The sequence below is a fragment of the Lactuca saligna genome, chromosome 5 (genome assembly GCF_052625555.1).
Source record: "Lactuca saligna cultivar CGN05327 chromosome 5, ASM5262555v1, whole genome shotgun sequence".
NCBI lineage: Eukaryota > Viridiplantae > Streptophyta > Magnoliopsida > Asterales > Asteraceae > Lactuca > Lactuca saligna.
In genome coordinates this window covers 37768424-37840512 of record NC_136421.1, presented here as the reverse complement: position 1 = coordinate 37840512, position 72089 = coordinate 37768424, and the positions used below count along the sequence as shown (strand labels likewise).

Here is a 72089-nt window from a genome sequence, read left to right as displayed (position 1 = left end):
ACTATTATATAAGCACGAAACAATATTTCTCAACCACTATATACAGATAGGGGCCAGACATAAAACACCGAGGGCAGGACCATTTTGGCATATAGCACTTCTGAAATCCAGCAACCCTATGCAGTCCTTTAAACCAGATTCCCCGTACCACGAGTGGTTAAAATATATTATAAAGAAACTTATATAACTCATAATTATAGCCCAAATACTTATTATAAGGTACTAATAACATTACTATATTAAAACATAAGATATACTGATGACAAGGTAGGCGTAGCTCACTTACAGCGAGTTTTTCACAAAACCAGGCTTCGCTGGAGCAGCGTTCCCGAGCCGAAAGGCTCTTTTATCAGCACTCCGGGAGCCTCGGGGCTTCTTTCGAGTGCTAGGGGGTTTACCTAGACTTTAGGGGGCTTAAGGGAGGCTAGAATCGCCGAGTCAGTGCCATGAAGTTGGGATGGTGTGAAAAATGAGGAAACCCGACACCTCTATTTATAGGTTGCCAAGTAGCTGGACTCGTTGGGTTGGGTCACTAAATCGCCGAGTCAGTACCATGTGTCATCATCTGATTGCTTTTCTTGAGGAGAAAGCAACGGTTGTGATCACGCCACGTCACCCATACTCGCACAACACCCTCCCGACTTATATAAATCATAACTCTCGCATACAAGCTCCGTTTTTGACGTTATTTATGTCCACACGTAGGTGAAAACAAGATCTACAACTTTTATTTAGACTTCGTCAGTTATTTCTCGACCGATCTTAAATTTAACACTAGGAGGAGATTATATTGTTAAATGTCCGCGTAAAATTCATAACTTCTACATAAGGACTCCGTTTTTGTCTGTCTTTTTATCGTTGAGTTCCTATTAATGATATTTTCAACTCTCATTTAGGTCACATAGGCCAAAAACCGCTCGAACTAAAATTTGAGTTTCGGGTCGTGCACTACTACGCCAAATCTTAGAAAATTCATAACTTCCTCATACGAAGTCAGATTTGGGCGTTCTTTTGTTGTATGTTCTTGGTTTAACGTATACTACAACTTTTGTTTAGATCACTAAGGCTAAAAAGTCCTCTATTGTAATTTCACTATTTACATCTTGTTGGTGCCGTGTCGGTTCTGCCGCGAAACTTCGACGACTCATAATTTCTTCGTTATAACTCGGATCTCCGCGTTCTTTATATCCCAAAAATCCTTTTTTAGACCACTAAAACTTTTTGTAAAGATGTCGAGCTTATCTCACACTTTAATTTTGATGCTCATTTTTACTCTTTATTAATTATACCTTTATAATTAAGTATAAAACACATCAATTCACATAATTCACATAATACTCAAATATTTCATCTTTATTACTTCAAAAAGAGTTACAATAGTTGACCTAGACCATTACATCATCTCCTAATTCTTAGCCCCAAAACACGGACATTACAATATATCATGTGCAACCCTGCTGAAGGTGGCGTCTCGCCCTTGCTGCTGAACAGAGAATCGGTCCGCGTTGTAGCATCTCTACCTGGATCACTAACCCTCCCCCACTATGAGTGCGAACCCTCACTAGTTTTTGCTCACAATCAATCACTACCCCATTGGGCTCAAGCAATCCATGCCCACTATAACCTTATTCCCACGCAGGGGAATAGGAACCAGGTCTTCTGAAAACTACTGATCGAATAGTTGTAGCGTACATCCTCCATGAACCCTCGTGACCTTGACGGTCCTATCATCTGCTATCTCAACATCCAGTGGACAACCCAGCTCCCCCTGAGCTCCTACAAATCGCTTGCTGAGCGCGAGCAACACAAAATATCGGGTGGCACTTGAATCAAATAGTACAAAAGCTGATATACGGTTCACTAAGAATGATCCTATAACAAAACATATAAACATAAGTAACAATCAATATCAAATAAGAGATAAAAGAAAAATACATACCAGTCACCACGCCGGCAGCTGCTCATGCCTCTTCATCTGTCAACTGAAAAGCTCTGCTCTTCGCCACAGGCGTCTCACCCTAGCCCTGACAGCTGTCTGTAATCCTCAATGTTGTAGGGGTGGGTGCTACCACCTGCCCTACAACTGCTAAACTCAGGCACTAGGACCTCTTGTGTCCCCTCTGATTTCACTAAAAGCAAATCTGATCTGATGCTGTCGTGGTAGTAGTTGTTGTACAACCCCTGCTCATATGCTTAGTTTGGCCGCACTTAAAGCAGCCTGAACTCCTTGCCTTGCACGTCCCATCGTGCAACTTGTCGCATTTTCCATAACAGTTTCAGCTCTTCTGGCTCCTAGGTTTGTGGTCCGATACCTTGGGCTTCTTGCCCGAGCTCCCTGAGTGAAACCCCTCGGGTTTCTTCTCCATCTCTAAATCTAACTCCCTCTCTCGAGCCCTACCAATCACATCCTCCAGCATCTTACAACTGGAGCGGCTCACAAACTGGCGGATATCACTCCGCAACATCTCATGATATTGGGACCTTTTCATCTCCTCATCCGCCACGTACTACGGAACGAGAAGGGCCCTTTCCCTGAACATCACAGTGATCTCCGTCACTGTCTCAGTTGTCTGCTGGAGATCCAGGAACTACCTGGCCAGCTGTTGCACCTCTATTACAGGTTTACACTCGGCCCTGAACCTAATGGTAAAGTCGCTCCAAGTCATTGCGTCACGAGTTGCATCATCACTGTTGAGATAAGATCTGTTCTGCGTAAAACATGCAGCAGCAATGGCGTCAGCCCAGAAGTATAAAGGTAGAGAAGTGAAGCTCAGCATGGTTCGGGCTGCTTCACATAGAGATCGGTTTCGCCTTTCGACAATTCCATTATGTTGTGGAGTATATGGAGCTGAGAAGTTGTGAGTTGTTTCCTTCTCTGCGAGAAAATCTTCAAAGTCTTTGTTCTTAAACTCCAACCCATTGTCACTTCTTATGTTGCGAACTACTTTTCGTAGTTGAACTTCTATCTATTTGATAAAGAGTTTAAGTTTGGGAGTGACCTCTGATTTCTGCTTTAAAAAGAACACCCAAGTAAACCGAGAAAAGTCATCCACTATGACAAGTATGTACTTGTTACCGCCAATGCTTTCAATTGAGGAAGGACCACATAAATCAATGTGCAATAATTCGAGCGGTTCAATAAATTTTGTGTTGATTCGAGAGGGATGACTCTGCCGAATTTGCTTTCCCATTTCACATGCGGCACACATGTGTTCTTTATCGAACTTCAGAACAGGAAGACCTCGAACGTGATCCCTAAGCACCAGTTTGTTGATGTCTTTAAAATTGAGATGGGAGAGTCTTCGGTGCCATAGCCAACTTTCATCTGAATGAGTCTTTGTGAGCAAGCAAACTGTTGGTTTTCCTTGTATGGGATTGAGATTCAAAGGGTACATCTCTCCTTTTCACTTTGATTTCAGCAAAATGTTGTTCGTCTTCTTTTCAATAATCTCTGAGCCATCGTCATCGAACGAAACCTTTAACCCGGTACCAACCACCATTTGAGAAACACTGATGAGGTTGTGTTGTAGACCTTCAACGTATGCCACTTTTCGTATTGAGAAATCACCATTGGTAATCATGCCATAGCCTTTGATTGTGCCAAAAGATTTGTTACCATACTTGACACATCCACCATCTTGAAGGAACGAAATTCCCTCAGTTCTTCATCTCTTCCTGTCATGTGATGCGAGCAACCACTGTCTATATACCATTCATCATCGAACTGCTCGTCACGCATAACCTGCAAAAATTAAGCATATTTAGGAATCCAAAGTTTCTTGGGTCCTTGTGAGCCTTTTACATAACATGGAATAGTAAGAGAAACATCGACCATAAAGGTTCTTTTTATTAGAGTTGTTTCATCTTACCTTTTTATGGTGAAAACTTTAATTTTATTAGATTTGAACATTTCAGATTCAGTTTTTGATTTGACGTCAGCAATCTTTCGGTTCTTCACTTTGGAATCTAACACCGTCTTCTTTTCAACTTCTAGAAAGAGCTTTCCTTTACCTTTTCTATCATTCCGTGAATGAGAATGAGAAGGATGAGATTTGGGAGTAGTATAAGACTTTTGATGATTACCCTTACTTGGTTGGGAGCCGAAACTACCTTCCCTTCGGTTCCTCTCAATGGTTGATTTAGGACCGGAACTATCCTTTCGGTTTCTCACACATTGAGGACCGAAACTTCCTTTTCGGTTGTCGTCCATCTGATGACTAAAACTTCTCTTTTGGTTACTGTGTCTTTTTGGACCGAAGCTCTATTTTCACTTATCTTAATTTTGAGGACCGAAACTCCTCTTTTCGGTTGTCTTGACTCTAAGGACCGAAACTCTTCTTTTGGTTGTCTTGACTCTGAGGACTATAAGGAGCTGAGTTTGTTTTTGTTTCTTCTTTTGACTTAGAAGTTTTTTCATAGCGAACGTAATTAGGATTTTGAGATCGCCAAAATTGCTTCCTTTCAGTGAGATTCTTCTTGTATCTCAAATTTCTTTGATGCTTTCTCTCTAACACTTGTTTTATAGTTTTATGGATATTGGCCTTTCGCTTTGGTACTTGAGCATTACTCTCGCTCTTTAGAGAAAAGGTTTTGCTTGACATCTTGATTGGTTCGTCTGAGTCAATTTTAGTACCAGTTTTACTTGGCACATCAAATCGAGTAGGATCATTAAGTGGTTCTGCCACATACCTACCTTTCACTCTCCATGACGTTTTCTGAGACAGACCTTCTGTTTCATCAGCATTATCTATCGGTGCTGACCAGAAAAACTCATCGCAACCATCAGCATTATCTTCTTCTACTAATGTCATTAGTTCAGCTGTTTGTTGTTGTGTAACTCGTTGAACTGTGTAAACGTGATTTGGAGTTGTTTGTACCTTTTGATATACAACAACTTTTTCCTTGAGGAATTTAGTCTTGTCTTTTGATGAGCGAGCGAACTCAATAGAATTTTCAGTAAATAAGATTTTTATTGGTTTTGGGTTCGCTCTTGACAAATTCAGAACAGTCCACCTCATCTTCTACAGATATTTCACTCATATCATCATCCTCATTGAATTCAGAAGTGTTTTCAATATCAATTTTATTTTCTGAACTCAACTTGGCATTCATAAAGTCAAATTTCTGTACAGTTTCGGTTTTGATCTTTAGTTTGTCATTTTCATCCAACAAATTTTTGAGCATGTCCGTATGGTCTTTTGACTTTATGAAGGATTCTATTTTGTCAAGACCAATTTTGTAAGAGGGAGAGATATCATCAGAAGAAACAACGTTTTCGCAGTTGTATGCATCGGCATCGATTTCATCCTCCTTGAACTCAAGGAAGGGTAAAATCATACGATGTATCTTCTTCCCTATATCATAATTAAGATGCAGTTGAGTAATGTTGGAATATAATCTTTTAGCAATTAAACAAAAAACATTCTATTGTTTCAAAAGCTTTAAATTATCTCTTTGCAAATAAATTTTTTCATCCCTAGACCTAATCAACTCCTTCTCCTTTTGCTCTATCCAAATACGCCTTTCCTCACTCTTCGATGATACCCTGCTGATTTGATCAGTTAGGTTAGAGTTTGTGACGCGAGTTTGAGATAAACTACCACTTATACTAGAAAATTTAGATTTTAATCCATTTAGTTCATTTTCAAAGTTTGTGATGGGCATATTTAAAGAAACAATAATAGATTGTACCTTCTTGATCAACTCATCGCATTCATTGATTTGCACACTGACAGGTTTCGCTGCAAAACACCTATCTTCTCACTGTTTCGCTTCGTCATGTCCCTCATCGGTGGTATAACCTCTCATTTGTGACACCTCAGAAGTCACCATCAGACACTTTCCAACAACTTTTTCTTCTTTCACTAACAAAGCCCTCCCATGAGTGGGCTTCCTTACTTCCTCATCTTTCGAATCGGTCAACCAAACTTCAACACTGCCAAATTCATCATCAACAATATTTCCCTGCACGATTAAGGCATTCATACTATTATTAGTTCCATCTCTCTTCTTCCTGATTTCCTCCAACCTTCATACAAGATTCACTTCCTGGTCATCCTCTTCATTCTTTTCAGACTTCTTTCTCAACATACAATCTTTGGCAAAGTGGTTTTTGCCTCCACAGTAGTGACAATTAAAGCCTGAGTCACCGCCAAGTTTGGCTTCCTTCTTTGGTTCTTCAATCTGTGAGATACGCTTCGATTCCTCCTTCACTTTCTCAACACTGTAGCTTCCCTGCCAGTTTCAGTTCTTATTGGCGAGGAATCTTCTTTTGATGAACTTCTTGGGATTTGACACCATTAAAGCAAAATCTTCACTCATTAGATCATATTCAGAAAGATCTAAATCTTCTTCTTCTTCAGCAGTATTCTTTCCTTTGGAGATTAGAGCTAAATACCTCATGCTATAAACCATGTTCGTTTCTTTAGATACTGCACTCTCATGTGACTTTAATATTCCCATTAGCTTTGCAAGAGAGTAAGCCTTGAATTGTTTGTGTGCCTTCACAGTGGACATCACATCCATCCATTCAATTCTAATCCCATTCATAAATGTGACCTTTTGTTCAATGACTTTCCTATCCTATGCTTTATCATCTTACTAAGGAGATGATTAAAGCGATCGAAAGCTTGAATAAGCTTCTCTTCAGGCTTCTGCTTAAAGTCACCAAATTCCGAGAGCAATAAAGTTTGGATGGAATGCTCAAGATCTTCATATGTGGAACATAGTTCCTTCAACATATCCCATATCTCCTTCGCTGTTGTGCATGAACTCACCAATCAAAATGTGTCCGATTGTAAAGCAAACCTAATCATCCTTAAGGCTTTGATGTTGCACTGAAACTTTTCTTTCTCGTCTTGAGGTATGTCTTTCACATCATTAACGAGTTGATTGTACTCCTTTTGAGTTTTGACAACTCTTGAAGTGCTTGAATGAGCGAATGGACAAACTGTTATCATCTCCCAGATCAAGTATCCATTGTCTTCTGAACCAATCACGTAGTCTTCAAAGTGATGCGTCCAGACCTCATAATCTTGAGTGTACAAAATAGGAATCCTTGTCGTCGATCCTATGTTGTTTGAGATATTGATTGGGTTTGACTGAGAATCATCCATTGACATGATGATTTTTGTTCAAAAACATGCTTAAGATTAGACTTGTAATAACGTTAGGGTAAGATTGGATAATTAAAGAACAGCGTTAACAACAAATGATGGCTCTAACAATATCAATCAAAGCGGAACAACCCTAAGATCTTCTTCAACAAAAGAGATGTGTATGAATTACACAGTCTCATGCTCTGATACCAATTGTTGAGTTGAAAAACTCTTTGATCAATTAGATCTTCGACAGGTTAAATAGCAAAAACAAACAAGCAAACACAGAAAAACACAAGATGGAATCAAATAATCCTTAATGATTCAAAGTAATCAAGCCTCAGCAGAGCTCGATGAAGAACTTCCACTGTAGAGGCGAGCTAGGATTTGTAGGACAATAATAAGAATAATAAAAGTGATATCTACTAAGGATGCATGCATGCACCTTAAATACTAAACCCTAATAAAACAATCACGATTGGATAGATCCAAACCGAATAACAAAACTGGACTGAGGACCGAGCTCAATGACGCAACACAATTAGACCCTACAGATGGAGTCCAAAATATGTCCAAATTTGGTCACATTTTCAGGAATAATAACCGCTTTAAATCATGTTGGTAAAGTTGAAGAAAGTTACTAAAGCTAATAAGTTGTAAGCTAATTTATCCAAAGACCCTCTTATTTATTAGGTTAAGCCAACAAGTCTAGCTTAATGTACTAAAACACGAACCTTTTACTTTGTCAATAGGTTAGCTGATCAATTTAATAGAAATGGTCATATTTCTTAATGGAGCTAAACGGTCAATTTCGTTGGTAGGATGTCACTTAAAAGGGTCGTAACTTGGATGGCCTTTGGAGTGGCTTATTGCTTATTTCCCACTTCAACTATATCTTGATTTTTCACTTTACCCCCTCTGATATTGGAATTTTTCATCACTTTACCCCCTCTAATATTAGAATTTTTCATTGCATACACTTAAGTTTGTAAAATAATCGATGATTATAGATTGGGAATTTTCATCACATACACTTAATTTGTACAATAATTGATGAATATAAAGAGAAAACAATGTATCAGAAAGGTCTATTTACATTCAATTTGATTAAAGCTCAAGCCTCTATTCAATTCGGATTCATTACGTGATATGCCTCGGTTATTCAAAGCAAGAGCAAGGCAAGACCGTATCATTACACTCTTTACCAAGGATTAAACTCGGTTATATTTTCTATTACATAAATTGTGTTGTATTTTAGATTTTGACAAAAAAAATAATAATTTAAACATCCTAATTTCCTTTCAAAAGTCATGTAAATGGACATTTCAAAAGTCAATTCTAGATTGAGAAAAACATTAAAATATTTTTTTCGTCGCTTATCTTCCTTTTAAACTGCATTCAAGAAAGAGAACATACCATGGAGAACCTAAAAATTGAATACGGTGTGGTTTCGTTTTAATAGAAAGAAAGGGACCAAAATTAGAAAAAACCCAAAACTGAAGGATCAATGATGAAAAAATATCTTGGAAAGTGAAATGAAAAGAGCCGCATAATTGGTAATTCCTTTTAACAAAGCATTTTTACCAAATCCAGGAAAGTTATTCTTTAATAACTTGTACATTATGCATTAAATACTCTATATTTTTTGAAAAGAAACATTTTAGATCTGGGGAAAAGTTACGCTTTGATAAAGCTCTGGAATTGCCAAGAATCGGTGCAAAAAAAGTGGATTTAGTGTGAGGGAGATTTCTGTGAAATCTCTACTCTTTTCTTCCAAGATTTGAGTGTTGCCGATTGATCGATTGGAGAGATAGAGGGAAAGAAGAATGGAGAAAGCTTTGATTAAAGTTGGCAGCATTAAAGCTGGTAGCTTTTGGGTTTCTAAAAAGGCCAAAGAAGAGATCTCCAACATTTCGCAAGATCTTTCGGTATTTACCCACACCCAATAGCTTATCAGTAATTCTTGGTTGATTTTGATTTTGGTTTGTTTGTTATACGTAATGTTCAATCGATTCGAGTTGGTTAATTTTGATCTGTGTTTGGATAGAAACGTCAGTAAAAATTTGATTTTTATGGGTTTGTTCGTTATGTGCAATCGCAATGTAGGATCTGCGTTGTTCTTGTTCTTACGTGTAGGTTTTTGTTGTTCTTCACAAATCAAGCTCAATTTAACTTCACTATTTCTTCAATTCTCAGTTTTGTTATATGGGTGTTGAGACTTAAGAGGTAATCGATTAATCATATGAGGAGATAAATTGAGGAATTATCTTGATCTTGATAAGAGTCTAAGTAGAGATCTCCAATGAAATTGAGTATAAATTTAATTGGGTTTAGGAATAATGTAGGATCTGAATGGTCTTTGTTTCCCCGAGATAAAAGAAGAGATAGGCAACATGTCTTTTCATTTGAATTTTAAGTAATAAGACTATCCCAATTATGACACTTGAAATGATCTGTATTCATGTTTGCAGACGCTCTCAAACACAGTGGAAAAGAAGGCGAAATGGGTATTCGACAAACTAAAAGGTATTAAACTGTTTGTAATTTGTGCACGTATACCTACTATACGTATCATTGTCGTATAAAAATAATTGATATTTCTTCATAGGCAAGCCTTCGAAACCATTGCCAGATTTCCTTAGAGAATACAACCTCCCTCCTGGATTATTCCCACAAAACGTAACATGTTATGAGTTTGATGAGGCAAAGCTAAAACTCGTGGTGCATTTACCCTCTCCTTGCGAGGTTACCTTCAAGGATCAGTCTGTGATAAGATACGCGACTCGAGTGAAAGGGCTTGTGTCAAGGGGAAAGCTGACTGTGATAGAAGGAATGAAGACAAAGGTGGTTGTTTGGGTGAAAGTATCGAGTGTGGTTGTGGAGAATTATAGGTCTGATAAAGTGTGGTTCACGGCTGGTGTGAAGAAATCACGGTCTAGAGATGCTTATGAGACCCCCCGTGATGCGATTAGAGTTGATGAATTTTGAAGGTCACCATTCACATTTCACGAAAATGATTATTTTTTTGTTCTTGTTATGTTAATATTTGATTTGTATCAATCACATTGTTCATTGGTATCAAACTATCAATGGATCTTAACATGTTTTATGTTGTGTGTCAAGTTTGTTTAATGATATGTTAGTGTGTCAAAACCAAAGCCATATATAAATCTTTGAACCAACTAATCCAAGAAATGAAGAAACCTTGCACCACCAATGACTACCATAGTGCACCACCATGAACCATCATTAACCGTCAACCATCCGTCTCTCACCACCCACAAACCAGATATCAGTAACCCAACTTGAAACCCAAATCATCCAAAAACACGAATCTTCTTTTAAATTGAAATCGAAACCCATATCTTTTTTTAAATCAATCAAAACCCAAATATTCTTATCAATCAAAACTCAAACCCATATCTTCTTCTAAATTAAAATCAAAACTTAGATCATCTTCCAATCGAACTCGGAAACCTAGAAGTAGAATGCAACATTGCACAAGTAAACAGAGATTGAAACTCCAAGTTCTCTAAACCTTTTCAACGTCCATTTCTGATAGCTTAATCTCATTTAGATATTCTCATCGGAATCAAGCACCTTTTCCCTCTACATCTTTGGTGTCATCCTTTTAGAATTTCTTATCGAAAAACTTTTATTCCAAAACCTAGTTTTGGAAGACGGTTCAGACGTCCCAAGATATGTGAAGTCTGTAAAGAAAAGATCGTCCATCAATTTTATGATGATCAATAAAGAGAAGATTGCTCATGACATTAGAGAACAAAAAAAAGAAAGATAAATGTCAGATGGATCTTAACAAAATATATATATATATATATATATATATATATATATATATATATATATATATATATATATATATATATATAAAAGGTACTTTTAAACCAAAAACGAATAGTTACAGTGATATTTACCTAAAAACTAATAAAATAGTTATTATATTTGGTTGGATGAAATAGTTATTTTATTTATTATCATGTTCGATGAACTTTATTTTTAATGTAAAAAATAAAAATAAAATTCTAAAAAAAATGGTTATAGTTGCAACTTGCAAGCAATAAGAATGGTGATAATATATTAGCCGGTTTAAAAAAAAAATCAATCTCATTACTTTTAGAATTAAATATTTATTGAAAAAGAATTATTTTTGTGTTTTTATCTTTTTGTTGCACCCGATTAGTTCCTCGCTAATCACAAGGTGGTTAATAATATTCACCTTCTCCAAAAAGGAATAATTCTTGAAAATATTAATTTTTTAAATTTAATAACGATTAAACCTATTTCTTTTGTTAATACCAATGATCATGACATATTCAAAGCAATTAGGTGATTCAATATGTTGTTGTTGATACTATTATTTTTCATTTTTTTATATTTTGGGAATATGATTTATCAAAGTAATTAACTTTTCAGTATGTTTACATCTGGGTAACTATCTTTTTTTTTTTTTACATATCTAGGTAACAAACTTTTTGAAAGTATTCACATATGATCATTATGACCTGTTATAGCAGATCAAATCCTAGATGTGAACGTTTTCGATAAGTTTGTTACCTAAATGTGTACAAAAAAAATAATTACCCAAATATGAACAAAACGAAAATTAAAAATTAAATTACATGAATGGTCCCTGTGGTTTGGGGGAATTTGTGGTTTTGGTCGCTAACTTATTTTTTTTAACTTAAATGATCCATACTGTTTATATTTGTTGCGCATTTGGTCACCGTCTCACCTAAAAATACTATTGTGCACTTATTAATTTATTTTTTTAATTAATTTTCTTATCTATGTATTTATCTTTTACATATTTAAAAAAAATTAATAGACCACACATATTTGTATCTCCTCGGATGATCCCTACTGTTTATTTATAATTAATTAATTTTTTTTAACTCAGATAATCCCTATTGTTTATTTTTGTTACGCGTTTGGTGTCTGTCTTATCTAAAAATACTATTTTTCCCTTATTAATTTTTTTAATTAATTTTCTTATTTATGTATTTATTTTTTATAAAAAAATTAATATACCCCATATATATATATATATATATATATATATATATATATATATATATATATATATATATATATATATATATATATGTATGTATCTCATCACCGTAAACCTGAAACCACATTTGAGAAATTTAATTTGAGTCTTACCATTCACCATTTCATCTCTGATCCTCCCATCTTCTATTTCTTTTCCATCTTTAGTAACATCGACGTTTTCACCGTCCTTTTTTTTGGTACTTCAACTTTGGCGAACCAACACCATAACCTACTGTCTCTTCATCTTTAGTGGGTTGTGGTGTTGATTCGACGGAGTTGAAGGACCGTAAAAAGAAGTGATGATGAAGACGTCGATATTACTAAAGATGAAAAATAAATAGAAGTTGAGAATGATGAAAGATGGGACGGTGAGGAGATATAGATATATGGGGTCTATTAATTTTTCTTAAACATATAAAGCATAAGTACATAAACAAGTCAATTAATTAAAAAAAATTAATAAGGGCACAATAGTTTTTTTAGGTAAGACAGAGACCAAGTTCGTAACAGAATTAAATAGTAGGGACCATCCGAGTTAAAAAATTAAATTAATTAAAAAATAAATAGTAGGGATCATCCGAAGAGATACAAATATGTGTGGTCTATTAATTTTTTTAAATATGTAAAAAATAAATACATAGATAAGAAAATTAATTAAATAAAATAAATTAATAAGGGCACAATAGTATTTTTAGGTAAGACGGGGACCAAACGCGCAACAAAAATAAACAGTATGAACCATTTAAGTTAAAAAAATAAGTTAGCGACCAAAACCACAAATTCCCCCAAACCACAGGGACGATTCATGTAATTTAATTTTTACTTTTCGTTATGTTCATATTTGGGTAACTATTTTTTTTTGTACACATCTAGGTAACAAACTTGTTGAAAGCGTTCACATCTAAGATTTAACCTGCTATAGCAGATCATAATGGTCATATGTGAACACTTCTAAAAAGTTTGTTATCTATATATGTACAAAAAAAAAGATAATTACCCAGATATGAACATACCGAAAAGTTAATTACCTTGATAAGTCATATTCCCTTATATTTTCATTTAAATTCCTTCCAATAACTTTCACAATTTGTAACTGTCATAAACAAGCCCTTATTATTATTTTTTTGATTTGTTTTAATTTATCGAAAAAGGTACGAATCTCAACGACCTTTAGACATTAATAGTTATTAAATCAAGTCTTTTGAAGGTCGATCCTACTCCCAACATTATAAAAAACGCAGAATTATTAAAAAAAAATTATGATTTATATATATTTTGTTGTTTTTTTTCGTCCACATTTGCCCCTTCAACTTGTTTAATTATACATATTTATTCCTTATGACCGACTATTCTAGGTAAACCGAAAAAATGTCTTAATAAGATAATATATTTATCACTTTATACACATTTAGTATTTAATATCTTTTTTTGCACATTTAGCCTATAATATATTTTTGTTTTAAAAATAAGTCATTGTTATTTTTGTACACATTTAATACTTATAAATGGTTTCTTTAGTTTTTTCTCACAACATCCTACATATGATCATTAATTAGATGTTCGGGGTTGTGCATGCTTATGACCACTACAGCCTCGATTACTCGGTGCTTAGGTCTTGTATTTTAAACGTCGTAACTAATGAATTTTGAGCATAACAAACAAAAATATATGAGTACATGCAACCCTAATTCTTAGATCTATGTTTTCTCTAATTAAACATATAACTTTTGAGCATAAAATGGAAATCCCTATGAGATCTATATTATTTTCAAAAATCATAATTAGGGTTAGTAAACATACCTTTTATTTTTATGTGGTAATAGCAATGAAAATTCAAGTCTTTTTGAACCTTGAGAGCAAGTGTCACAAGTGTCACGCCTCTAGTATATCACACACAAACTAAGCAAGAGGATAAGAGAGAAAAGAGGAGAGAGGAGAGGGAGCTTGAGATTTTCGGCTATCCTTCTAGGGTTTCTAGGTAGCCGAAAATATGAAGGGGTAAGGCTCTTTATATATGTGAGGTATCTTAGAGTCAAATCTAAGGTTAGTAACTTTTGAGCATAAAATGGAAATCCCTATGAGATCTATATTATTTTCAAAAATCATAATTAGGGTTAGTAAACATACCTTTTATTTTTATGTGGTAATAGCAATGAAAATCCAAGTCTTTTTGAACCTTGAGAGCAAGTGTCACAAGTGTCACGCCTCTAGTAGATCACACACAAACTAAGCAAGAGTCGGCTATCCTTCTAGGGTTTCTAGGTAGCTGAAAATATGAAGGGGTAAGGCTCTTTATATATGTGAGGTATCTTAGAGTCAAATCTAGGGTTTTAGGAGGAAACCCTAATTCCTTAGCTTAAGGACCAAGCAACCCAAGAATCCCTATCCAAGAGTCCTAAGACGAAAATTCTAGGGCCTTCCTAGAAGTTTTCGTCCAAAACTTTTTACGGAGGTTCTAGAGCCTCTTTCCCCAACTATCAATAAATTGCTAAAAAGCCATTACATTTTTAATCAATTCAATTAATTCCAATTAATTTATGATTAATTATTAATCAAATAATATGATTTCTAATTAATATATTATTTTCATAATACATTAATAAATCAATTATATTAATTTATTATGCAAATAATAAATACAACCTCTCTCCAAAAATCATATTGTCTAGTTGCTAGTTATGAGGGCAACCCAAAAGGACAGTGCTACCATCAATTCAAGTATATACCAGTTATAGTTATGGGTTTAGACACCTAATCCAACAATCTTCCACCTAGATAAGTCTAATAACTATAGTTGCTAGTATGACTTCAAAACTGATTAGCAAATTGTAGCTCTCAAAGTCGCTGATGAACTCTGACCTAGTCAGTTATGTGTCTTAAGATAAGTATGACATGAACGTGAAGAAATGTGACATCCCCAAAATCACGGCCAGAAAAGACCGATTTTGTTTATGCTTTATAAAAATCAGAGTACTTCATTTTATAAAAAGGTTGCGGAATTTGTTCCCAGAAAAACATGGTAAATACGTTATTAAAACATTTTCGAAGAAACGTATTTATTTCATTTTAAAACGTTTGGGATGTCATCGTTAATACATGAACATAAGCATAAACAGAACTTACAATTATTCACACTAGTGGTCTACATCTCTTTAAATCTCTCAGTGTAATGTCACTTCATATCAACACCTGTGATATAAATAAACTGAGTGGGTCAGGTTGGGAAACCTGGTGAGCACATAGGGATTTCAATCCCACAATGTTATACCATATATATAGTTTAAAATTCACAAAATATACAATTTCACCATACATATATATAAACAACTCTTATCCCACCCCGTCGATCCTCGCAACAAGGCTATCCATACTCTCGGACTAGGGACGAATGACTAATCCATACTCTCGGATTAAAGATGAATGATTATGCCTAATCCATACTCTCGGACTAGGGACAATAGCTAATCCATACTCTCGGATTAACGACGAATGATTATGCCTAATCCATATTCTCGGACTAGGGACAATGACTATGTCTAATCCATACTCCCGGATAAGTGACATATACTAACTTCTATTCTCTGAGTTTAACTCACTTGTACTCGTAAGAATATACTACCCAATATTCCTCATATTTAATTTAGGTCTACTCTTTATCCTAAATTATCAAATATAATCAGGTATGTTCTTTAACACGAATTTCAAGCAACATCAATTAACTTGCACATAAACATATAATTAACACTTCAATCAATACTTGTATTAAAATCATGTTCATGAAAGGGACTATGCACTCACCTGAGAAGGTGGTGACTCGGTACTCAGACAGCGCTTCGTTTACTTTAAAATAATTTCTTTCGACGAAACCTAGTATTATCACCAATAGATTTTAGTCTATTATTCGCCGAGACTAATTAATAGTCTAGCTATTATTACTATTATATAAGCGTTAAAAAATACTTATATAACCCATAATAATAGCCCAAGTATTTATTATATGTTCTTAATAACGTTAATATAATTAAATAAAAACTATATTAAAAATAGCGTAGGCGTAGCTCACTTACAGCGGGTTTTATAGAAAACCAGGCTTTGCTTGGAGCAGCGTTTCCGAGCCGAAAAGTTCTTCTTCTCGGAGCCGTCGAGCACTCCGGGGCTTCCGCCTCGTGCTAGGGAGGTGAAACGACCCAAAATACGGCCCGAAAATTTTTTGTTTTTAATACCATCAAAAATATAATCAGAGTATTATATAAATAAACCATGCGTGATATGTCCCAAAAATACAATAGAGTACTGTGCGGAAACTGCATCATACTACATCGAAAACAATAACTAAATCAAATCCAGACTAAGCTGAAGCGGTGGTGTGTGCGATGCCGTCACCCAGAGCTCTTCCCTTTGCTTGTGGAAGTACCTGAAACCAAAACTGAAACTGTAAGCACGAAGCTTAGTGAGCTCCCCCAACTTACCACATACCATACAAAACATATAAACACATACTGGGCCTTGCCCACTGCATCGGGCCGGGGCCCGGAAACTGCATCGGACCGAAGTCCGGAACTGACTGGGACCTTGTCCCCTGCATCGGACCAAAGTCCGGAACTAACTGCATCGGACCGGAGTCCGGAACTAACTGCATCGGACCGAAGTCCGGAACGGACTGGGACCGTGTCCCCTGCATCGGACCGAGGTCCGGAACTGGCTGAGCATAGCATAGCATATCATAACAAACATACTGCATACTGCATCGGGCCGTCGCCCGGAACATAAAACACATAACACATAGCACATGAATTATGTCTGAACCACGAAGGCATCAAACATACTAACTACTACATCGGACCGAAGTCCGGAAACTACTACTAACTGGACGGGCCGGCGTTGTGGCCTTAAACCCGCCCCTACGGGAAGGAAACTCACCTCGTAAGCTAGCGGATGAGTGTGTGGCTCGGAAAGCTAACGGCTGCTGCTCCTGAATCTCCTCGGCTACAAATCCATAAACACACTCGATCAATCACTAACACTACACTCAGGGTAAAATGACTCTTTTACCCTTGGTCAAAGTCAACTTACTCAGGGCTGACTCGCCGAGTCGGGATACCCAACTCGCCGAGTCCTAGACTCTCCGCTCAACTCTTACACGCTGATACTCGTCGAGTGTGGCATCGACTCGACGAGTACCCTCTGGATCCAAGAACTCAGATGATCTTCATCCGACTCGCCGAGTCGGATGAACAGACTCGACGAGTTGTTCTTGATCCCCAAGAAGATTGCCTTGGACTCGCCGAGTTGTATGAACAAACTCGCCGAGTCCCTCCATCACTGAGTCTACTCTCAACTCGCTGAGTCCACTCCCTAACTCACCTCGTCCACTCGACACTGATGAAACTGAAGAACTCGGGACTCGCGACCGGACTCGTCGAGTCGTTCTTCCGACTCGCCGAGTCGCCGCCATGCAACATATTTTTACTCGATTTCTCTTGAATCCAACACATGCAAATGATAGATCTAGGTCCATTAAGCTGTTTTACCACGTAAAGTTTCCAACTTTACGTGCACAACCACATGAATGAGGGAAATAAGACTAAAATATGCACAATAAGGGTAGATCCATGGCTAATATGCAATGTAACTCCAAAAAGGCAGTGGATCTGGACTCTACAACACCCCAACACTCAGATCTAAAGGTATTTCGGCTTAATAACACATTCAAGCAAGCATAAAGCTTGGAACAAGCATCAAATAGCCCTAAAAGAGCTCTAATGGAAGTTTAAGCATGAAACCAGAAGGGAACTCCGAAAATACCTCAATAAGTTCACACTTGACCTTGGATCTTGGCACTAGAACACGTTTCCTTGCTTCCTTCTTCTTCTCCTTCTTCACCCCTTCACAAAATGGAACAAGATCACATATAAGCTCACAAATGGAAGGTTTAGGGTTTCTCACAGTGCTCTCAGGGGGAAAGTGACGAGATGGAGGCTATAATGGGGTTTAAATAGTGAGCAAACCCGGGGATTTAGGGTTTCACCCAGATGGACGGACTCGCCGAGTCCATGATATGGACTCGCCGAGTCGCCAGCTCCCGCGTGCACAAGATGCGCGACCCGACTCGGCGAGTCAGGCTAGAACTCGCCGAGTCCCTCTTGAAAACTTAGTCCAAAATCAAGTTAATTAACATACCGGAAACGGGTCGTTACAATTCTCCCCCACTTGTCTCAGACTTCGTCCTCAAAGTCTGCTACAGCTGGATCTGCGAATAACTCCGGGTAGTGCGTTCTCATTTCTTCTTCAGCCTCCCATGTCCATTCAGACCCCTTCCGGTGCTGCCACTGCACCTTTACCAGCTGGATCACCTTGTTCCTCAAGATCTTGGTCTTCCGTTCCAGAATTGCTATCGGTTTCTCGATATAATTCAGGCCGCTATCAACCTGGATATCCTCCAAGGGAACGACCGCTGTCTCGTCCACTAAACACTTCCTCAACTGCGACACGTGGAAGGTGTTGTGTATCAAACTGAGCTCCTCAGGAAGATCTAACCGGTAAGCAACCCGACCCACCCGGGCCAAAACCCTGAAAGGACCAATAAATCTGGGGCCCAATTTGCCCCTCTTCCGGAACCTGATGACACCTTTCCAAGGTGAGACTTTCAGAAGGACCATGTCTCCCACCTGGAACTCCAAGTCCGAACGCCTCCTGTCGGTGTAGCTCTTCTGCCGACTCTGCGCAGTCTGCAGTCTACTACGGACCTGCTGGATCAGTTCCGTCGTCTTGAGCACCACCTCAGTGCTCCCCATGACCCGCTGACCGACCTCGCCCCAACAAATCGGGGTCCTGCACTTTCTGCCGTATAACATCTCAAAAGGAGGTCGATCAATGCTCGCATGATAGCTATTGTTATACGAGAATTCCGCTAAGGGAAGGTACGTATCCCAACAGCCCCCAAAATCTAGAACGCATGCCCTAAGCATGTCCTCGAGAGTCTGAATCGTCCTCTCACTCTGCCCGTCAGTCTGAGGGTGAAAAGCGGTGCTGAAATGGAGACGAGTACCCATCTCGTCGTGAAACCGCTTCCAAAATCTGGACGTGAAGCGAACATCTCGGTCCGACACTACCGATACCGGCACTCCATGACGTGCCACAATCTCTCGCACATAGATATCGGCTAACCTCTCAGCCGATATACTCTCCTGGATCGGAATAAAATGGGCACTCTTCGTCAACCGATCCACCACTACCCATATCGAATCTACTCCACGTGCGGTCCTGGGAAGTTTGGTGATAAAATCCATGGTGATATCCTCCCATTTCCACACGGGAATATCCAACGGCTGCATCTTGCCGTGAGGTTTCTGGTGCTCCGCCTTGACCTTCCGGCAGGTCAAGCACCTCTCAACGTACCAAGCGACGTCTCGCTTCATGCAGGGCCACCAATAATCAGGTCGAAGATCTCGATACATCTTCGTCGCCCCTGGATGGATAGAAAATCGAGACTTATGAGCCTCGTCCATCAATACTTGCCGTACCCCACCCCAGTACGGTACCCACACCCTACCATGAAGCGTTATCAAACCCCGACTGTCGTAGTCGAACGAAACTACTCGGCCCACTATCCTCTCGCACTTCTGCCTCTCCTCCTTGAGACCCTCCAACTGAGCCTCCTTGATCCGCTCCAACAAAGGAGTGATCACCGTCATCCTCATACACAAATCCCTGATAGGGGCCGCCGACGCCTTACGGCTCAGGGCATCGGCCACCACGTTGGCCTTCCCTGGATGATACAGGATCTCACAGTCATAGTCCTTCAGCACGTCCAACCATCTCCTCTGTCTCATGTTCAAACTCGGCTGATCCATAAGATATCGTAAACTCTTGTGGTCCATGTAGATAGTACAGCGGACCCCATACAGATAATGCCTCCAAATCTTGAGGGCAAATACAACTGCCCCCAGCTCCAAGTCGTGGGTAGGATAATTAGCCTCGTGAGGCTTCAACTGTCTCGAGGCATAAGCCACCACATGACCTCGCTGCATCAACACTGCCCCCATACCTGTGATCGAAGCATCACAATAGACCACGAAATCCTCAACACCCTCTGGCAAGGTAAGGATCGGAGCCTCGCACAATCTCTGCCTGAGAGTCTCGAACGCCGCCTGCTGCTCAGGCCCCCAACGAAAAACTACCGACTTCTTGGTTAGTCGGGTGAGCGGCACTGCTATCTTGGAGAAATCCTGAATAAATCTCCGATAATACCCTGCTAATCCTAGGAAGCTCCGAATCTCAGATGGAGACCTCGGGACCTCCCACTGCATCACGGCCTCAATCTTGGCCAGGTCAACCCAAATACCCTTCTGATTAACGAGATGCCCAAGAAACTGCACCTCGCGCAACCAGAACTCGCACTTGGAGAACTTAGCGAAAAGTCTCTCCCTCCTCAAAGTCTCCAACACCTCCCGCAGGTGCTCCTCGTGTTGCCCCTGCGTCTTGGAATACACCAAGATGTCATCAATGAACACTATCACTGACCGATCCAGCATCGGTCTGCACACGCGGTTCATGAGATCCATGAATGCGGCTGGGGCATTGGTGAGCCCAAATGGCATCACCACAAACTCATAATGACCATACCGGGTCCTGAAAGCAGTCTTCTGTACATCCTCATCCCTGACCCTCATCTGGTGGTAACCAGAGCGTAGGTCGATCTTGGAGAACCAAGACGCTCCCTGGAGCTGATCAAACAAGTCATCTATCCTCGGAAGTGGGTAACGGTTCTTCACCGTTACCTTGTTCAACTCCCAGTAATCAATACACATCCGATGCGACCCGTCTTTCTTCCTCACAAATAAGATCGGCGCTCCCCAAGGCGAACTGCTCGGCCGAATGAAACCCTTGTCTAACAGCTCCTGAAGCTGTGTAGACAACTCCTGCATCTCAGGGGGAGCAAGTAGATATGGTGCTTTGGCTATCGGAGCCGCACCAGGAACCAGGTCAATCCTGAACTCAACCTGCCTCTCAGGAGGTATCCCCGGCAAATCCTCAGGAAACACGTCCGGGTAATCTCGAATAATAGGAACATCATCGATCGTCGTCTTGCCCTTATCCCGGGCATCCAAGACATAGGCTACATAACCGGTGCAACCCTGCTGAACGTAGCGCCTCGCCCTAGCGGCAGAGCAGAAGGTCAATCCTCGCTGGGGCCTCTCACCCTGAATCACTATCTCTCCCCCACTGGGAGTGCGAACCCTCACTAGCTGAAGCTCACAGTCAATCACCGCTCCATTGGGGCTCAACCAATCCATGCCCACAATGACTTTATTCCCGCGCAGGGGAATCGGAACCAAATCCACTGGAAACTGCTCCTCAAATATCTGAAGGGAACATCCTCTGCATACTCTGTCGACCCTCACGGTCCTATCATCTGCTATCTCAACCTCTAATGGACAATCCAGCTCCCCTGGAGCTATGCTAAATCTCTTGCTTAGCGCAAGCGATACAAATGATTGGGTGGCCCCCGAGTCAAACAATACCAAAGCAGGGATGCCGTTCACCGAGAACGACCCTAAATAAAACGTACCATCAAATAATATTCAATCGATATATTAATAATTAAAAGATGAAGAAATACACATACCCGTCACCACATCAGGAGTCGCTCGCGCCTCCTCTGCTGTCATCTGAAATGCCCTGCTCTTCGCCACTGGCGCATCAGCTCGGCCCTGCCGGCCATCCGTGATCCTCAGAGTGGCAGGGGCGGGTGCATGCACCTTCCCTGCTGCAGCTAAACTGGGACACTGGGACCTTTTGTGTCCCCTCTAATTGCACTGAAAGAAAATCAGATCCGATGCTGTAACCGTAGTGGCAGGGGCCGTACAATCCCTACTCATATGCCCGGTCCGACCGCACCTGTAGCAGCCGGAACTCCCTGCCTTGCACACCCCCTCGTGCAACCTCCCACACTTGCCACACCGACCGTGGCTCTGCTGACCCCTGGACCTGTGATCTGAAACCTTGGGCTTTTTGCCCACACTGCCTGTACCCGCAACCGCCTCCGGTTTCCTCTTCCTCTCCATCTCGAGATCAATCTCCCTCTCTCTGGCTCTAGCAATCATATCGTCCAGTGTTTTGCAACTGGACCGGTTCACAAACATACGAATATCGCTCCGCAACATCTCGTGATAACGGGCCTTCTTCATCTCCTCATCTGCTGCATACTGTGGAACAAGAAGGGCCCGCTCCCTGAACTTGGCGGTGATCTCCGCCACTGTCTCGGTAGTCTGGGTAAGATCCTGGAACTCCCTGGCTAACTGTTGCACCTCAATGACCGGTGCGAACTCCGCTCTGAACCTGGTAGAGAAATCAGCCCAGGTCATGGCATCCAATGCCGCATCATCCCCGATGGCATGTCCTACCTCCTCCCACCAGCCACGTGCCCTGTCCTCCAGGAGACAGGACGCCAATCTGACCTTGTCCCCCTCGGGACATCTGCTAGTGCGGAATGCGTTGGCCACGTCCGCCAACCACCTGGTACTCGCTATGGGGTCCCGTGCCCCGTGATAGTCAGGAGCCCCGCATGCCCTGAACTCCCTGAAAGTGAGTGTGCGCGACCCCATCACGGCCGCTATCTCAGTACGGAAAGTACTCAGTCTCTCATCCATCATCTCCAAAATGCCCTCCTTGATCGAACCGAAGATCACAGGAGTCTGCTCAAGTATGATGCGAGTAACCTCAGAAGAAAGGAACTCCCTGGTCTGCTCATCCATCTGCCCGACCTCCGGGTCGGATCCCGATCCTGATCCCCCTCCGGCATCTGAACTGCCGGCTGCTGGCCTCGGACGCAAAACTACCATTCTGAAACATATCATAACAACATCAGAACACTGAAATATTTCAAGGGATCATGATACGACTACTAGCTTCCTGGTCTAATCTTGGCCTTCCTTGATTCGAGTACGGATCCTCTGCTTCCAGTAGTATGGGCCCCTACTACCTTCCACATCTATCCGTACTTTCCTCAAGAACCGCCTTGACTTTCCCCAAGTCACTTCTACTGCTGCTATTCTCTGCTACTCTCGTCCTAGGCTTGCCCTAGAGAAACTCGAGCTCAATACGACTGGTCCTCAGCTGCTGTAGGTCTCCTCGCACTGCCAGTTAGCCATCACCTGAACACCATCACATGTGATGAGGATCGGATAATTCTTCAAGTAAAAGATCCGTCCCTACGACAGTTGGACTCAAACAAGAGCTGCGCAGTATGGCCAGTTCCAGCACTCTGGGATTATTCAAACCTGATTACATGTGGTGCGACGTGTCCACCTAATGGCTAACTCTCATTACTCGGAATCCCACTAAGCACAAAGCAAGCAGCATTCGGACAAGGGAACCAGACTCACACAAACTATTCTTATAACAAGAAACTGCACTAGCATAGGATGCTAAGCTCATACTATCAGGCATAACCTAAACAGGCTATCCTACTGCTATCTACTCAATTCTAGCATGCAATATTCATAAAGCTGTAACACATAAGCAGGCACATAAGGCATTCTCCTACACCCTTAGTCCTATTCTAGCATGCTGTTCTACTAAAACTGAAATTGAACAAATAACTTGTATGGGTAATTTGGGAGTACTTACTTGAGCTCGGTTGACCGCATGCACACACCTCTATCTTAAAACAATTCTTTTCCTTCTAAATGTTCCTCAAAATTCTTTTGTAAAAACATTTTATTAAAGATCTTTTATTTCCCCTTAGTTTGAGTTCAGATACACCCGAGAGTGTATCCGAATCCCTCAAACCAGGGCTCTGATACCAACTTGAAACGACCCAAAATACGGCCCGAAAATTTTTTGTTTTTAATACCATCAAAAATATAATCAGAGTATTATATAAATAAACCATGCGTGATATGTCCCAAAAATACAATAGAGTACTGTGCGGAAACTGCATCATACTACATCGAAAACAATAACTAAATCAAATCCAGACTAAGCTGAAGCGGTGGTGTGTGCGATGCCGTCACCCAGAGCTCTTCCCTTTGCTTGCGGAAGTACCTGAAACCAAAACTGAAACTGTAAGCACGAAGCTTAGTGAGCTCCCCCAACTTACCACATACCATACAAAACATATAAACACATATTGGGCCTTGCCCACTGCATCGGGCCGGGGCCCGGAAACTGCATCGGACCGAAGTCCGGAACTGACTGGGACCTTGTCCCTTGCATCGGACCAAATTCCGGAACTAACTGCATCGGACCGGAGTCCGGAACTAACTGCATCGGACCGAAGTCCGGAACGGACTGGGACCGTGTCCCCTGCATCGGACCGAGGTCCAGAACTGGCTGAGCATAGCATAGCATATCATAACAAACATACTGCATACTGCATCGGGCCGTAGCCCGGAACATAAAACACATAACACATAGCACATGAATTATGTCTGAACCACGAAGGCATCAAACATACTAACTACTACATCGGACCGAAGTCCGAAAACTACTACTAACTGGACGGGCCGGCGTTGTGGCCTTAAACCCGCCCCTACGGGAAGGAAACTCACCTCGTAAGCTAGCGGATGAGTGTGTGGCTCGGAAAGCTAACGGCTGCTGCTCCTGAATCTCCTCGGCTACAAATCCATAAACACACTCGATCAATCACTAACACTACACTCAGGGTAAAATGACTCTTTTACCCTTGGTCAAAGTCAACTTACTCAGGGCTGACTCGCCGAGTCGGGATACCCAACTCGCCGAGTCCTAGACTCTCCGCTCAACTCTTACACGCTGATACTCGTCGAGTGTGGCATCGACTCGACGAGTACCCTCTGGATCCAAGAACTCAGATGATCTTCATCCGACTCGCCGAGTCGGATGAACAGACTCGACGAGTTGTTCTTGATCCCCAAGAAGATTGCCTTGGACTCGCCGAGTTGTATGAACAAACTCGCCGAGTCCCTCCATCACTGAGTCTACTCTCAACTCGCTGAGTCCACTCCCTAACTCACCTCGTCCACTCGACACTGATGAAACTGAAGAACTCGGGACTCGCGACCGGACTCGTCGAGTCGTTCTTCCGACTCGCCGAGTCGCCGCCATGCAACATATTTTTACTCGATTTCTCTTGAATCCAACACATGCAAATGATAGATCTAGGTCCATTAAGCTGTTTTACCACGTAAAGTTTCCAACTTTACGTGCACAACCACATGAATGAGGGAAATAAGACTAAAATATGCACAATAAGGGTAGATCCATGGCTAATATGCAATGTAACTCCAAAAAGGCAGTGGATCTGGACTCTACAACACCCCAACACTCAGATCTAAAGGTATTTCGGCTTAATAACACATTCAAGCAAGCATAAAGCTTGGAACAAGCATCAAATAGCCCTAAAAGAGCTCTAATGGAAGTTTAAGCATGAAACCAGAAGGGAACTCCGAAAATACCTCAATAAGTTCACACTTGACCTTGGATCTTGGCACTAGAACACGTTTCCTTGCTTCCTTCTTCTTCTCCTTCTTCACCCCTTCACAAAATGGAACAAGATCACATATAAGCTCACAAATGGAAGGTTTAGGGTTTCTCACAGTGCTCTCAGGGGGAAAGTGACGAGATGGAGGCTATAATGGGGTTTAAATAGTGAGCAAACCCGGGGATTTAGGGTTTCACCCAGACGGACGGACTCGCCGAGTCCATGATATGGACTCGCCGAGTCGCCGGCTCCCGCGTGCACAAGATGCGCGACCCGACTCGGCGAATCAGGCTAGAACTCGCCGAGTCCCTCTTGAAAACTTAGTCCAAAATCAAGTTAATTAACATACCGGAAACGGGTCGTTACAGGAGGTTCCCTAGGCTTTTCGGGGGATTTCGGGGCTAGAGAGAGGTTCTAGAGAGAGAGAGAGAGAGAGAGTAAAGAGAAGAAAGAATGAGAAAGGTGTGAAGAAAATGAGGGTGAGAGAGGTGGTATTTATAGGGTGAAAATGGCTGAACTTGGTGCCACATGTCACCATCTAGTGGCAAGACTTGGGGAGAAAGCAATGGCCAAGATTGTGCCACATCACCCATTTTCGTACAGCACACTTCCGACTTCTAGAATCCGTAACTTTCACATATGACCGCCGTTTTTGACGTTCTTTATATCCACGCGTAGGTAAAAATAATATCTACAACTTTCATTTTGACTCCGTTGGCTAATTCTCGACCGATCTTAAATTTAACAGTACAAGGCGTTTAGACTGTTAAATGACCGCGAAGAATTCGTAACTCCTTCATACGGACTCCGTTTTCGTCTGTATTTTTACCGTTGAGTTCCTATTAATGAGATCTTCAACTCTCATTTATTTCACGTAAGCCAAAAACCGCTCGAACTAAAATTCGAGTTTCGGGCTGTACACTGCTAAGCCGAATCTTAGAAAAATCATAACTTCCTCATACGAAGTCAGATTTGGGCGTTCTTTTTATCGATGCTCTTAGTTTAACATATTCTAAGACTTTTGTTTAGATTGCTAAGGCTAAAAAGTCTTCTATCGCAAATTCACTATTTACGTCTTCCGGTGCCGTGCCGGTTTTGCCGTAAAACTTCGGCGGGCCATAACTTCTTCGTTATAACTCGGATTTCGGCGTTCTTTATATGTACGGAAACCTTGTGACATATTCTAAAACTTGGTTAAGACTATTCATTCTAAATAATCTTTTATCGAAAAGTCATTTTTTTTACCTCTATTGCCTCTAAATTGACTAGTCCGGATCTGCGGGCGTTACAATTATCTCCCCCTTAGGATGATTACGTCCCGGAATCATCAATGAAACAAGGATCGTATAATGACTCCATACGTCATCTCTTCATCCTAGGTAATAATTATAACTTCTTTATTCCTCAAGTCAATCTCTTAGACTTATTGACTGTAAGCAGTACTTGATCGTGCACCTGCTCTCTACCTCATATTAGACTCCAAATTATGACCTATCATCATGTGATGTACATTTAGACTCAGGTCTCTTAAATTCTAAAACAGACTAAGCCTTCCTTCATGTTCTAATGTGATATAATCATACTTTAACATGTAGTATTTCTAGCTACCAACGAGCGCGATACTTCTATTGATCGCTTTGATTTTTAATCGTTTGGTTTAAGTCGGACGCTATATCAAACTTGGTTCTCTGAACCACGTAACCTACTCATCATAGTCGAACTCAAGGTGATATGACCACTAGGGTCGGGATAGCAACAATCTTCTTAGTCATTACCGAAACAATGGTAACGGCATACTTGAATATAACGAAATCAATTACTGGCTTCTTGGTAACCTTGTGACTTTCCCTGATCCAAGTGTGAGTCCTGTGCTTCCGGTAGTATAGGCCTCTACTACCATTCACACCTACTCATACTCGTCCCAAGTATTGTCCCGTAGTTTTTCCAAGTCACCATACAAGAAAACCATACAACAACTTAACACATCAGATAACAAAACAAAGGTTTTATATTATTTCTTGAAACTGTTACATAGGTGTTCAAGTTCACCCTAGACTATGCCTCTAATGGGCTACATCGTGAGGTACTATCTACACGATTACTCCATAACTCGATCCTCAGATGTCAAGCCTTCACTCTTGAATCCTTGCATTGTCATCTGCTTCGTCAAGGATCATTTGAAATGCTCTCGCCTTTGTCTTTGGTGGCACATTTCGCTTTGTAGCCCCTTCTCTCTTTGGGCAGTCTTGTTTGAAGTGTCCTCCTTCTCCACACTTACAGCAGACTTCTCTCTTGGTTGTGCATTCGCTGGCGTAATGACCAGTCTTCCCGTATTTAAAGCATGTCGTATATTTAGAGCATTTCCCGATGTGCTTCTTTCTACACTTGTCACACCATTGCATTCCTTCTTCAAACTTCAAGAATTTTCTCTTCTCGCTGGACCTTGAAGATCCTTCAAACTTTCTCTTCTCGCCAACCTCCATCTTGCTGGAGGCTCTTCCCTTGATCATATCTTCGACAGACTTGGCAGCCCAGATAGCTGCCTCTAGAGTAGGTGCTTGACGCACTGGCACCGCGTACTCCCATGGAAGTCCTTTTGCGTACTTGTCGATTTTCATCAGCTCATCCGGAACAAGATGCAAGGCGAACTCCATCTTCTTTGTGAAGTTGTTGGTGTATTCATCGATTGACATGCTTCCCTTCTTCAGGGTTAGAAACTAGTTCTCTAGCTCAAGCAGGTTTTGAGTTGAGCAGTACTTTCGTTTGAATTGCACCAGAAATTCTGCCCATGTCAGTTGCAGGGGCTCATTAGGGCTCAGAGTCTTCCCCAAGGTATTCCACCAACGTACAGCGCCTCCTCGAAACTGACGCACTGCAAATGTGGTCTGTAGCTTCCCTCTACAACCGCATGTCATGAAGGCTAACTCCATCTCCGAGATCCAATCCATGACCCCGATCGGATCCTCCTTTCCAGTGAAAGTCGATGGCTTGCAAGTCAGAAAATCCTTGTACTTGCATCCATTCCTCTCGACCTCGTCATCTTGGTTGTTTTGTCGAACTATTGGTGGGTTGACTTGACCAACAGTCCCACTGTAGTTTCCTTCCTCAGTCTGCCCTTCGTTCAACTCAGGCTGTTCGATTTGAATAGTGGCTTCCTCACGATTTTGCTGGAGCAAACGTCTAGTTTCCTCCATTTGACGATCCAACATCGCTTGGATCATCGCTTGCACTCCGGCCATTGTGACTGGCTCAGCGGCGGCTTCCATCACCGGTATTTGCTCAATCACTGGGGGTTGGTTTCTGTTCCCATTTGCATTCACGTTTCCACTACGGGTTCTTGCCATCTTGATCTATACACCGAATAAGGTTAATCTAGATCTTTACTTAGGATTGATGGTTAAATCATCCTTATCACTCCGAAACGTTTATATGCTAGTTCTAATATCGTAGTCGTACGTTTAGAATCCTAAACACATAAGGTTTCCAGATCCGGTCGGCAACAGACCATAGATCCGAACAACTAACAGCATATCAGGCACAAGTATTTAGCACATAAAAGCATTTTAGGCATAATTCCTAAAATAAGCTAGTGCTCACACCTCACAATCATCGCTTAGCATTCTAAGTTTAAGTCTAGAAATAAATCCATATTCCTAGTTCGCTTAAACTAATGCTCTGATACCAACTGTGACATCCCCAAAATCACGGCCAGAAAAGACCGATTTTGTTTATGCTTTATAAAAATCAGAGTACTTCATTTTATAAAAAGGTTGCGGAATTTGTTCCCAGAAAAACATGGTAAATACGTTATTAAAACATTTTCGAAGAAACGTATTTATTTCATTTTAAAACGTTTGGGATGTCATCGTTAATACATGAACATAAGCATAAACAGAACTTACAATTATTCACACTAGTGGTCTACATCTCTTTAAATCTCTCAGTGTAATGTCACTTCATATCAACACCTGTGATATAAATAAACTGAGTGGGTCAGGTTGGGAAACCTGGTGAGCACATAGGGATTTCAATCCCACAATGTTATACCATATATATAGTTTAAAATTCACAAAATATACAATTTCACCATACATATATATAAACAACTCTTATCCCACCCCGTCGATCCTCGCAACAAGGCTATCCATACTCTCGGACTAGGGACGAATGACTAATCCATACTCTCGGATTAAAGATGAATGATTATGCCTAATCCATACTCTCGGACTAGGGACAATAGCTAATCCATACTCTCGGATTAACGACGAATGATTATGCCTAATCCATATTCTCGGACTAGGGACAATGACTATGTCTAATCCATACTCCCGGATAAGTGACATATACTAACTTCTATTCTCTGAGTTTAACTCACTTGTACTCGTAAGAATATACTACCCAATATTCCTCATATTTAATTTAGGTCTACTCTTTATCCTAAATTATCAAATATAATCAGGTATGTTCTTTAACACGGATTTCAAGCAACATCAATTAACTTGCACATAAACATATAATTAACACTTCAATAAATACTTGTATTAAAATCATGTTCATGAAAGGGACTATGCACTCACCTGAGAAGGTGGTGACTCGGTACTCGGACAGCGCTTCGTTTACTTTAAAATAATTTCTTTCGACGAAACCTAGTATTATCACCAATAGATTTTAGTCTATTATTCGCCGAGACTAATTAATAGTCTAGCTATTATTACTATTATATAAGCGTTAAAAAATACTTATATAACCCATAATAATAGCCCAAGTATTTATTATATGTTCTTAATAACGTTAATATAATTAAATAAAAACTATATTAAAAATAGCGTAGGCGTAGCTCACTTACAGCGGGTTTTATAGAAAACCAGGTTTTGCTTGGAGCAGCGTTTCCGAGCCGAAAAGTTCTTCTTCTTGGAGCCGTCGAGCACTCCGGGGCTTCCGCCTCGTGCTAGGGAGGTTCCCTAGGCTTTTCGGGGGATTTTGGGGCTAGAGAGAGGTTCTAGAGAGAGAGAGAGAGAGAGAGTAAAGAGAAGAAAGAATGAGAAAGGTGTGAAGAAAATGAGGGTGGGAGAGGTGGTATTTATAGGGTGAAAATGGCTGAACTTGGTGCCACATGTCACCATCTAGTGGCAAGACTTGGGGAGAAAGCAATGGCCAAGATTGTGCCACATCACCCATTTTCGCACAGCACACTTCCGACTTCTAAAATCCGTAACTTTCACATACGACCGCCGTTTTTGACGTTCTTTATATCCACGCGTAGGTAAAAATAATATCTACAACTTTCATTTTGACTCCGTTGGCTAATTCTCGACCGATCTTAAATTTAACAGTACAAGGCGTTTAGACTGTTAAATGACCGCGAAGAATTCGTAACTCCTTCATACGGACTCCGTTTTCGTCTGTCTTTTTACCGTTGAGTTCCTATTAATGAGATCTTCAACTCTCATTTATTTCACGTAAGCCAAAAACCGCTCGAACTAAAATTCGAGTTTCGGGCTGTACACTGCTAAGCCGAATCTTAGAAAAATCATAACTTCCTCATACGAAGTCAGATTTGGGCGTTCTTTTTATCGATGCTCTTATTTTAACATATTCTACGACTTTTGTTTAGATTGCTAAGGCTAAAAAGTCTTCTATCGTAAATTCACTATTTACGTCTTCCGGTGCCGTGCCGGTTTTGCCGTAAAACTTCGGCGGGCCATAACTTCTTCGTTATAACTCGGATTTCGGCGTTCTTTATATGTACGGAAACCTTGTGACATATTATAAAACTTGGTTAAGACTATTCATTCTAAATAATCTTTTGTCGAAAAGTCATTTTTTTTTACCCATATTGCCTCTAAATTGACTAGCCCGGATCTGCGGGCGTTACAAGAAATACCCCTCCACGTTAGACAACCAACTCATGGCTTTGTTGGGGTCATGAGTCCCATCAAAGGTAGGGGCTTCGTGTTGTCGAAGTCCCGATACTGGAAGACCCGACTGGCTCCTACCCTTGCCGCTGTTACAGCCCTTGTGGCTGCTGCGGCAGCCGCCTCAGTGAGGGCTGGATAATGATTATCGAAATACTCCACCATGTCGGTCTTGATAGACCCAAACATCTCTGGTAACTAAGCCTAAATATTTGTAGCACCTGGTTTCTGGTATGTATTTTAATCTAAGTATTTTTGCATTTTTTAGCTGGAACTCGGCGAGTTGTAGGCCCGACTCGCCAAGTAGAGACGAGATATCGAGCACATTTAAGTTGGCGACTCGGTGAGTCCGCTAGTTTGGATGAAACCCAAATTTAAAAGGTTTGCACCCTATTTAAACATCTTTTTGTGCCTCATAACGGCCCCATTACGACCAGAACACCCCTCACGAATCCCTAACCCTTCTTTTAGTAATTTGAGTGCTTTTGGTGCAATTCCTTTAAGTTTTGGAGAAAAGAAAAAGGAAGATCAAGAGGAGAGAAAGAAGATCCAGAATCTTTGTGCCATTTCAGAGCTTCTAGAGGTATTAGACTCAAAACCCTTTCTATTCCTTCATTATTATCTCCTTAAGATCTTAAGATAGTTATTTTAAGGCCTCTTCTAGTATTGATCTTTGAGTAATGAGCTTATAGTGTTAAGGGACTTCAGAGTTAGGCATGATTGAGCTCTAGGAGCTCGAATCTATTGCCTTTATGAGCCTAACTTGTGTATAGGTCCTAGATCTACTCTTCTAGTCCTTGTTAAGCCTCTTATTTCCCTTTTAATGCATAAATACACGTGTAAAACCTACCCTAAGAACCCAGATATATGTATGGAATGCATTGGATTCAAGTAGAATTGAGTATATAGTAATTGCATGCATGTGACTCGGCGAGTCGTTCTTCCAACTCAACGAGTCGAATCACGAGTCCCCGATTTTCCCCTTTTGAGTTACGCTGAGTGGGATCAGTGAGCTATAAGTGGACTCAATGAGTCGGAAGCCAGACTCATTAATGGAGGGACTCAGCGAGTCAATGCCCTGACTCGGTGAGTCCAAGGCAATCTTCTTGCCTCAAGAACAGACTCAGCGAGTCACAAACCAGAGTGTTCATCGGATGAAGATGAACTCGACGAGTTGTTCATACAACTCGGCGAGTCGAATGAAGGACTCTTGGATATCTGTATAGAAGGAGAACTCGTCGATTTAATACCTAACTCGACGAGTAGGCACTGGATAGGGACTCAACGAGTTAGCGATCCAACTCGGCGAGTCGGTTCAATTGGAAGTTGACTTTGGCTTTGAATTTTGACTTGGTCAGGGGTAAAATTGTCATTTTACCCTAAGGACGGTTAGCAGTGTTTGATTGAGTGTTTTGTGGGAATTACAGCCGAAGGATTTCCGGAGTAGTAGCTGCAGGCAGACAGTTCCCGTGCAGATCAACAGCTACTTCGAGGTGAGTTACCTTCTAGTAGCGGTGGGTCTACGGTCACAATGTCGGCCCACCAGTAGGAGTTGTGTGCTAGAAGATTGTCTTTGTGATATCATATAGTTTTGCTACTACCTGATATGTTATATGCTAGCTTGATGTGTTATAGTAGTAAAGTTCGGTTGTTAGGACCGAAGGGTAGTCAAACACCCCAGATATGTCTGATAGTATGTTATGCTATGATATGTGATAGTAGTAGTGGTAGGGGTGAAACAGTCCCCGAGGTTCGGTTGTTAGGACCGAAGGGTGGTCGGTACCCTAGAATGGCCGTGTAACACCCCGAGTTCAGAAGAGAAAAGTTCAGGGTGCTTAGTGTAAATATGGAAGACCATACTAAAGTAATCGAAACTATTCTCAGCTTTTGTGCACTATTTCTTCTTTGAATCATTTATTGCCACCTGTTGTAACAACATCGTTTCATCTATAGTGTTCAACACTATTCTTTTAGTTCTTGAATGAAATTATCACAGAAACCTAACCTAGCTCCTAGGACAAGAAGATGCTTTATGTATGACCATGGGTTTATTAGAGGTGTGAAATCATACATATTGGAATTGTAGCCTTCTTGATATACCAATCAGTTTTTTGTATCTTCTTGTCCCCTTCTTTCTCATGAAGGTACAAATTCATTCAATTTATTTATTTATTTTTGCATGCTAGGGCTTTCATTTTGAAGTTTTTAATTTTATTAAAGCGTTGGATTTATGTATTGCTTTATAAACGACAACCTAAAACAATTATTTGTACTAAATAGATTAGTTTTGGGTTGCTTTGTTTTTCATTTTAATTACGTTTCACAATCTCATATTTCAATTAAATTTATTTAAAATTTTTGCTTCCTTGGGTATACTAATTTTGATCAATGGATATTAAACTGATTTTGTTCAACTTTCGGTTCTAATAGGATGTACAGAATAAGCATCTACTTTAGGTATCATGAAATATGCATTAGTTTTTCTAATTATGCCTTTTTTTGTTGAAGCAGTTGTTGAAAATGTGCATTTGTTTTGTTGAAGTAGTCGTTGAAAATGTGCCTTTGTTTGCGTAAATTGTTGTTGAAAATGTGTATTTCTAATGTTTAACTTGTTGCTAAAATATGCATTTTTTTGTTGAATTGATCAAAGAAATGGGAGAAAATAAGGATAGGATTAGTTGGAAGGTTGAAGGTGTAGAGAAAACGTTTCTAGAAGCTTGTTTACGTGAAGTTACAATCAATGGACGTGAAGGGAGTAGTTTGAAAGCACTATCTTGGAGGAATGTAGCTGAAACATTAAAAATTGAATATAATTTTATTGCTGACCAAAAACAAATGAAGAACCGCTATGACTACCTAAAGTCAAAGTTTGGTGCCTGTTTGAAGTTAAAAAACAAAACCGGTAACATGTATAATCCAACAACCAACACCTTCAATCTTTCCAAAGAAGAATGGGAACTAGAATCGAAGGTAATTTGTTTAGTTATAAAAAATATATTATCATGTTTAAATTATAAAATATTTTTTCCAAACAGTCAAACAAACATGTGGATTCTTTGAGACGCACACCACTACCGTACCTTGAACTTTGCACACAGTTGTTTGAAGGCGCGACTGCGACAGACATTCATAGTTGGGGGCCAACTTCTACCATTCCCCGTCCTACTCAAGATTCAAGTCAGTATAGTTTGCATGACTTTGACGACATTGAATGCACTCAACAAGAAACTTTAGGTCTCAGTGAAGAGTCCTCCGCGCCATCAAAAAAACAAAAGACTACAAATTCGGCAAAGAGTCAAAATAAAAGTAAAGATAAGGGTAAAGATGCAGTGAATTCAAGATTGCTTGAAATCAGGGAAGATATTGCAACAGTTGCTAAGATATTTGTGGAAAAACAAACTTCTTCAAATTTGGGAGCGTGTATGGAAAAGTTGGAGAAGTTAGGATGGGGAATATTTGACCCAAGATACACTACTGTTGTTGCTCTTTTTGGTGAAGGTGCGGATAAGAGGCACGTGTGGTTAACCATTGATCCAGCTATTTGTGAGAATTGGGTCAAGACTGTTGGAGCACATTATGGAATGTTTCGTTAAGTTTTGATTGAGTCGATGGTTTTTTGTTTTTTTATAAGTAGATGTTTTGAATGACTACATGATTTGAATGGTTTGATGTTTTTTTTGGATAACTAGATGTTTTGACTTGATGTTTTGTATTACTTGATCTTTGGTTTGAACTAGATTTTTATATGACATGAATGACTTGATGTTTTTGGATGAATTTTTATGTTATATGTTAACATAATTGTTATGTATTATCACACCCCCGAACCAGACGGCGGAAACGTCCGAGGGTTATCGTGACTCAATTGAATACCATCACATTGCATATACATGAAACATAACATTATACATCACCAACATTTGGAATGATACAACTGGTAGCGTTTACATCCATTACATTGTTCCCAAAACATGACATTCTCAAAAATAACTGTTTGCTACTAAATTAAACCACAGCAAAACGTCATAGAGTACAATTCATCCTCCACTTTATCTGTTACCTGAGAATACAAGTATTTTGAAAAACGTCAACATATGAAATGCTGGTGAGTTCATAAGTAATGTTTGAAATCCAATGTTTGTAATGTTTTGAGAAACACCAGAAAATCCGATATTTTCTGAAAATAGTAAAGTCAAAAATGTGTGAAGATCCATGGGTATGCTTGTTTGTTTCTATACTTGTAAAATTTGTTCATTTAAAATTTGTGTGTATTCCGAATCCGTATGTATTGAAATACCCTAGGAAAACCCGATGTTTTCCTAATTCGTACATTGAAACAATTGCAACGTGTGAAGTTGTCGGTACCAGGCGACGTTGGATTATTGTTGAGCATGATTATTTGCTACAAACACACGTTACACAAACGACTAGTCTATAGCGATACTAACGATCCCGAAGGCGTCGTCCGTACTAATCACGTTCTCCAACCGCCCTGACTACGTGTAATCCCACACCCGAAGAGAACGAGGACACGAAGGCCTCAATAACTCCATTAGCCGGTTGGGAATAAAAGGTACGAGGGGTCCCAGACCCTCCTCGCATGAAAAGGTAGACTTTACTAGCAATACCAAAGGACCCTTGGGGACCAGTAGTATACAAGCCATTGAAAGTCCTTTTACGTTATGTCGGATCGGTGAAACCCAACACTTCGTAAGAGAGAGGTCTTCGGGCCTTAAGATCAGGTCATTGGGCTAGCTAGGCTCAACGAACAAGATTTTACACTTTTGGGGCCCAAAGGTGGTGCGTAGACGTCTGTGCACACTCGCATGTATAGTGACTTCCCAATCGTTATCGTAATGTCGTAATGTCATAGTGTTGTCGTGTTAGTAATTTCGGATTTTTATTGGTTCGAGACCGAACCAATTCATTTGACAACGACTTTTGGTGTTGTAATGTATTGTATTTCGTCGATAATTGTGGTATCATCATTGGATCAATTTGCATGTATTGAACTAGTCTTGAGAATTTTCTGTTTTCAGCCCCTCATTATTTGTAAAAATTTACTTTTTCAACCCTTTATTTAAAAACTTTCCGGTTTGGTCCTTAAATCAATTTTCTTGACATTTTAATACTAAAAATTATTGAAATAAGTATTTTCCAGCATATTTTTCATAGAAAACAGCTTAAGTCCCTGAATTTCAGTTTTTCTCGGCTATAACCCTTCTTTTTCGAAAGTTTGACAATTTTGGCCCAATTTGAAATTTTTTTGCAACTTTAGTCCTTTTTAAATTTAAAAAGCATTTTAAACCTTTTAAAAGGACTTGGAACACTTATAGTCCACTGTTTTACAGGAAAATGCAGTTTTGACCCTCCAAAACAGAAAATCTCGCATAATGGGCCTCATTGGGCCTAAAATGTCATTTTTAGCCCATTAAGCTTGAAGTTTATGTTTTTAATCCTCTAAATAAGTATATTTCCAGAAATTTCTTTATTGAAACTGTTTTGACATAGTTCAACCATCAAAGTTCGTGATTTGTCAATTTAGGCCCTTAAAGTTTGTATTTTTCGCATTTTAGGTCCAAAAGTGGTGTTTTTAGCTCAAAGAAATTGTTACTAAACCATATAACCACTTTTCTAGAAATACTTTGTATGTAGAAGAATAATTGATGCTAGAGTCTTTTAACTAGAGGTATATCTCGGTTTTGAGGGGTTTTATGACTATATCCAACATTATAACACACAAAAAGCACACATATAAGCATGGAATCATACCAAGCATACAAAATACATATAGATCTACACTTTCACTTGTATTCCCCCCCCCCCCCCCCCCAAAAAAAAAACTCATGAAAACCGAAAATAGGGGGTATGAAGCTCACCTTGTTTGAAGCTTTCGGTTTTTGAAGAAAAGATGGAAGAAAATGAAGTGATTTTTCGGCCTTAGCACCTTTCCTTGGTAGATCTCGAGTTTGGTGACTTCTAAGGTGCATGATCACAAGTTGGAATAGATTTAGAAGAGGTTTTTGATGGAGTGAAGTAGCTAGATCATGGATATAAGTAAAAACTTACCTAAGATGATGATTAACTTGCAAGATCCTCTTGAAAGCTTCTTAGATTCACGAAAATTTTGAAGAAGGAGGGAGGATTGTTATTCTAGACTTAGAGAGTTTGGAAGAGATTTTTGTGGTGTGTGTGTGTTTGCTCGGCCGAGAGTGAGAGAGAGAGGAAGAAGAAATGATATTTGAGGTGAGGTTTGCATGGAGATATGAGTTTCTTGCATGGAAGTCCTTTAGTTAATAGTGAGGTGGCATGAGAAAGTCAAACCTTTCTCTTGGGCTTGTTTTGGGCCGAAAACATGGAAGGAAAAAGGAAAATTTGGGCTTTTTGCTCCTAAGCCCAATATTAGAGTTAGTCTTAGGTATTTATTGGCCTTATAAAATAAAATTGTGATTTTTATGTTTTAATAAGCTAGATTAGGTTAATCATGGATCAAATCTTTCAATTTATTTCATTCTAGGCCCAATATGGCCCATAATATTGAAATAAATGAATGTGGGTCCAATTAGAGCCCAATTAGGGTTCTAAGCCCATGATAGTCCAATTGGAAGCTTATTGGTCCATTTGGATCCAATAAGGGAGTTCTAGTCCAAAGTGGACCTAAATAAGAACTTCTAGGGTTTCCAATTGTTTGTTGACCATTTGAATGATTGTATGGTGTATTTGATTGAAATTTTGTTGTTACAATCATGGGTGTTACACATGTTCTTAAGCTTTTGATTCACTTTAGCTTGAGTGTATAGTTTACAAGACACAAAATTTCCAGTTGTGATATCATCCCCCCGTTAGAGGGAATTTCGTCCCGAAATTCTGTTGGAAAGCTAGATTTGAGAATGCTAGAATAGGTGAGGGTACTTTTGCTTCATTTGATCTTCGCATTCCCAAGTGAATTCTGGTCCACGCTTTGCGCTCCACCGTACCTTCACGATTAGGATGCGGCTCTGTTTAGTACGCTTCACCTCCCTGTCCATGATTTCGATTGGTTCTTCGACGAACAGGAGATTCTCATTGATTTCGATTTCGTCAAGAGGAATGACAAGGGTTTCGTCTGATAGGCACTTCTTTAGGTTAGAGACATGGAACACGGGGTGTACACCGTTTAGCTCTGCGGGTAATTGCTGTCTGTATGCTACTGGACCAATTCGGGCGACGATTTCGAAAGGTCCAATGTATCGCGGATTTAGTTTTCCCCGCTTCCCAAAACGAATGACTCCTTTCCAGGGCGAGACTTTTAACAATACTTGATCACCGACCTGAAATTCCAAGGGCTTTCGGCGTTTATCAGCGTAGCTCTTTTGTCGGTCACGCGATGCTTGCAACCGAGCTTTGATTTGAACTATCTTTTTCGTGGTTTCACGGATGATCTCCGGTCCCGTTAGTGCTGCGTCCGTTGTGTGTGTTTTTGCTAGCTGGGTGTCACCTACTTCAACCCAACATAACGGTGATCTACATTTACGTCCCTAAAGTGCTTCGAAAGGAGCCACCTTGATGCTCGAATGGTAACTATTGTTGTATGAGAATTCGATTAAGGGTAGGTGGGTATCCCAAGACTTTCCAAAGTCTATCACGCATGCGCGGAGCATATCTTCGAGCGTTTGGATGGTTCGCTCGCTTTGACCATCCGTTTGTGGATGATAAGCGGTGCTCATATCGAGGTTTGTTCCCATCGCCTTATGGAGTGATTGCCAAAATCGGGACGTGAACCTACTGTCCCTATCCGAGATGATAGATGTTGGTATTCCGTGAAGTCTCATGATCTCTCGAATGTATAAACGCGTCAATCTCTCCATCTTGTACGATTCCTTAATTGGCAGGAAATGGGCAGATTTCTTCAGTCGGTCAATTATTACCCATATGGTATCTAATCCATCCGACGTTTTGGGTAGCTTGGTCACGAAATCCATAGAAATCCCTTCCCATTTCCACTCGGGAATTGCCGGTTGCTGTAACAATCCTGAGGGTTTTTGGTATTCCACCTTTACTTTGGCGCACGTAAGGCACTTAGTGACATAAGTCGTGATTTCCGCCTTCATGTTAGGCCACCAATAGTGTTGTTTAATGTCCAAATACATTTTATCGGAACCGGGATGAATGGAGTATCGCGTCTTGTGGGCTTCCTTCATGACAACATCCCTGAACCCTCCAAGTTTAGGGACCCAAATACGGTTCATGAAATAGTATACTCCATTCTCCTTTGCTTCCAGGTTCTTTTCCATTCCGCGCAATGCTTCGCTTGCTCTATTTTCCGCTTTCATAGCCTCCGGCTGGACTGATGCAATTTGAGTGGCCAGATGAGATTGAATGGTTATCGAGTGCGTTTTCGTACGGCGATTAGTGTACTCTTTTCGACTTAATGCATCAGATACCACGTTGGCCTTACCTGGATGGTACTTGATCTCGCATTTGTAGTCGTTTAGTAATTTCCACCCATCTTCGTTGTCTCATGTTTAGCTCCTTCTGATTCAAGATGTGTTGGAGGCTCTTGTGGTCCGTGAAGATGGTGCACTTTGTACCGTACAGGTAGTGCCTCCAAATTTTTAGAGCAAAGACCACGGCTCCCAGTTCTAGGTCATGGGTCGTGTAATTTACCTCGTGCGTCTTTAGTTGGCGGGACGCATATGCTATCACTCTTCCACGTTGCATGAGAACACAACCTAAGCCCTGATTCGACGCGTCACAGTAGACCACAAAATCTTCCGTTCCTTCAGGCAAAGATAATACAGGAGCGCTACAGAGAGCTTGCTTCAAGGTTCGAAACGCAATCTCTTTTCGGTCTGTCCACTTGAATGGCACGCCCTTTTGCGTAAGCAAGGTAAGCGGCTTGGCGATCCTGGAGAAGTTTTGGATGAATCTCCTATAGTATCCTGCTAGGCCTAAGAACTGACGAATTTCTGTGGGCGTAGTCGGGGTTGCCCATCCTTCCACAGCTTTGACCTTAGAGGGGTCCACATGAATTCCGTCTTGGCTAACCACGTGGCCTAGGAAATTCACACTCCGAAGCCAGAACTCACACTTGGAGAGTTTGGCGTAAAGCTTTTCCGATCGCAGGGTGTCCAGAATTTGTCGTAGATGTTGGCCATGCTCCTCTTTGCTTCGAGAATAGACAAGGATGTCATCGATAAATACAATAATGAAGTTGTCAAGGAACGGTCGACAGATTCGATTCATTAGGTCCATAAATGCGGCAGGTGCATTTGTTAGACCGAAGGGCATTACGATGAATTCATAATGTCCATAGCGGGTTCGGAAAGCGGTTTTGGGAATATCCTCTTCTCGGACCTTGAGTTGGTGGTATCCAGACCGTAGATCTATTTTGGAGAAATAACTAGCTCCTTGGAGCTGGTCGAATAGATCATTGATTCGTGGGAGTGGGTAGCGGTTTTTAACAGTGAGTTTATTCAACTCTCTGTAATCGATGCACATTCTGAAGGATCCGTCCTTCTTTTTGACAAAGAGCACCGGAGCTCCCCACGACGAGTAGCTAGGTCGGATAAATCCCTTGTCCAAAAGTTCGCTGAGTTGGCTGGATAATTCCTGCATCTCGGCAGGAGCCAGCCGGTAGGGTGATTTAGCGAGAGGAGTTACTCTTGGAATAAGGTCGATTCGAAACTCAACCTGTCTCTCTGGGGGTACTCCCGGGAGATCTTCAGGAAACACGTCCGGAAATTCACATGCTACGGGAATGTCTCGAACGTTAATCTCCTCCTTGGTTTTATCCACCACGTGATCTAGGAACGCCAAATTGTTCCTTCTTAGATACTTCTGTGCTTTGATGCACGAAACGAGGCGAAGGTTCATGCTAGATTTGTCTCCGTAAATTACCAGGGTTTCGTGATTTGGGAGGCGAAGACGAACGGCCTTCTCATGGCACATAATTTCGGCATGGTGGGGGCTTAACCAGTCCATGCCAATGATCACATCGAAACTCCTAATTGACACTGGCATTAGATCTATTCGAAAGACGTGTTGATTAAGAATTAGGGTACATCCGGTGTAGATTTCCCCAGTGGATTCGGTTCTCCCATTGGCCATTTCCACCGTATAGGTTTCATTTAGCTTTTGGGGTAGTTGTCTTAATAAATGCTTAAACTTATTGCTTACGAAGCTTCGTTCCGCTCCGGTGTCAAATAAGATGCATGCATAAGCGTGGTTTAAGGGAAACGTACCGGTAACAACAGAGGGGTCTTGAAGAGCCTCACCCTGACCCATGGTCAACATCCTTCCTGTTCCTCCATTTCTTAAATTGCTGTTGTTAGGACAATCTCGGCGGATGTGTCCAGTCTTTCCACATCCGAAGCAGGTGTAGCTAGGCCCTGCGTTATTGCCGTTGGCATGGGTGTTGTTGTTGTTGCGAGGGTTGTTGCTGTTGGTTCCCTGATTTTGGTTATGGGGAGGGTAAGCCTTGCAGTACTTTGCGGTGTGACCCCTTCGGTTGCAACTGGTGCACTGAAAATCCTTGCATTCTCCATAGTGATGGAAACCGCACTTGTTGCATTTGGGAAGATTACCGGAATAAGGTCTGGAAGCATTTGAAGTGGCTGAGGTTGGAGCATGTGGCGCGGCTGGAACCGGTGCGGTAACAGCATTAACCACCACTATCTGCTGCTTCTTGGAGGTGTCGGGGCCCTAGCGCCCCTTCCGCTTATTGTTATTTCCCCTCTTGCCATCACTTTCCTTCGTCTTCTCAGTCTCCATTGGCTTCTCTCCTTTTTTGTTGTTATGGTCATACAATCTTTTTGCCAATCTTTTTGCACTGTCAAATGTTTCGGGGTTTGCAGCTATCACATTCCCTTGAATTGGTGATGTGAGTCCCCAGATGAATCGCTCAATCTTCTTTCCTTCCGAGGCGATCATACCCGGGCACAGCAAAGATAGTTCGCTAAATCTCGATATGTAGGCATCGATATTCGTGTTCTGCACAGTGAGGTTCCATAACTCTTGTTCCATCTTCTGTATTTCGCCTCGTGGGCAGTACTCTGCCATTAACATTTCTTTCATCTCTGTCCACGGCATAGAGTTGGCTACAGGGAGTGTCATGGATTCTACATGTCCGTTCCACCAGGTGAGTGCTTGATCCACAAAAGTGCAGGCTGCGAACTTCACCTTCATGTGCTCAGGGCAGTCGCATATCTCGAATACCGACTCTACCTTTTCGATCCATCGCTTAAGAGTGATCACCCCTCGAGTGCCATTAAAAGTTCGTGGTTTGGCGTTTGTGAAGTCCTTGTAGGTACATGTCTTGGTGAGTCCTTGATTCATTCCATTGTTTGAACTTCCGGCTCCTTGCCCATTGACTCCTCCAGCTCTGCTTGCACGGCACGTGCTTCCATGGCGAACAGTTGTTGCCGCAAGTCGGCAATCTCGGCTTCTGGGGAGCGATTTTCCCTCGCGGGATTCACTGGTGGGACGTGGTGATCCTGTTGCGCTTCGCTAACAGAAGATGTGACGTGATCTATATCCGGGGCCTGATCCTCCCCCATGTCATCGTCGGTCTCCTCGAACTCGTAGTCGGTGTCCATGTATTTGTCAGGTTCAACGCCGTGGACTCCCTCCTGATTCCCCTCTGGTTCAGTCGGCTCGCCATCAACTTCGGCCTCCGGTTCCCCGTCAGATTCCTCTTCGGGGTCTTCCTCGGGCTCCTCCTCAGGCTCTTCCTCGGGCTCCTCCTCTAGCCATCCTTTGTTCCCCTGATTAGGGAAGTAGGGGTCTCCAGGGTGGTGAAAACCAGCCATGTGGTCTGCGAGAGTGCGTAATTATGCTAACGTTATTCCTAGGATGCTACAATTATCGCATAGATCAAGTAGGCGTTCTCTTTTCGGTGGTAGGGGTATGGTTTTAGATTCCCTAGAAATCCCAATCTCATCAGGACGTGTGTTAGTTTTACGTTGGAGAGAATGTAGTTGATCAGGCTGCATTCACTCCTTGGTATCACTAAGAACAGTTCCCGAATTAACCGAGGCACTAGTATTATTTTTGTTTGGTTCGGCGTTATGTTCCTATTCCTAGTGCAAGCAAGGGTGTTTTATTCACTTGTTTTGTTCAGAGTTATGTTAGTCCCTCTTTTTGGTTTATAGTTGCATATCCATGTGTGGCTAGATATGCTAGTTCACTATAAACAAGGCTCTGATACCAACCTGTCACACCCCCGAACCAGACGGCGGAAACGTCCGAGGGCTATCGTGACTCAATTGAATACCATCACATTGCATATACATGAAACATAACATTATACATCACCAACATTTGGAATGATACAACTGGTAGCGTTTACATCCATTACATTGTTCCCAAAACATGACATTCTCAAAAATAACTGTTTGCTACTAAATTAAACCACAACAAAACGTCATAGAGTACAATTCATCCTCCACTTTATCTGTTACCTGAGAATACAAGTATTTTGAAAAACGTCAACATATGAAATGTTGGTGAGTTCATAAGTAATGTTTGAAATCCAATGTTTGTAATGTTTTGAGAAACACCAGAAAATCCGATATTTTCTGAAAATAGTGAAGTCAAAAATGTGTGAAGATCCATGGGTATGCTTGTTTGTTTCTATACTTGTAAAATTTGTTCATTTAAAATTTGTGTGTATTCCGAATCCGTATGTATTGAAATACCCTAGGAAAACCCGATGTTTTCCTAATTCGTACATTGAAACAATTGCAACGTGTGAAGTTGTCGGTACCAGGCGACGTTGGATTATTGTTGAGCATGATTATTTGCTACAAACACACGTTACACAAACGACTAGTCTATAGCGATACTAACGATCCCGAAGGCGTCGTCCGTACTAATCACGTTCTCCAACCGCCCTGACTACGTGTAATCCCACACCCGAAGAGAACGAGGACACGAAGGCCTCAATAACTCCATTAGCCGGTTGGGAATAAAAGGTACGAGGGGTCCCAGACCCTCCTCGCATGAAAAGGTAGACTTTACTAGCAATACCAAAGGACCCTTGGGGACCAGTAGTATACAAGCCATTGAAAGTCCTTTTACGTTATGTCGGATCGGTGAAACCCAACACTTCGTAAGAGAGAGGTCTTCGAGCCTTAAGATCAGGTCATTGGGCTAGCTAGGCTCAACGAACAAGATTTTACACTTTTGGGGCCCAAAGGTGGTGCGTAGACGTCTGTGCACACTCGCATGTATAGTGACTTCCCAATCGTTATCGTAATGTCGTAATGTCATAGTGTTGTCGTGTTAGTAATTTCGGATTTTTATTGGTTCGAGACCGAACCAATTCATTTGACAACGACTTTTGGTGTTGTAATGTATTGTATTTCGTCGATAATTGTGGTATCATCATTGGATCAATTTGCATGTATTGAACTAGTCTTGAGAATTTTCTGTTTTCAGCCCCTCATTATTTGTAAAAATTTACTTTTTCAACCCTTTATTTAAAAACTTTCCGGTTTGGTCCTTAAATCAATTTTCTTGACATTTTAATACTAAAAATTATTGAAATAAGTATTTTCCAGCATATTTTTCATAGAAAACAGCTTAAGTCCCTGAATTTCAGTTTTTCTCGGCTATAACCCTTCTTTTTCGAAAGTTTGACAATTTTGGCCCAATTTGAAATTTTTTTGCAACTTTAGTCCTTTTTAAATTTAAAAAGCATTTTAAACCTTTTAAAAGGACTTGGAACACTTATAGTCCACTGTTTTACAGGAAAATGCAGTTTTGACCCTCCAAAACAGAAAATCTCGCATAATGGGCCTCATTGGGCCTAAAATGTCATTTTTAGCCCATTAAGCTTGAAGTTTATGTTTTTAATCCTCTAAATAAGTATATTTCCAGAAATTTCTTTATTGAAACTGTTTTGACATAGTTCAACCATCAAAGTTCGTGATTTGTCAATTTAGGCCCTTAAAGTTTGTATTTTTCGCATTTTAGGTCCAAAAGTGGTGTTTTTAGCTCAAAGAAATTGTTACTAAACCATATAACCACTTTTCTAGAAATACTTTGTATGTAGAAGAATAATTGATGCTAGAGTCTTTTAACTAGAGGTATATCTCGGTTTTGAGGGGTTTTATGACTATATCCAACATTATAACACACAAAAAGCACACATATAAGCATGGAATCATACCAAGCATACAAAATACATATAGATCTACACTTTCACTTGTATTCCCCCCCCCCCCCCAAAAAAAAAAAAACTCATGAAAACCGAAAATAGGGGGTATGAAGCTCACCTTGTTTGAAGCTTTCGGTTTTTGAAGAAAAGATGGAAGAAAATGAAGTGATTTTTCGGCCTTAGCACCTTTCCTTGGTAGATCTCGAGTTTGGTGACTTCTAAGGTGCATGATCACAAGTTGGAATAGATTTAGAAGAGGTTTTTGATGGAGTGAAGTAGCTAGATCATGGATATAAGTAAAAACTTACCTAAGATGATGATTAACTTGCAAGATCCTCTTGAAAGCTTCTTAGATTCACGAAAATTTTGAAGAAGGAGGGAGGATTGTTATTCTAGACTTAGAGAGTTTGGAAGAGATTTTTGTGGTGTGTGTGTGTTTGCTCGGCCAAGAGTGAGAGAGAGAGGAAGAAGAAATGATATTTGAGGTGAGGTTTGCATGGAGATATGAGTTTCTTGCATGGAAGTCCTTTAGTTAATAGTGAGGTGGCATGAGAAAGTCAAACCTTTCTCTTGGGCTTGTTTTGGGCCAAAAACATGGAAGGAAAAAGGAAAATTTGGGCTTTTTGCTCCTAAGCCCAATATTAGAGTTAGTCTTAGGTATTTATTGGCCTTATAAAATAAAATTGTGATTTTTATGTTTTAATAAGCTAGATTAGGTTAATCATGGATCAAAGCTTTCAATTTATTTCATTCTAGGCCCAATATGGCCCATAATATTGAAATAAATGAATGTGGGTCCAATTAGAGCCCAATTAGGGTTCTAAGCCCATGATAGTCCAATTGGAAGCTTATTGGTCCATTTGGATCCAATAAGGGAGTTCTAGTCCAAAGTGGACCTAAATAAGAACTTCTAGGGTTTCCAATTGTTTGTTGACCATTTGAATGATTGTATGGTGTATTTGATTGAAATTTTGTTGTTACAATCATGGGTGTTACACATGTTCTTAAGCTTTTGATTCACTTTAGCTTGAGTGTATAGTTTACAAGACACAAAATTTCCAGTTGTGACATGTATTTTCAAAATAACAGATTGCTTATGGATTCGGATGAAGAAATTGCATTTTTCATTTTACTATGTTGCTATTGGTTGAATCTAGCGTCCAATAGAATTTAAAGGGCAATTGATAACGATTCGGAAATGAGCGGTCATCAACATACCCAAGAATTATTACATGGAACTTCTACATGATGTCATGACCTGATGCGTCTTTCACGTGAAGCGTATGTACTTTTATGCAATCATTTTAGACGAAACAATTGGTTGCAAAGTAGTAGACATATAAGCGTTGAAGAAAAGATGGCTATGTTCTTGACAACTATAGCACATAATAAACGATTCAGGATTATCAAACGAAGGTTTCAACACTCTACAGAAACTGTTCATAGATGCTTTCATGAGGTGCTAAATGCAATGATGATTTTTGCAAAAGAAGTTATAGTGCCAACGAATTCAAATGCGACCGTCAATTCCTCTGAGAGACATCGTAGGCTAAAAGAAATATTTCCTGGAGAAATAGGTGCGTTAGATGGAACTCTTGTACATGCAGTCGTGCCTGCTGATCAACAAACTCGCTACAGGGGAAGAGGAAAAGGTGAATGCTTTCAAAATGTGTTAGGAATTTGTGATTTTGATATGATATTCACATTCGTATGGGCCGGGTGGGAGGGCATAACACATGATTCGCGAGTTTTGAAAGAAGTTGCATTTAACCCGACTTCAGGCTTTCCATTCCCTCCTCCAGGTTTGTTCAATTCTTTTCAAATTTATTATAAAATAGGATTTTAAATTTCTATACATAATACTTCATTAACTCATGCTTATAGATAAATATTACCTTTGCGATGTTGCATACACCAACACTCGTGGATTTATGGCTCCTTACCGCAACACGAGATATTGGTTATCCGATTATCGACGGTGACGTCCGTTAACTAAGGAAGAAAAATTCAATCATGCACATGCGCAACTCAGAAATGTTATTGAACGTGGATACGGTGCTTTGAAGGCGAGATTCCCAATCCTAAAGCGAATGGCTCCTTTTCCATTTTCAGTGCAAAGAGATATAGTCGTCGCTTGTTTTGCAGTCCATAATTTCATAAGGAAATGCGATATTCATGATGAGTTATTTATGGCGTTCGAGGAGAACAACGGCCACACACAAGGGGGAGAGAATGATGGCCAAAATATAAACGATATGGAATGGGGTTCACAAGGCAATGAATACATGGATAGTTTGCGTGATCAGATTGCGAATCAATTGGGCTAAATTTAAATTTATAGGATCTTATTTGGATTTTAGTATGATTGGGTGGATTTAAAACTATTTATGTTTGATTTGGATTTGTGTTTAATTTTAAATTTATGTTAAATTTGGATTTTATATGGTGTTTATATTTTTTTGATACCTATTTAAGAAATTTATTAGGTTATTTTCTAAACAAACACTTGAATTCAATAAAAAATAAAACAGAATGGGAAAATGGTCATTTTAATAATTCAGCACAGCAATTCAGAGGTCCAACCAAACAGCATGTTAAACATTCAACTCTTAAAATTTCAGACCCTCTTAGAAATTCAGACCTCTTAAAAATTCAGATCCTGCCAAACAGCCCCTTAGTCAAATACTACTAACCGACCTCAGGGTAAACTGACCATTTACCCTTAACCAAACCATGAGTCAAAGTCAAAGTCAACTTCCAGTTGACCCGACTCGCCAAGTTGGCTTGACAACTCGTCGGGTCCTTATCCCTTTTTCTGACCACTAACCCATCTTTACTCGTCGAGTTTGGCATTGACTCGACGGGTTTTCCTTCTAAGCTGATGACCCAACGTTCTTCATTCTACTCGCCGAGTTGTATGAAAAACTCGTCGAGTTCGTCTTCATCTAAAGAACACTCTATGCTTAGACTCGTCGAGTTGTATGAACAACTCGCCGAGTCCGTTCTTGAGGCAAGAAGATTGCCTTGAACTCGCCGAGTCATGGCATTGACTCGCCGAGTTACTACATGAATGAGTTTGGCTTCCAACCCACTGAGTCACATCCTATGACTCACTACTCCAACCCGCAAACATGAAAAGAGGGAAAACTCGGGGACTCGCGACTCGACTCACTGAGTCAGATGAACGACTCGCTGAGTCTGCCACATGCAAATACTATACACACGATTTTGCTTGAATCCGCCCTATGCCATTCATAGATCTGGGTTCCTAGGGCCTAGTTTACACGTAAAGTTTCCAACTTTACGTGTAAATAAACACCCATGAGAGTTTTAGGGCTCAAAATGAACCAAAAGAGTAGATCTAGGGCTTTCATGAACTATGGTTCCATAAAGGCAGTAGATCCAAGCTTCTGGAGCTCAATCATGCCTAGATCTAGAGGCTAAACAACTTATCATACACTCTAATACAAAAACAAGCTTGGGGAAAGGCTCAAGAAAGACTTTCATGGAGCTACAATGGATAATAAGCATGAAAACAGAGTGAAACTAAGTTATACCTCAAGGAAATTACTGAAATAACACCAAGATGTCTGGCCTCCTTCTTCTCTTCTTGATCTACTCTCTTTTTCTCTTAAAATCTTCAAGAAAACACACCAAAACACTTCAATATCACAAGGAACAAGGGTTGGACGTTATGGGGAGCTCTGAGGGTGAAGGGGGCGATCTTAGGGGCATATAAGAAGGCTTAAATAGGGTACAAACCCTTGAAATTTAGGGTTTCATCAGACAGCGGGGACTCGCCGAGTCCAGAACATGGACTCGCCGAGTCGCTAACTTAAATGTGTTCCGGACCCCGTCCCAACTCGGCGAGTCGGACCTACAACTCGCCGAGTCCAAGGCTAAAAATGAAAAACTCAAAGATAAATTTTACGTATGAGGAACCAGGTGCTATGGTTGAGGTTGTACTGCTCCGTGCGGTAGCCAACAAACCCTAGAGTATTCCATATATGAGCTGAGGGCCCGGAAGGCATTCCAGACTCATACTGAGGACTCGGGAGTATTCCAGATATGAGTTGAGGGCCCGGAAGACATTACAGACTCATACTGAGGACTCGGGAGTATTCCAGATATGAACTGAGGGTCCGAAAGGCATTCTAGACTCATACTGAGGACTCGAGAGTATTCCAGATATGAGCTGAGGGCCCGATAGGCATTCCAGACTCATACTGAGGACTCGAGAGCATTCCAGATACAAGTTGAGGGCCCGATAAGCATTCTAGACTCGTACAGAGGGCTCAAGGGCATTCCAGATACGAGATGAGGGCCCGGTAGGCATTCCAAACTCGTACTGAGGGCCCATGGGGTAGTTCAGCTTGTAAAGTTGTGGACCCAGTGCATGTTGTTATGTTTCTGTTTTGTATGATATGTTACGTGTATGTATTTGGTATTTTGGGGGTATCTCACTAAGCTTTCGGGCTTACAGTTGTGGTTTAATGTTTTTCAGGTACTTCTGGAGACGGTGGCAAGGTGAAGGCGTGATCGTACCGCTCCTCATGTTTATGTTTTATGATATGGTTATGGGAAGACTCTGATAATAATTGTAGTGAAAACCTTTTTGCAATGAATTAATGAATATGAGTTGCTTTTGAAAATTTTAAATTGGCTTGAATTTTTAGAGTGTTACAGGCCACACGGGTAGGTCGGCACCCCAGAATGGCCGTACCGGGTAGGTTGGGCACCCCAAAAATTCCTGACAAGTATGGTATGTTATATGATTGCACTGTATGTTATATGATTGTATGGTATGTGGTATGTTGGGGGAACTCACTAAGCTTTGTGCTTACAGTTTTCAGTTTGGTTTCAGGTACCTCTTCATCAAAGGGGAAGGAGCTGGCGCGGTAGCGATACATCATACACATACACTATTTTCCGCCTTACGAGTTTGTTCTGGGATTTGTACTCTGATATTCAATTGATTTCATATTTTGGTTTTCAAACACGATATATGATTGTGGAATGATTTGACCAAACAATGTTTTATTTACAAATGCTTTCCAAAGTATTGATTTAAAAATGAAAATTTTGGACGTGAAAATTGGGTTGTTACAACATCGCAGCCACCTCCTCATGCAGGATCTCCCGGATCCTTGAGTCCATCTCGTCTGGCCCCATCTGGCCAATAGTCTCGGGACTGTGGGTGCCTCCTGTCCGCCTTCTCCTGATCCTAACGCGTATCCAATCACAAATTGTCTAGTAACTAAGATGCTAAAAAACATATACCAGTAAGATATCAGATATTCCATATAACAATCCAGGAACCAACCCCAACAGAACCCTAGGGGTTGTGACTTCTTTGCTACGCGTAATGCTCATGTTCTTTCAGTAGTACGGGGCCATACTACCTTCCACACCTACACATATTTGTCTCAAGTATCATCACAACGCCCTAGAACTATATGCAAGCATGGCATGCACTAAATCCTCAATCCTAGAGGAAGGTTAAATATCTTATATCTGGCGGGTTTATACCAACAGCCTATCCATGAAACTTCCACCAACCCTGCAGCACTCGTGTATGCTAACCATACATAACGTTGGACCCTATAGAATTTTGAATACTCGGTCTTACTCTAAGCCCACAACCAGATAAGGAACAAGAAATAAAGATAAACCAAACATTCTCAGGCTATAAGATCTTAATTATGTGCGGCCGTGATGCATACACTAAGCACCTACAATAATGATGTCAATTTCATATATGGGAAAACCCTAGTCTATCAGGCATCATATAATCAGACAATTCTATCATGCAATTCTTGAAGATCCCTAGCCTAGTACTAGCATGTTGTTTTAACATATCACATAAATCAAATAATCCGTAAGGTATTTTGGGGTCTATATGCGATCCCCGGCTAATCGTACACTTGCATCCTCCTTTATTATTTTGGAAACATTTTAAGAAAATCATTTTTAGAATCTTGTCCTTAGTTCGAGACTGGAGACACGCAAGTGTTTAATCCAATTCATTCAAACCAAGGCTTTGATACCAACTTGTAACATCCATAAAAACCATGCCAAATTTAATTTCTTTTTAAAAACATTTCAAAACCAATGATTATTACTAAACTTGTTTTCAAAATAGTATAATGTCAGAGTATCCCAGAATCAAATCATAAAATCATAAAATATGAGGAGCTCTATGATTATGCCTTCGCTTTCTCGCGATCATCAAAGGTACTTGAAACATAATCAACAATAATAAGCTCGTAGCTTAGTGAGTTCCCCCAAAATACCAACGATATATAGACATAACCATATCACATAATAATAAGCAAACAACATGCATAATGAGCCATCAGTCTGACTGGACCGCATCCCTAGGACTTCATTCTATATGGACCGCTCTCCGAGCCTTCGGCACATCTGGACCGCCCCTTAGAGCCTTCAGTTTATCCGGACCGCTCGTTGGGCCTTCAGTCTGACCATATTTTCTCGCCCCGAGCCTGCAGTCTACCCGGTCCGCCCCGGGTGTCTTGGCCTACTACACACAACAGGACTTGCCTCAACCCGTTCCCCAAACCAACAAACATGCACATACATATAAACAAGTAGTTATGCAGATATAACATACCATTAACATAGCAACCATCATATAACCAGTATATTGATATAACAGGGCAACCATCCTATAACCAGGATACCGATCTAGCCGATCACTAGCATAACAACCATCCTAAAACCAGGATACATATCATAAAGCATAACTTACAATAATCCTGGATACAAATCCGAAAGGGCCAGCATTGGTACCTTCAACCCTGTTAGTATAGTGAGGACAACTCACCTCACAAGTAATCCGAAGCGAGAGTATCAACCTCCTCCAAATATAGATCCTCACTAACACCTGCCAATGGTCCAATTCCCTAAATTCCCAAATTACCAAAATAACCCCAAAAGTCAAATTGGTCAACCCTTGGTCAAAGTCAAAGTCAACGGTTAAGGTCGACAGTCCATGTTGACCCGACTCATCGAGTACAGTTCACTGACTCGTCGAGTCCTTCCAGAACTCGAGAAGTCATGAAAACCCCTAGTTAACCCATCGAGTTTCCAGGCAACTCGTCGAGTATATACGTGTCCAATTATCTGGAAAACTCTAACTGACTCGTCGAGTCATCATGCTGACTCACCGAGTTCATGCAGAACCAGTAATGAGAAAACCCTCCCTAACTCGCCGAGTTGGATTATCCGACTCGTCAAGTTCATGTGATTCATCCCATATTCCAGGAGATTCTAAGCTACTCCAATGCTCCAAACAGTAGATCTAGCCTCATTGGGCACGTTTGTCACGTAAAGTTGCAAACTTTACGTGCATGCAAGGCTTAAATCATCAAAACCAAGGTATAGAAAAGGTTCTAAGGAATGAAAAAGGTATTAACTCACTAAAGGCTGAAGCTTTATGACCTTAGAGACCAAGATGGGTCAGGATATGAAGTTGCAACTTCAAATCACCCCCAATACCCGCAATGACACATTAACATTGCTAAAATGGCCCTAAACCTCAAACATGAATAGATCTAGTTAGAAAAAGGTCAATGTAACAACTTGTTACCTCAAAACAATGCCAAGATAAAGTAGGAATCATATCCAAAACCTTTTTTCTTATTCCAAGCTTTAGTGCTTTAAGATCTCCCTTTTATAACCACCCTTAAAGCTTAAAATTCACACAAATGGAGAGTAAGCAACAATTTAGGGTTTCTGGACTCAAGAGGGGACTATAAGGGGGGCTAAGGGTGCAAATGATCCTTTAAATATGGTGAAAAACCCTAGAAATTAAGGTTTCATCCTCCAGCTCCAACTTGTCGAGTCGTGTCCTCCAAATCGTCGAGTTAATCACTTAAAACACGCGAACAAATTCGTTCCTACTTTACGAGTCAAGACATGCAACTCGTTGAGTTGACCTTTCGAAATGAAAATAAAACTATAAAGTTTATACCTGAGAGTCGGGGTATTACCCGACGACAAGCGGGGCATGTGAGAAACATATCTGTATACCGAGCGGTGCTCGATGCCAGATGAAGCCTGATGCCGGACTCTGTCCGATGCTAGGCGAGACCCGATGAAGGGGCAGGGGCCCAATATTTGTGATTATGTGTATAGTATGTGGTAGTTTGGAGAGACTCACTAAGCTTCGTGCTTACGATTTTCAGTTTTGGTTTCAAGTATTTCCAGTTGCAAAGAGAAGAGCTCGGGATGACTACATTGCACACACATCACGATGTTTGGCCTAAGATGTTTACTCTGATATTATGATTTGGAAACTCTGATAATAATGTTTTTGTGATACTATGATTTATGTTTTGATAAAATAATTTTATTAATTATGGTTTATTAAATGATTTAAAAATGAAATTTTTTGTCATAATTTTTAGGATGTTACATGGTTACCTTGGTTTTATGGAAATAAGCTTCACTAATGATTTATTAATCTAAAAAGAAAATTTTTTATGTCATGATTTTCGGGACGTTACACATATTTCCTTGATATTTATTTTTGAAACATTCTGATATGACTTTACTTTTGAAACAACGGTTCATTTTTGTAAACAATTATGGGTAGTGGTGGTTTTTTAAAATTTTAAATCTTTATGATTTTTTGAGTGTTACACCTATTAATTTATTTAAAGAGTTCTTGGTAAATTATTACCTAGTTATACATATAAGCATCATTATACATATAAGCATCATTTGCCAAACATTAAAAATTAACTTATTAATTTATTATGTTTTGGTATCGAATAAACTCAATCAAACATTTTTTTAAAACTTTGTTTTGACGTGGGATAAGTTAGTAAACATTTTTTTTAAAACATTAAGTTGTTTAAATAAGAATGGGATAATGACTTGGGAGGGTAATAAGGTTTCCAGCTTGTCCGTATTAGGTCACTAAGGTTTTTTTTGTGCGTATTAGACCAATATGGTTGTTATTACCGTTTAGAAATAGTCCTTTTACCGGTTTTAATGGGTAAAAAATACTATTTTTAAACGGTAATAGCAACCATATTGGTTTAATACGCACAAAAAAAACCTTAGTGACCTAATGCGGACAAACTGGAAACCTTATTACCCTCCTAAGTCATTAACCCTAATTATTCAGAAAACATGCTTACTAATCAATGTGACTGATTTGTTTGACTGGAAATAGTTACTTCCATTTAAACTTATCTCACAACCCTTCCAGAACTTCTAAGTCCAGAAACTCATATGATTGATGATCTTCATTACATAAATATGCAACATTTTATCAATAACTTCTTTTTTGTCATTTAAATGTTTACATGAACACATCCATATGTACAAAAGCAAAATATCACTTTGATACCTCCCATCAATGTCTAAATTTGATAACGAATGAAAATGTAAAACCAATAGGGACTTGCAGATGATGCCTATTATCAATTATTTTATAAAAAACAAAACCACAACATGAACTAAGAAATTGAAGTTGCAAAATTAATCAAAATAAGCACATAAACAAACACATACATACTATATACAACACATAAATGGAAGTTTATAAAGCATGAAACTTAATGATAGGGAAAGTAAAAAACTTAAAGGAGACTTTATAGAAAGAAAGATCACTCTTACTTGCCACAAATGGTTGAAGACATCAACAAGAAGATCAATCTGACTATAGAATCCACATGTTGTCTGATTATGACTTCAGTAGATGAACTATTGAAACGTAAGAATTGCAATTGAACTCTATTAGCATTTGAAAAGGGAATTAAGTCACTAAGGTTTTTTTGTGCGTATTAGGTCACTAAGGTTTTCAGTTTGTCCGTATTAGGTTAATGACTTAGGAGGGTAATAAGGTTTCCAGTTTGTCCGCATTAGGGTTAATGACTTAGGAGGGTAATAAGGTTTTCAGTTTGTCTGTATTAGGTCACTAAGGTTTTTTTTGTGCGTATTAGACCAATATGGTTGTTATTACCGTTTAGAAATAGTCATTTTTACCCATTAAAACCGGTAAAATGATTATTTCTAAACGGTAATAACAACCATATTGGTCTAATACGTACAAAAAAACCCTTAGTGATCTAATACGGACAAGCTGAAAACCTTATTACCCTCCCAAGTCATTATCCCAATAAGAAATCCCAAACATCTCTTAAAGTTAAAAGGCAATAGATATAAGATCATATTAGAATAGCATGTTACAATTCTAAGGGGAGAATAAATCTTACTCCAAATCTCGTTTCGTAATCAATCATAACATGATCGAAATTGTTTTTTTTTTTTCTTGTAAAATCTTAAGATTGAAGAATAGAATCTCAAAATATATGTTGTGGATAGATGATTTTCTTTTAGTTCTCCATTTTCTTTCTAAATAGTAAATACGGGTCGGTTAGGTTCACACGTCCCGATTCACTTAACTCGGCGTCCTCAAAACGCCAATAGTATCAACCCGAAATCTTTTACTTTCTAAAATGAACCGACGGCTGAACCGGGCTCAACCCCACAGATAGAGTAAACCCTGGATGTATATTAACCCCCCTTGATTCACCTCTCTCCGCCTCTCCCTCTGTCTCGTTGCGTCTTGCTCTTCAGTTCGATTGAAAAACCGCAACAATCAATCAATCTATCGATCGATCGGAAAATTATGTCGGACGAAGAGCATCAGTTTGAATCAAAGGCCGACGCCGGTGCTTCCAAGACCTACCCTCAGCAAGCCGGTACTATCCGCAAGGGCGGCCACATCGTCATCAAAAATCGCGCTTGCAAGGTTTACTTATTTATCATAAGCTTCGATCTTTTATGTTCTGATCTCGCTTAGCGGAATCCTTTTCTCTATTCCGTGTTAATATCTTCATCTGGTTCGAGTTGATTTGGTTTTGACTTCGAGTGTTAGGGTTTTACTTTTTGTGTATGTTAGATTCAAGGAATGTTTGGATGTGCGACTGATTATTGCGAAATTTCAGTTTGAGTTTTTTGGTTGAAAGTGGCTATGATTCCGATATTTTGATAATTTCGTGTCAAAGCATTTAGTTTTTCATTATAAGCTACAGTAAGGGCTATTAGAGTTGACCATAGCTTATATGACCTAGATCTATTTCATTGAATCTCTTTGTTCTTGTCGGTTGCATCAATTGTAAATTGTTCACTGATTGGTAATTACTGTATGGTGATTTCTTGAGAGTCTGATCTTACTCAATGATTAATATAACTGTGTAGTATGTTATCTTGTTAGAAATTTTGTGTTTAATGCATTAAATTGTAACAGGTTGTTGAAGTTTCTACCTCCAAGACTGGGAAGCATGGGCATGCTAAGTGTCACTTTGTCGCCATTGATATCTTCAATGGTAAAAAGCTTGAAGATATTGTTCCCTCATCCCATAACTGTGATGTGAGTAATCAATCCACTTTTTTTTTTTTTTTTTTTTTTTTCAGTCTTTTTGTCTCTTTTATAAAATCAACTGTTTTTTTGATAATATATCTGTTTGCAGGTTCCTCATGTCAACCGCACTGACTACCAGCTAATTGATATCTCTGAGGATGGATTTGTATGGTTCATTCAATTCAAGCTTTGTTAATTGGTATTTTTTTGTTCAAGTTATGATTATAGTAACTGATAAGAAAGAAAATCTCTGTTAGGTGAGTTTGCTGACTGAAAATGGCAACACTAAAGATGACCTCAAGCTCCCAACTGATGATGCTCTCCTGACTCAGGTATGTTGTTATGATGTTCAATTGTATTAATATAGATATGTAAATGTTTTTGAAGATTTGAAGGAAGTGTTTTTTTTTTATATGGATGAATTGTAGATCAAGGATGGATTTGCAGAGGGAAAGGACTTGGTGGTGAGTGTGATGTCAGCAATGGGAGAGGAGCAGATCTGTGCTCTTAAGGATATCGGCCCAAAGTAGTAATCTACTTCTACTAAGTCTATAAATGAATCCATAAACACTTGTTGCTTGCATTATCAGCAGAATGTTTTCTGTTATAATAGTAGCAATCTACTCTACCACCTGGGTTTCGTATTACTGTTTGACTATTATGTTTGGGTACCATGAACATAAAGTATTTTTACCTCCTCTTGCTATTTTGGATTATTTGGTCTGAAAAAGAAATTCTTATCTTGCTATTTTGGATTATTTGGTTTAGAAATTCTTATTTTGAATTCATAAAAAGTCAGATTTCTTAATTTAACCCACTAAGACATGGTTTATATGTTAAGCTAAATATAAGCACACCTATATATCTACGTTCAGTTCAAAAAGAAATACTAGCTTAGCTGCTGTTTCTTTTTTAGTTTATTACGTCAAAGAAACACCAGCTTAGCATATCTGATAAGTGACTTAATGCATTCAAATGTATAAAACTGTTTCTTTTCACTCAACAGCTGATACAAAAAAAAAAAAAAAAACCTAACCCCGTGAAGTAGAGATACAAAGTTAAATAAAACCCCTAGGGTTTTATTTATTTATTTATTTTATTTTTTATATAGTTGATAAAGTACTACCTTGTTATATCTCAACTATTGAATATTTAAATTACAATAAATAAACATAAAAGCCATATAAATGCATCCTTTTGATTTATTAGTATTAAAATTTGATACCAATATGAAAAATCTAAAATAAGGGCAATACCCAAACAGACCCATAATAACATGGTTAAAGTTGTCATGCTGTTTTGTCCGGCTTACATAAACCTTAGATAAGGCTATACTATGAATATTCGACATGTTCAAGGTCTGTTGTCTAGACCGGTTAGACATGACACAGAAAAAAAACCCGACTCAAGTCCTTTAGATCCGGGCCCTGATTTGTTTTGTTGCTTATCTCTGTTCTTAACTCCTGTGAATTTCTCCGACAATCGTCTATGACTAGCTTCCAAGTGCTTTACGAACTTCAAATATATTGAGGACCAAGGTGTTAGAATTGATAGTTGCGGGTTTATTGTGAAAAATATCCTATAAATCAATGACCATTTTTGTAAATATTCATATTAATCTTTGTCACCATCGTTCTGACCTGGCAAAGCTTATCATCAACAACACTTGTCAAACTCCTTTCACAAAACGTCAAGATTCTCTTGTCACCTCGTCACCTTATCCGAAGATTAACAAAATGAGAAATTATTCTGATATTTATTCACCGAAGCTAGGGAAATAAGATGGAATTAAAAAAAAAAAGTAAATAAATGTATTTTATCTATAAAGAAAACTATCTGAGATGAGCGGAAAAGGACATGTAACATTCACCTCACCCCTATAAAATCCCCAACTATTCGTGCTAAAGGAAAATAGTACACTCAATCTATATAACAACAGAAATTAAATTAATCTCCAATGGAACACGAAGAAGGTCGACCGAGAAGAGTCATAGTAGCAATGAAGGGACACCCAGGCACAGGCAAAACAACACTTGCCCGCTTCATAGCCGCATCATTAAGATGCCCACTCCTTGACAAAGACGACATACGTGACTCCACTTCTGCTATCGAAGCAGAAGTGGCGTCACACACTGTTTCTAAACTCCTTAATGATCTTTCTTATCAAGTACTTTGGCGAATGGTCGAGACCCAACTCAGTCTTGGCCTGAGTGTTGTCATTGACTCGCCTCTTTCCCGCAAGAGCCATCTGGATCGGCTACTTGAACTAGCCGATTCTTTTGACGGCTCTCAGCTTGTTGTGGTTGAGTGCAAGCCGAAAGACGAGACTGAGTGGCGTCGTCGGCTTGAGAATAGAGGGAAAGACGGTTGTGATGGCAGTTGGCATAAGCCCGCCACATGGCGGGATATGGAAAGGTTGTTGGAGGGTTATAACGGATGCACCGATTATGATGTAGGGGATGTGCCGAAGCTAGTTTTGGATACTACTGTAGCGTGTGGTAAATTTGCAGAGCTTGTTGAGTCTGTTTTGAAGTTTCTTGATGCTTGTGCACATTTACATAAAGTTTCTGGTTAAACAAGTCATATATTAATCGAATGTCGTACTTTGGGTAAATAAATGTTACTCAATTCGAATGTGTATATTTAGTATGATTAAATAATTATTGTGTGATGGTTTTATTACGATTCATTTCCCTCGTGTTTTCGAGAGCAATGTTTATTTTCTTGGGCTTTTTTTAGTTAGATTTGTAGAATTGTAGTTCCAATTTCGTTTTGAGCTGCTAAAATTGAAGGGCATTATTTTTGGTAATTGATGTTGAATGCTTTGGCAAATAAATTGATCTATCTACAAGTTAAATATTTGCACAAATCATAGAAACATTGAGTTTGCGTTTTATCAAGAGAAGTACAAAGCTTTTACATAAAAGAAAACCCCAAATGAGGACCAAAAATCTTAAAAGTGAGGACCAAAAATAAAAGTTTAAAGAATTTAAAGACCAAAATTGGAAAACTAAACTATACTGAAGGACCGAAAATGTAATTTACTCGTGACTGCATAATTATGCAATGATGCATTGTTGCCCCTTGAAAGAAAAGGAGTTCTTTGGGGCATTTATTCGAACACCTTCCATCCCAAATTCAGCAGTCCCCTCCAATTAATTTCTTAGAGGAGAGGCCGGAGAGAGGCAACATGAGCTCTAGTTCTCCTCCCCCCTCATCGCCGCAGCGGCATCGTGGAGGTGGCGATAATAGTAACAGCGGGAAGGAGGAGAGACCGAGATTCTTTGACTCCATGACCAAAAAACTGTGCTGGGCCAAAGCCGATATTGTCCCTGGACGACACCCGGAGCGATGGCGTAAAGATGCCGCGGGCAACGTCGTCTGTAAGCGCTTCGGCAACTGTCAGGGATGTCTCTGCTTTGAATACGATCACATCATCCCCTTCTCGAAAGGTCTTTACAACTCTGTAAGCTTCTCAAATATTGATCCGCTTTTGTGATGCATAGCCTTTGATGCTTAGGGAGTTGTGGAAGAAAATCTATCAAAATTTGTAGGAGCTAAAATCGTGTGATTGATTTTGTAGGTGGTGAATCGGTAGTTGAAAATTGTCAGATTCTTCAAACGAGGGTAAATAGAACCAAGTCGGACAAGGATCATCTTGACAAGACACAGTTGCGTGGTTACTCTTGTGATATCAACTTCACTGGTATTTCTTCTCCCTCACTCACCTCTTTACGTGCATCCCCCCCACATTGATCATGAATTGAAATGTGTTGAGATAATATCGAAGGAAAAAATGCTTATTTTATACAAAGTTAACTGACTGTATCTAGTAACAATGACATGATATGGTTTACAGAAAAGGAGTTGGACATCATTGAAATGGCAGTTTATGGCGATGTAATTCGTCCAGGGAATCAATGTCGTTGCAGAAGCATCGATGAATTGCTTGGCAAGTACAAACCTAAAGACCATACACCTGTCTGTACCTTGCCTTGAGACAGTCATCTATTTTATTTTTTTATTTTTTTTATTTTGTGGGTGGGTCTCAATTTCAAAGTAACAAAAAATGAGCTAAAGATATTCATAAATCCATTCACTCGGATCTTATGGTATGATTATTGTTGGTCTTTATTTTATAAGTTTTGTCTGCAAATTTGTATCACAGATACACACTTTGTGCTTGATATTTTGCCTGAATTCTCAATTTCCATAGCATCTAACATCTACTCATAGTGGCTATTTTTGCTCCTCATTTTATGCATTCAACAATCAACATCATCAACCTTCATTTTCAACTTGGTTTGTTCATCAAGCTACCTCTGAAGCTTTACTTGATAATATTAGATCAACAATGGAAAAGATATCAATTGCAGTTTTGCTGCCATTTACATATGTTTCAGAATAATGAAAATGCCTCATTTTATTAAATTCTACTATAAATCTGATTATGACAATAAAAAGATTTCTTCTGATTACTCATGAAAAATATCAAGGTCTGTTTTCTTGCTGTTGTATGTATTTTGAGCATGTCAGAGTATAATGTGGACATATTTTTGTGTTCTAAAGTAGCATGCCTAGGAAGAAGTACTTGAAAGATACATAGATATAAATACATACAAATATTGGATATCTTTTCCATATTTGATCATCATACTGTGACGTTGAGTCACGATCAGGTGAAGATTGAAGACAGAATTTCAAGTCCAAATTCATATATAATATAATATTTGTCGGCGCTTTGTGAGAATTCCCTTCGAGAATGAGTATGGTTGTTTGACGACAATGATGATAATGTTTATCATATATTCTTGATGAAAAGTGTATTTGACTGAGAATATAATAAGATAATACTTTCATATCGTGAATATTGATTTTTTAGTAACATTATAGTAAGACAGCATAATAGCTATAAAAAATAAAAAATAGTTATTTTAGAAAAAAAAATCCCTTAAATATCGATTTAAAAAAAAAAAAAAACATCATTAAAAAAAAACACTTGACTGGTTGATTGATTTTTTTTCCGTCAAAGTTTTTTTTCTTTTTGATAAATTTTCAACAAATTTGGTCATTTTCTGCTTAAACAAAGATGGAAGGCTTTTTCATAAACAATCTAAAAGTTTATGGAAGTTTTATGTCGTCCCAACTTTTTGTATGTTTTTATTATGGTTGTATATTGTTGAATATTTGGAAGAACTTGAGTTTTTAACCTTGATCCAAAATACCAAAATCTACAACTAGGTAAGAAGAACTTGAGTTTTTCAAATATTCATGTGAAATAAACATTGAAATTTCACTCGATCCGGTGGGGAACCCGGTTGACCCGTCCAATTGGGAACGAGTATTCCTCGCAAAAACGGGTATCGGAGAAGAGGCTGGGGATCCCATTATGCTAAAACTGGGGATTGGGCCAGAGCTAGATATACCAATCTCCAACCCGCCCCACCCCTACATTGATGAAATTATATATATATATATATATATATATATATATATATATATATATATTTTGATGTGTTTAAAGTATTTATTGTGTTCCTTATATATAAATGTGGGTCAATCAAAATTTAAAATAAAAATAAATAATTTCCTCAAATACTTTCCTATAATTATGCTAGATTTTAACCTAATTTATCTCCCTTTTAATTACCACCGATGTCACTTTGAAAACCCCCCGTAGGAGTCGATCGAAAGCTTTCAGCCACCACGATCCAAAGTTTGGATTTTAACCTAAACCCCCGTAGGAATTGGTCGATCCATTAGGAAGAGGATCGTCGTCTCTGGGGCTCGATGAGGCCGAAGCATCGAAGACGTGAAGAAGCAGCGATGTGGTTTCCTGGGTTCGACGTGCCGAAGAGAAGAACGGGATGGGGTAAGGCAGCAGTATCGTCACAGTAGGAAAGAGGTCGAGGGATCAGAGGGGGTTGTCGCCACTCGTGTTTGCTCCGGGGAAACACCCACTTCGTTGGGTTTTGCTCTCGGTGGTTGAAAGGTGCGTGGACGGGGGCTGCTCTAGCAGCTCCCCTAATCTTCTTCTTTCTATTTTTTTTAATTGTTTGAACATAAATTATTGGGAGGAATTGATGTTTGATTTTGATTTTTGACAGGAAAATATAGAGGGAAGAGGGGACATCGAATGGGTGATGGAGAGTGGTTTGATTGTGGTGATTTTGTAGGCCAAATGGAGGGGGGTTAGTCGACCCTTAGGAGTAAAAACACACACTTTGGTGTGTTCATGGTATCAAATTAAGAATAAGAAAGAAAATGGCAGCAAACAACTTCTTCATCGATTCCAGAAGGTGTTTTTTTTATCATCCATATCTTACAAAAACGATTTTTGTCATCGTATACCAAATTATGTTCCTAATTCCAAGAATTCTTAAATCCTCACTTTGTTCGATAGTCCATATACTAAATCGTCACTTCTTGTTTTGATGCTTGTTAGATTTTATGATTGATGCAAACATAATCTGATTATGGCATCTGATTTTTATGACTTACTAAACTTGATTTTTTTTTTTTTTTTTTTTTCATAAATTAGTTTATTATTTTGATGTATCGGGGATGGGTCAAGTATGTGCCGGGGAAAAGCCTAAAATTTAAAGGGGAGTGGATTCGAGGGGATGGGTCAAGTATGTGCCGGGGAAAAGCCTAAAATTTAAAGGGGAGTGGATTCGAGGTTAGGCGCTTGGGGATGGGGATGGGGATGGGGATGAGGACGAGGTTAGGCGCTTGGGATGGAGACAATGATGGTCAACCCTGCCCATACTCGCCTCATTTCTATCCCTAATGTGAAAGAATAATCACTTAATTTCGATTTAACCTTGATGGTTTTTAACCACCTTACAAGGCATTAGCCATTTGCATGATCAATCATGACCGGAGTATCTTAGCCAAAAAAAAAAATAGTTTTAACCCAAAACAACTGCTCCTTTAGAATGATGATATGTGCTGTGCCCAAGTTAACCATGCATTCCCGTGGAATTACATAATTCAAGGATAAAAACTTATAATACCTAACACACTAAGTACTTATGAAGTGCTAAAGACACATTTTTAGTAAATAGAGGTCTTGTTGAGGATGTGTCACACAACATGAACTTCCAAATTGACTATGGCGACTTTAAGTCCCGGCTAAGGTACTCTTTTATATCAATGTAGTTGTAAAAATCGTATCAAAATGATGAAAGAGTTACCTAATTTACGGATAAAACCATATAATACCAGACTCATGAAATACTTATGAAGTGCTAAAAATACATTTTTAGCAAAAAAAAGGCCCCGATGAGGAATTGTGTTACACAACATGTCAACATTAACTTCAAATATTGACTATGATTACTTCAAGTCCCAAGAAACATGTGATGCGTCGCCGAAGTAAGTTGTTTGGATCAAGAAGTTTATTGTGGATCGTAGAGTCACAATAAGTAACTAAAGTCCAATTGAAATTCTTTGTGACAACACTCATGCAAATTTTCATGAAATATCATCTTATGTGTTATTGTTGACAGAGACGATGTTAAGATTTATAAAATTCCTACTGAAGTCATGGATCCTTTAACTAAGCCCATCTTAAGCCATTTATGATCGTTATACATGTAATATTAGAATGTCATTGCCTCTAAGTGGTACCAATACATAACAATTAGTCACTAGAAGTACAAGTTGGGACTAACCCATTTGACTAACAAAGTGTTTAATTTGAAGCTTATAACCGGAAAGTCATGAGTTCAAACCCAGGAAAATACATGGACACTTTGAAGTATGTCTAAACTATTTTTTTATAAAATAAAGTAAGGTCCGTCAACCAATTTTTTTTTTTTTAATTTTTTATGAAAATTATAAAATATCATAAGATAATATATGTAATAAAGCATTTGATTTGGTGAATAAAGTTCACCTTTTAGGTGTTTTTTTTTTTTTTTTTTTTTTTAATTATTTTTTTTTACTTGGAATTTTATAAACTACAAAAAATGGCTTTTAAAACATTTTTTCATCATAACTTATTTTTAATATGATTGGAAATATTTTATAAAATAGATCTTCCATTAAATATTTAATAAAGTATTATTTTCTAGATATATTACATATTAAGCTCTAGGACATTATGTAACCCAATTCTAGACGAATGCAACTCTTTTTTTAGGCATATGCAACAATTTTTTTCTTCTGGTGCCACTTGTTGTGTTTCGCCATTAAAGATAATTTCTTATGAAATACAATCTCACTGCTACAAACAAAAAAAAAATTCATTTATATATATATATATATATATATATATATATATATATATATATATATATATATATATATATATATATATATATTACATGTAAAAGACTTTTATTTATTTATTTGGGAATATATAACATGTTTGTATAACAATTTTCTTGATTAATTTTATATTATTTCAATCAATTTTTTTAGACTTATGATATAAGGATGACAACCGACTGCAAGTTAGTGTCACAATGGATCGATATACTAACATATAAACAAGCATAACGTGTATTTGCACTATGTGTTGTTATACCTTTTTTTTTTATTTTTTTTTATTTTTTTTTTGTAATCCCTTTTAGACGTTCCATTTTATATTTATTTCATACTTTGTTTTACCAAGAATCCGTTGTAAAATTTCAAAAAAGAAAAATGTTATTCATATATTAGATTTTGAATTTATGTTGAGTTTTTGTTACTAAAATATATGCTAACGTAAATGGCACAAAAATAGAAGCAAATCCAGTTGAGATGTGTATAATCATACATATTGAAAAGTAACAATAAAATACTTTATTTTAGCCATCCATTTAAAATGTGGACACCCGTCGGTTGAAACATCAATTATCATGTGAAGCTTTTTATGATGTATTTAGTGCTTTGGGTAATATTTATCATAACTTGTGGGGTCAAAATGTAAAAGATATTGATTTTCATTGACCAAGGTGAGTAAAGTGAAAGCTTACCACACTATGTTTCCGCTTTAGCCCTTTTCCTTTACCCTACTTTATATATGATGAACAAAGAAAAAAAAAAAAACAAGTAACCACATCTAGCAAACCATATGATGACATGGGATTTCATTTTTATGATGACATGAGTTTTCCATTTTTATGATGACATGAGAGTTGGTTATGGAGTTTGATCTCAACATTATAACATAAGTTTATGGATTGAAAGTTTTGTATAATAAAAACTAGGAAGATAGTTAAAACCAAAAAAAAAAAAATGTTTACTGATAAATCGTAAATCAGTTGTTACACAAAATCAATATTATTTATTAAAAAATATCTAATAAAAATATATATTTTTTTATATTAAGCATGTTAACCATTAATTTATATAATATCATAAAAAATTGCACAAGTCTACAAAATAATGAAAATGAAAATAATGTCAAATTATATAAAATTTTCGCTAATATTTATACAGCCACTTTTGAAAATGGCCAATAAATTTAGTGTCTTTAGACCACTGAAAAGTAGTGCAACTGGATGTCTGTGTTCGTTACTTGATCCGGTCCCTTGCTTATTTTCTGCAATTTTGGGGTAGATTTCTATAAAGAGAAAGAGAAAAAGTTACTTCAGAAGAATTTTCCGTCATCTTTACACACCAGATTGCGAATCAAACAAGACTCGATTAAGATCGTCCCAATTCTTGATCTGGGTTTGATTCGTATTTGCTTTCGGCTCAAATATTTGTCATGGATACAGAGTTTCTTGAAGCACTGTGACAAATGGGCTGTGTAACATCAAAACAGACAGTGCCAGTGACGCCGGCGGTGGATCATTCTGGGGGGTTTCGGGACAATGCGGTGGGTGGTTCTGGCCGGAATTTAGATGGGAATGGCGATGATGTGGTGGCGCAATTAGAGAACAAGAAGAGGAGAAAGAAGAAAAGGAATACCAGGAGTGACTCAGGGCTGAATGGGAGCGAGTTGGGTGAATCAGGGAGGACGAATTTCACCATCGGCGGCGGTGAGTCGGTGAGCTTTAGGTTGGGTAATTTACATACATACGTTGAAGTAGAGCAGGTGGCTGCTGGTTGGCCGGCGTGGCTCACTGCAGTCGCCGGTGAAGCCATTCATGGTTGGTTGCCTCTCAAAGCCGAATCCTTTGAAAAATTAGAAAAGGTTCATCACTTTACCTCACCATTTTACACAAACAAACAAATTCACTGTATGTTTTCGTTATAACTTCTTCAACGAATCACTGATATTCATATCTCGTTATTGTTTCAATAGATTGGGCAAGGTACATACAGCAGTGTTTTTCGTGCTCGTGATCTAGAAACGGGAAAGATAGTTGCCCTAAAGAAGGTGAGATTCGACAATTTCGAACCTGAAAGTGTTCGATTTATGGCTCGTGAAATAGTGATTCTTAGAAGACTTGATCATCCAAATATCATGAAACTAGATGGGATAATAACCTCACAGTTATCATGTAGCATATACCTTGTCTTTGAGTACATGGAACACGACATTTCAGGACTTTTATCTTCCCCCAACATCAAATTCACAGAATCCCAGGTTTGTAACATGCAAAGTTTGTATCTTTATTATTGTCAAAAATCGCATGCAATAGCAAAACCCTTTAGTCTTGTTGCCAATATAAACAACGTACATTGCCTATATTGATAAGAAGAGTGAAGTCGTTACTATTTCATGCAATTTGTTGTTTTGTTGTTATAGTTTGAGATTGTTTAACGATCAGCGTGGGATTTGGATGAAACAGATAAAGTGTTACATGAAGCAGTTGTTATCGGGGCTGAAGCATTGTCATTCACAAGGAATAATGCATCGTGACATTAAAGGGGCGAATCTTTTGGTAAATAATGAAGGGATTATAAAAATAGGTGATTTTGGGTTGGCTAATTTTTGTAATGTAGCTCATGATAAACGACCTTTGACTAGTAAAGTTGTTACTTTATGGTATCGGCCTCCTGAACTTTTATTGGGGTCCACGGATTATGAAGCTTCAGTGGATCTATGGAGTATAGGGTGTGTGTTTGCAGAGCTTCTTCTTGGTGTACCTCTTCTTCAGGGTAGAACTGAGGTAAAACTACTACATACTTGACTTTCAAAAGTCAAAGTTAGAGTTTCTTGAAGCAAAAATGGAAAAGTCTTGGAATCATTTTCTTTGTGGTGTAACTTCAGGTTGAACAAATGCACAAAATCTTTAAGCTTTGTGGATCACCATGTGAAGATTATTGGAAAAAGTCAAAGCTTCCACATGCTACATTGTTTAAACCACAACGTCCATACAAAAGCTGTTTATGGGAAACTTTTAAAGATCTACCAAAAAACACTGTAAATCTTATACAGACTTTGTTATCCATTGAACCCTATAAACGTGGGTCAGCTTCTTCTGCCCTTGAATCTGAGGTAACTTATTCACATCACATATGAAATAACATGAGTGTAGAATGCTACAATAACAAAAAATCAAAGTCCTCACATTTTGGAAGCTTACTCTTTGATACGGTATTAACAGTATTTTACCACCAAGCCTTATGCATGTCAACCATCAAGCTTACCAAAATACCCTCCAACTAAAGAGATTGATACAAAGCATCGGGAACACTCTAGAAGGTAAATGTGAATAGTATTTTTTTTCTACAATATCAATAAAAAAAAATTATGGATGTTACATTATGAGTAATTTTTACAGGAAGAGGTATGTTGAAAGAAATCGAGAGCCTGAAACATCACGAAGATTAAATAGTAATTATCCTAATGGCATGTGTAAATTGATGCCTGAGGAGGTATATATATTATGTTATATAAATGTATTATATAAACATGATCATGCGTATGCGATGTCTACTTTCTAATATTTGAACGACTTGTTGTACAGAATTTGCCAATCAGAAACGAAGTAAGGCACAAAATCAATGGAATTAGTTTAGATCATGATAAAGAAAGTGACATAATCATAGGTTTTGAGCCACGTGTAAACAAAATAAACCGTGGGTCCCATGAAGAGATTCCATTTTCGGGTCCTTTACAAGTTTCAGGTTCAAGTGGTTTTGCATGGGCAAGAAGGCGACTTGATGATCCTTCGTCTATAAGATCACACAGTCGATCGAGTTCAAAAAGTCGCATATCAGAACCTTCAATATTACATCCAAGAGAACCAATTTTTTCAGAAAAGATTGAAAGAATCAGTTCTAGAGGCCGATTTGATGGTTACCCCTCTCGAGATTTACCTATTTTTAAGAAAATCGATTTGGTAAGTTGGTTTTTATTTTGAATTTAGTGAATCCCATGAAGGTTTTCGATTGATTCTTTGGTGTTGAAGTTTTGAAGTTTTGGATACAGATTTATCAGAATCAAGAAGACAAAGTTGAGTATTCGGGTCCTTTGTTATCTCAATCCCACCAAATTGATGAACTTTTGGAGAGACATGAACGCCAGATTCGCCAGGCTGTTCGTTCCAAAAAGGTAAAGCCTTTGAAAACGATCCATCACATGCCGTGATTCTTGAATGAGTTTTGAAGATGAAAGCGTTTCAAAAGTTTGAACTTTTTAGAGTTTTTGACAGTTTCAAAGATCAAAATGTCTGATGGTTCATAGATTGGTTAGAGTATTTTTTGTTATGATTTTAGTTTTCTTTCTTATAAAAAGTGATAAGATATTAGATATTTAGATATGAATGTACAGCTACAGAATGGTTGAATGGACCGATGTTGATGATTCTTGATATTTTCAAAGAGTCCATTTAGAATGCATAAACGGACCTTCCAAACAACCCGAAACGGTCATCTCTTCTAGGCCCAGTTAAGACCCTTACGGGCTACGAGTAAGAGTTATGCGGTAAAATTGATATATATATATATATATATATATATATATATATATATATATATATATATATATATATATATATATATATATATATATATATATATATATATATATATAGGTTCAGGTTCATTTGAGACCATTCTAATTTTGTGAGATCGTGAGACCAAATCTAAAAATAATTTTAAAATGCAAAATAAATAGAAAAATCCAAAAATTCTTTTTTTAAATATTATTTTCGGAACTTGAATTAACTAAAAAAAATATAAAAAAAATAAAAAAAAATTCCGTTTTTTTTTTTTTTTGAAAAATACGTGAAATATTCTAAATAAAATATTACAATGACATATTCTAAAAAATATTTTAAAATGCAAAATAAATGGAAAAATCTAAAAATTATTTTTTTAAATATTATTTTCGGAACTTGAATTAACTAAAAAAAATATAAAAAAAATAAAAAAAATAAAAAAAATTCTATTTTTTTTAAATACGTGAAATATTCTAAATAGAATATTACACTGTACATATTCTAAAAATAATTTTAAAATGCAAAATAAATGGAAAAATCAAAAAAAAAAATTTAAATATTATTTTCGGAACATGAATTAACTAAAAAAAAATAAAAAAAATAAAAAAAATGCGTCTCACGGTCTCACAAAATATAGGTGGTCTCAAATGAACCTAACCCTATATATATATATATATATATATATATATATATATATATATATATATATATATATATATATATATATATATATATATATATATATATATATATATATATATATATATATAGAAGTAAGTTCATGCGAAAATATAAATATCCTGCGAAAACGCGAAAACAACTTTTATCTTATGAAAATTAGATACATGTACTATAAAAAAATAATTTTATTAGCAATAAATTAAAGATAGTAAGTTTACATTAGATGGTGTTATGATAATATAGATTTAAAGACGGTTTTTATAATTATATTTTTTTCACGTCCTTAATCATTTTTAAATTCATGTTTTCATAATAAAAATGTTAAAAATCATACTTTGCTAATATGAAATAGTCTATCATCTATCATCGATTATCATCATGTATTTCAAAGTTTGGATGAATTATTTTCCAAAATATAATGTTGAGGTGACATAATATCATATGGTTTTCTTGTTTTCGCAAATTATTTGCATTTTCGCATGAACCCTCCCATATATATATATATATATATATATATATATATATATATATATATATATATATATATATATATATATATATATATATATATATATATATATATATATTACAATCACGTGTTCAAATCTCGTACTTTTTATTATTTTACACGCATAATAGCAATTGTATATTTCAATTAGTGTTTTTTTGACTCACAATATATAGTTTCATGGATTCGTGTTATTGGATTGGATTATTAGTTTTTTGAATTCCATTATATTTTTAATTTTGATTTAACTACTCCTAAATTTCATGTATGTTCTAAATGGAACTTAAAACTTTAACCAAATTGAGACTGAACACCTCGCCTTACTTTTAGAGTAAAGACATATTGTTAATAATCGAACTTGTGATTCCGTTTACTTTTTAGTTTATATATAACACCTACGAACATTTAGAAATAACAACCAATTTAAAACTTTTCGGAAACATCTCAGAACATCATAATAATTGATGTTATCGTATATAACACCACCACCACGAACTGTTAGACGAACCATTTTCAAGACTCCGCTCTAAGGGCGGACATAGTTGTTGTTTGGGTTGCCGACGGTTTAGGGAGGTACCGCTGGTTTATGTTCCTTCAAAAGTGGGTTCAGTGGTGAGAAATATATGATTTCTATGTGTTGTGGGTTGAGAAAGATGAAAGTAAAAGGAAAGAGAAAAACTAATGTAACAATGAGTTGAGTGGATTGGGAGGGAAGACCTCCCTCCACCTTAACCGTTAAACACTTAAGCTGGTCTACATTTGAGAGAATAGTAATGTGTGAGAGAACAAATATGTTATATTAATTTCGATATTTATAAGGGTAAGAGTTTATGGTCAGACTCATATGAAAGAACTGGATGGTGTAAATAAGGAAAGGGTTAAAAGTTTATGGTCAAACTCATATGAAAGAACTGTATGGTGTAGATAAGGAAAGGGTTATGTCTGGTCGATAATCATATTTCCAAGAAATGAGTTTTCCAACCTA

General features: G+C 38.7%; 5 protein-coding genes across 5 annotated transcripts; all 5 read left to right on the top strand.

Annotated features, from left to right (window-relative positions):
* The first annotated feature begins 8810 nt into the window (after positions 1–8810).
* Positions 8811–10206, top strand: LOC145044918 (DUF538 family protein (Protein of unknown function, DUF538)). The gene is made up of 3 exons (XM_078993274.1): positions 8811–9025; positions 9569–9623; positions 9706–10206. Exons 1-3 carry the CDS (start codon positions 8924–8926, stop codon positions 10083–10085), a joined length of 537 nt encoding a protein of 178 aa, XP_078849400.1. The 5' UTR covers positions 8811–8923; the 3' UTR covers positions 10086–10206.
* Positions 10207–47047: 36841 nt separating this feature from the next.
* On the top strand, positions 47048–47672 carry LOC145045211 (uncharacterized). Its single transcript, XM_078993555.1, has 2 exons — positions 47048–47492; positions 47575–47672. The coding sequence occupies exons 1-2, from the start codon at positions 47048–47050 to the stop codon at positions 47670–47672; spliced, it is 543 nt and encodes a 180-aa protein (XP_078849681.1).
* Positions 47673–56245: 8573 nt separating this feature from the next.
* Positions 56246–57836, top strand: LOC145048912 (eukaryotic translation initiation factor 5A). The gene is made up of 5 exons (XM_078997563.1): positions 56246–56476; positions 56975–57097; positions 57198–57254; positions 57346–57420; positions 57517–57836. The coding sequence occupies exons 1-5, from the start codon at positions 56354–56356 to the stop codon at positions 57616–57618; spliced, it is 480 nt and encodes a 159-aa protein (XP_078853689.1). The 5' UTR covers positions 56246–56353; the 3' UTR covers positions 57619–57836.
* A 2325-nt stretch (positions 57837–60161) lies between these two features.
* Positions 60162–61311, top strand: LOC145048428 (HNH endonuclease domain-containing protein). The gene is made up of 3 exons (XM_078996913.1): positions 60162–60540; positions 60672–60794; positions 60948–61311. The coding sequence occupies exons 1-3, from the start codon at positions 60279–60281 to the stop codon at positions 61085–61087; spliced, it is 525 nt and encodes a 174-aa protein (XP_078853039.1). The 5' UTR covers positions 60162–60278; the 3' UTR covers positions 61088–61311.
* A 5249-nt stretch (positions 61312–66560) lies between these two features.
* Positions 66561–69788, top strand: LOC145049005 (protein IMPAIRED IN BABA-INDUCED STERILITY 1-like). The gene is made up of 8 exons (XM_078997688.1): positions 66561–67217; positions 67329–67613; positions 67819–68139; positions 68241–68468; positions 68578–68675; positions 68755–68848; positions 68941–69315; positions 69405–69788. The coding sequence occupies exons 1-8, from the start codon at positions 66822–66824 to the stop codon at positions 69561–69563; spliced, it is 1956 nt and encodes a 651-aa protein (XP_078853814.1). The 5' UTR covers positions 66561–66821; the 3' UTR covers positions 69564–69788.
* The last annotated feature ends 2301 nt before the right edge of the window (positions 69789–72089 follow it).

Bases quoted from the DNA above. Each gene is read 5' to 3' on its own strand.
- LOC145044918 (XM_078993274.1), top strand. From the start codon at position 8,924: ATGGAGAAAGCTTTGATTAAAGTTGGCAGCATTAAAGCTGGTAGCTTT. The intron at 9,026-9,568 runs GTATTTACCCAC...TCATGTTTGCAG, and splicing joins ACATTTCGCAAGATCTTTCG to ACGCTCTCAAACACAGTGGA. The intron at 9,624-9,705 runs GTATTAAACTGT...ATTTCTTCATAG, and splicing joins GGTATTCGACAAACTAAAAG to GCAAGCCTTCGAAACCATTG.
- LOC145045211 (XM_078993555.1), top strand. From the start codon at position 47,048: ATGGCTATGTTCTTGACAACTATAGCACATAATAAACGATTCAGGATT. The intron at 47,493-47,574 runs GTTTGTTCAATT...TCATGCTTATAG, and splicing joins CTTTCCATTCCCTCCTCCAG to ATAAATATTACCTTTGCGAT.
- LOC145048912 (XM_078997563.1), top strand. From the start codon at position 56,354: ATGTCGGACGAAGAGCATCAGTTTGAATCAAAGGCCGACGCCGGTGCT. The intron at 57,098-57,197 runs GTGAGTAATCAA...ATCTGTTTGCAG, and splicing joins CCTCATCCCATAACTGTGAT to GTTCCTCATGTCAACCGCAC. The intron at 57,255-57,345 runs GTATGGTTCATT...AATCTCTGTTAG, and splicing joins ATATCTCTGAGGATGGATTT to GTGAGTTTGCTGACTGAAAA.
- LOC145048428 (XM_078996913.1), top strand. From the start codon at position 60,279: ATGAGCTCTAGTTCTCCTCCCCCCTCATCGCCGCAGCGGCATCGTGGA. The intron at 60,541-60,671 runs GTCTTTACAACT...TTGATTTTGTAG, and splicing joins CATCATCCCCTTCTCGAAAG to GTGGTGAATCGGTAGTTGAA. The intron at 60,795-60,947 runs GTATTTCTTCTC...TATGGTTTACAG, and splicing joins TTGTGATATCAACTTCACTG to AAAAGGAGTTGGACATCATT.
- LOC145049005 (XM_078997688.1), top strand. From the start codon at position 66,822: ATGGGCTGTGTAACATCAAAACAGACAGTGCCAGTGACGCCGGCGGTG. The intron at 67,614-67,818 runs GTTTGTAACATG...TGGATGAAACAG, and splicing joins TCAAATTCACAGAATCCCAG to ATAAAGTGTTACATGAAGCA. The intron at 68,849-68,940 runs GTATATATATTA...CTTGTTGTACAG, and splicing joins GTAAATTGATGCCTGAGGAG to AATTTGCCAATCAGAAACGA.